Source organism: Copidosoma floridanum, unplaced genomic scaffold (assembly GCF_036245765.1).
Source record: "Copidosoma floridanum isolate Cflo_tuat_1 unplaced genomic scaffold, Cflo_Japanese_pri ptg000015l, whole genome shotgun sequence".
NCBI classification, from domain to species: domain Eukaryota; kingdom Metazoa; phylum Arthropoda; class Insecta; order Hymenoptera; family Encyrtidae; genus Copidosoma; species Copidosoma floridanum.
The window spans coordinates 822175-894263 of record NW_028321892.1 but is presented as its reverse complement, the minus strand read 5'-3'; positions in this window follow the sequence as shown (position 1 = coordinate 894263).

Genomic DNA, 72089 nt, shown 5'->3' with positions numbered 1-72089 from the left:
ACATCAGTGTATGCCTCATTACGTGGTGACTCTTTCCTGTGTGCATATGTAGTCGGTCGAGAAATAATACTTTGGCTGTATCGTTTACGTACGTGAGGTGTGAGAAGAAAAAGGCGTGGAAAAAGGATGATTAATAGGTGTGTTGTGTGAAAAAATTCTCTGGTGGGTAACTTTTACAAAGAGAAACAATTGAGGTTCTCTTGTGTCTGGGATCTTGAGCCGATGAGACAATCTCTAAACAAAATAGAGCAAAATGGAAGTATTAGCCAGCAAGTCCCAATTTCGCAGTGACTCGGACGATAGTGTTTCTAGTCCGAATAGTTAATTAAACATTGATTTAAAAGAACACCTATGTCAATTCAATGTTAAAAGAACAGTACAAAATAACGAGAAAGTCTTTAATAAAACTACTTGCCTTAAATTTAGTGGGGGGATCGAAATTCACTAAGTATCCTCTCTTTCACTTTGCGATCCTTTTACATCATTGACTTTCCTATTAATATTGGCACGCACATAAACATAGTGACTAACATCCTAGAGTCTTATATCAAACAGCTTTATGCAGACTCAAGAGAGAATTGTAATAATTTTAGAACATTTTTTTATACGTTTTTCTGAGAAAAAAAGTATTTTTTGTAAAATTTGGAGGTTAGAAAAATAAGAAATAGTATTATAAATATTCTTTGCATATTTCACATAATCTTACGAGTATGCTTCAACAAAAATCATTATTTTATCTTGATTCGTTCTTTAGACATTTGATTTTAAAAAAAAAGTATCAAAATACCCCACTATGCACCACTGACCAAAGAATATCTCATTTTCAGATTGTTCCTCGAATAACCAACTGCTTATCGTTAGTCAGGGAAGTAGGTCTGGAAAACACCCTCTCTGTAGGTATGTTGGGATGACCACTAAAAATAAGGCCGTTGTGGCTGCCTGTACTCTTTAGGGCTATCGTCCTTGGCTTGCATTTGAAGTAGAAAGTTCTCTGATGGCACCAGGCCGAATGTTCGAACAGCCACAAAACATTGAGGTGTTGGAGCAGGTTAAGTTCTGGCTAGACACGTCTCTTTGTAGTGCCCCAGAGACGTTGACGTTCTGAGCGCCTTTTTTTTCGTAGTACTTGATTATCACGGTGATCCGTGGTAAAAACCGATTTCTTTCCTTGCCCACGATACAAGAGTGTTATCGGTAGCTGGGATGCCTAGCTGCATAACTAATAACTTTGTTCTTTGTATACTGCCAATGAACAACTACGATAATTGACAACTCTGTGGGGCATCTTATAATCACTTTTCACTGTCTTCGATTGCGGGTGGATTTAATTTTACCTTTACGCCACTGAGCGGATCCTACTGAAGTAAAGCGCAAAGCTAGCTTATTTTAGTGAAACTTTGAGCTTATTTATTACTATTTTTATTAACTTTTTCAAGAAAAAAACTATGCGAAGACCATCTCAGAATCATCAAGAATCAGTATGCAAGATTTAGAAAAATTGGTTCAGTAGTTTTACAAACAATACATGAATAGTACAGTACGTCCTTAGGGCTTAAAGAACAAACACTAGCGCTCAAATGGCTTAGTAGGTGCGCGGTTGTATCTAAGTCACGGATATTGTTTTTCTTCTTACCGAAGACAAAATAGCTGTTTTCGTCACAAATGTGTAACGCTCCAGGGCAGTCCTGATTGCGAAGCAATGCCCAAGGAATTATGGGGACCACCTTGGTTAGATGCATATTTTTTGTCCAATTATATTTTGTCTACCATGGGCTTACTGACCTATTAAAAACGTCTGAGGAAGAAAATATTAGTTTTTTCACCGTTATTCCATATTACTCTGGCAAGTATCAGACTCTGGGGACTCTGTATTTGCCCTGGTTATACGTGCAAACAGGGTATCACCTGATTTCTCTACCGAGTGTGCCCAAAACCTTAAAATTCAAACAGCAATACATCTGATGACTGGAGAAGCCTTTCATAGCTTTGTAAAAATAGTCTTTTTTCAAGCTAGATCTGCATCACAATTAACAATACATAGATGTATCTTTGATTCTATTTGTAATAAGTTTAATAAAGGTAAACAATGGTATACAATGACTATAAACATGCAAATGGTACGATGATGGTTACAACCATTACAGTGCATATCAGACAGCGTAATGTATTTTAGCATATGATCTTTTACAAACACGTATAGGAATAGTTTGCACTACTGTTTCCCTTCAGTCACCGATACACATGGAATTGTTTTACATTAGCAAGAGCGAAAATAAAAAATTAATATTCTTAGTTATATGTCTACGTATTCAATGACGTAAAAATCGCTTAGGTTGTTTACAAAGCTATATAGAAAATGAAAAAAGTTGGAAATAGGACACAAGGTATGGCAAGTTTATAACAAAAAGAGTTGTTACTTTGGAGTTTTTTTGTAGAAAAAAGAGTGAAGCAAAAGTCAATTTGCAAATATTTTAAGGTATTGTATTGTTATTTACTTATTAGGGTTAGCTTGGAATTAAATATTACCAGAATGGATAAACGATCATTCATTTATTCGGCTTATCCCATCAAAAAATGGCTTATCCCATCAAAACAGAAGCACACTGTATTAAACTGTCACGAAAACTTAGAATGAAACAGACGTTTAACAAAATGTTATGCGTAAATTTGCTATAGATTATTAGCAAAAAAATATGAGTTAGTTAAGGATAACGGATAAGTACTAATTTTTTTCCAAGTCTTCTTCTTTTTCTTAAATATCTTTTTACTACCCCTTATGATCCAAAAATTTGCAAATATAAAGGCAATAAGCATATACAGGCAAATTACTCTGCTCTCGTCATCTTATAAAAAATTTTGCAAATACATCATGACGTCAAATCTCGCTACTAATGGATAATCATGCAGATCTATTGTTGTTCCTTGTTGCTCTTCATATTTTCAAAAAGATCAAAATCATTATAGCTATAGGACAGTTATACACTTCCACTACTGTTACATACTTTTCTGCAAAGTCTAAAAAAGATTCAAGAAAAATTCTTCATTTGTTAGCGAATACATCTTGGACGACTGAAAAAAAGACGAATACATGTTTAAGCTTGCGTTCAAGCATGTCTTAGCAGGTTATTTTTTGTAGTATGCTACGTGATTAAAATGAAGATTGAACTATCTTTATAACATCTTTATAAACCATCTATTAACAAAGATTTGAAAGGATAAGAAAGCAGGAGAAATGAATTTTGGATGCTATTGTACTGCCATTTTATGGACCTGTAAGTCACTATTATGGTGCGTTACGGCATAGCATTGACAACGAAGGACGCAAGCATTTTGTTAGATAAAATTTTTGTAGCTTGAAAAAAAAGCCGTTTGATGAGTAAGAATATTTATAATTGATCAGACCACAAAATTTTTTTTTTTTTTTTTTTTTAATTTGGTAAAATATATAATTCAAATTTAAGAATGTTGATTTATCAACGAAATCTACTGTTATTAAAAAAATATCATCTTAAGTATAAGAAACTTCTTTGAGATAAAGCTGTATATTTCTTCTGTTTGAGCCATACATTATGGTTTCATTATACTAAATCAGTACTTCGAGATATAATGAAACTAATTTAAATTTGATCAAATTGACTATTTTTCTCCAATTAAAATAATTTTTTCCTGGAATAAAGTGTCTTTCAAAAAATATCTCCTATACAAAAAAAAATGTTTGTAGATTTAATTTACAAATCCTTTCTTTAGTAATCAAATTTTTTTCCTGTTAAGCTTAAGAAAAATTTAAAAAAAAAATTTGTTTCTAATAAAATAAGGTATTTTATTTTTATAAAATTAGAGTATTCACGCAACCGAATATCATGAAAGGAAGTTCAGTAAATTAGAGTCAGCTTTTATAGATTTCCGTAGCAAGCTTATCCTTTGGCGACTAAATTTTAATCTCATTGAAGCATACAAATACTAATTCAAGTTCAGTTTCTTACGAAAAACTAAGGTTTCATGTTGTTACGTGGATTATAATGGTTTTGAAGTGCACATGAAATTAAAGGGACACAAAGAAGTTTGATCTACACCTTTATTAACTGAACCAAGGGAAGAGCCCACGTGTAAGCTCGTAACTGCTTAAATCTAAGACCTGATCAAGAGTGTCACTCCACGAGAACTTAATCCTTCTTAAGTCATCAGGATTACTTCTCCACTTGTTGCTTAGTGACTTTGATCGTAAGACCATGTCAAATACGTCATGCGTATCGTACGTGACACATCTGAGGTCATGATGGCGTCATTATTTTTGACGTCGTTTTTCCTTTATTAGTTTGTAATATTTCTGTCAGAATTTTATTTGTATTATGTTGTTTGTATTGTAAGCCAATTTTGAGTTAAAAGAATCAAAAGGGTTCTTCCAACGATATTTTACGCTTTTCAAAATGTGTCTATATTTTTTATTGTGTCTGAGACTTTTCCTCTTATATTATAACTTGATAGATATGCTCTTGCAGGCAGGTCCAGACTATGGACTAGGCCAACTATTCAGTGGCCTATGGGCTTCCAATAATAGATAAACTTTTTTTTCAAATTTATTATCACCCCCTGGCTCAGACATGACTATTTTGATACTAGAAAGTGCATTTAGCCATACGTTGTTTAATTAACAGTAGGTAAAAAAAGGTGGGTAACAACAGTGGGTTTATAAAAGCTCAAATCCTATCCAGAAAAGAAGCCACATATATGAATGGAAATTTTGGTTCAGAGTTGGATTTAAGCCCTGATCATCAAGATCAATAGATATACTTTTTTTTTTTATATTATAGTACTCTACGTCAGGCTCCTTTTAATAAGGGCTTTACTACGGGCACTTAGCACTTGGGAAAGAGACAAGGAAAGGAATGCGAGGTCTCCCATTACAAAAGGGAGGTAGGGGGAAATTAGATAATTTTTTCTGCGAGAAGGTCACGTAATCCGTTATTAAGGAGAATTGCGTAGTAAAAAAGCACATGTGATAATTCACAAAGGTACTTTCCCGAATAATTCGCACTGGCCAGGAGTCTAGCCACGTCTCCCACGTGCCAATCCATGACCTAGCTGACTTAGCCACTGCGGGCTCTAATAGATATACTTCATTAAGATAAAACGATATACATACATATATATGTATATTTACCAAGAGCTGAGTTATGTGGACAATCACATGTATGTAAGGGTTATTATGAGGACAAAAGTGGAATTATGCGGACGTCTGCATGATTCTACCATGTTATTATAATATGTTAGAAGCACGTGAAGTCTGCATAAGTCACTATTCATAAACATATATATTACTTGCTGAAAGAAAGAATATCTACATATTTATGCTTCGACTTCATTTGACTAGCTCTTAGAATGATTGAGAACAAACATCCTAACAAAAATGCAATTATTCTGTTACGGGTACTATGGGGCTGTTGATTTTTGATTAAACATTTATTTTTATGATGTTTTAAGGAAGTAAACTGATTATACTTTCTTTATAACATGTATAGTTTTAATATTTATTAACATTTAATTTATTATCATTATCATCAAATTTAGTATAAATATTATTTTAATCTGATTCTCCAATTTGTCCCTGCTTCAAATATTTCAGTTAATGATTAAACAAATGAACAGGCTTTGCCACATTGCTTATTTCTTTTTAAAGGTTTATTTTTGTTAGCACGTTGTGCGAGAAAGTAAATTACCGATTCCAATTTATGACCTTAAAAAAAAGGTGTGACAGAAGCAGATTTTACGTGTTACTCCCCCTTCACCCTACCCTCCTTTGTGCACAACATCACACATTTTAAATTTTATTAATTGTTATTATTTTGCTCTTAACCAATTGAAAAAAAAAAACAAAAAAAAAACTGTTTCTAAAGAGTTTTTAACCCCCGACCACCTGCACTCTAGCCCTTATTCACTTTATCATGTGCGGTCCTAATAGAGAAAATTTAATTACTTCTTTTAACCGTGTGGTTCATATCTTATTTTCTATGTTAATTTTTATTTACCGTAAATTTAGTTATTTAGATTTATTGTAAGCTACAGTAATGAGCAATTTATTGAAAAAACTTATTTTTCTAGGTAACAGTTTTTTTCAAATAGTTAGAAACTAGTATGTCTTAGCACAGCCACTTTTCTTTATGTTACTAAAGATTTTTTTTTATTTTATAAATTTGCTACTTTTACAATTAAAAAATAATTGCTAACCAATTTTGAGATAACTTTTGAAAATTTTTTTAATTAGAAAAAAAAATGTTTGGTACTGTATAAATAGAGTAATTCATTTTTATTGCATTTTGTTTTTTTACAAGTTTTTCTTTGTGATTGAGATAATTTTTTGACTAAAGGATGTTTATCACATAGTTGGCGCAGGAAAAGCTTAAATGGGTAACAAAACCATTGATGAATTAAATATGGTTTCATATTAAATTGTGATTTCTTATAATGAAACATATAAAAAATAAGTGCCAGTAAACGACCTGTCACTTTTTTTTATTTTGTATGCTGTTTCAAATATGTGATGGATATTAATAATATTCATTAAAAAAAACGATGTGTGATAAACGTCTTCCAGAAATATTTACTGGCCTGTCATACTATCCTACTGAAAAAAGTGGCACTGCACCATAATTTTTTTTAACTTTTTCAATACAATTATATTTTTGGTATTGAATATGGACAAAGAATAAGTGTGGGGGTAAACGTGATAGATGTTAAAGTGACGTTAGTGATGCAATCTACGTAAGCAGTAGGGAGTTGTTTTAAAATTATCAGAAAATTTAATGAAAGTGTAAAGTCTTGCACTAACCAGCCTATATAATAATTATATTGTATTGTGCTGTGATGTATTGCTTATAATTGATTATGTATTAAATATTAAAATAGTAAGAACCATGTTCAATCACTGTAGGTATACTCATTCTCACTCTAGTTGCACCACCTTTGTACACAATATTATTTCACAGAAGGTATTTTTATACTCACAATTACATCGTCTGCCATATATCCCTATGTATCATGCTGCCATATACTATTATAATAGTATAACCTTGTATTCAGGTACTCAAGCATTCACTGTACAGTGATTTCTGTAGATGATGGTGCACCAGAAAAAAAGCCGAGAGAACAAAAGTAATAATAATGATCCAAAAAACATCCTAAATAATGACAAGATTAGTACAAATCATTTAAAAAATTTTTCAGGTTTTCATAAGAATGATGAAATTATTGAGCAAAAGAGATGTACTTCTGGTATTTCTGAGTTACCAAATGATTCAGCCTCGTATATTAATTTACTAGAGCATGCTCGGAAGTTAAAGTGTATAAATTAAGATTGCTAAAAAAAAAAGATTTAAAATCATTTGTAGAAAAAGATAGAAACAACTTAAGAAAATGAAAGGTTGACATGTTCGAAAGGCCTGTTAAAAATTAATAAGATGTAAGGCAAATGTAGCCATGTTTTTTTTTTTTCAAACGACTAGTAAGCTTTATTGCTTTTACTGCAAACTTTTAAGCTGTATGTAATAACAAATTACTCATAAAGGTTCTTGTGTCAGCAATATTACACATGCTTGTTTTGTTCAAGTATAAGAATTCTTTCACACATGTGCAAGCAGTATATGAGTAAGCCATGCAAGCATTTGTGCGCAGACTTATAAGAAAAAGTATAAAAAAGCAAACGGGAGATAAAATAACTTATTTGAGAACAGTATTGCAAAAACTTATCAATGCAATTATGTTTTTATTTGAAATCTGCTTTTCAGAGAATAAATTGAGACAAAACAAGTGTCTTATAACAGTCATTTACTCGGAGTTATTTAGTTACTTATTGTTCGAGATGATTTCTTAAAAGCTCATATACTAACAACGCCTAATGTGGTCAGAGTCACGATAGTTATTTATCATCTACTGTTCATAAGGATCTCATTCAAATCATAAATACTAGTAAGTAAACCATGGAGGTTCTGAAACCACTCCAAGCTCCCCCGTGGGGTAATGGCTGATCTAGTGGCTGAAAAGGTTTGATTTATAGCACGATCAGTTCGCGGAAAGAGGTGGTGGGTGGGGCGGGTTTGGATCACTTGGTGGTGGGGAAGATTGAGCAATCGGGCGTTAAGGATTACTTGGACAGTATCGTGGGATCTTGTGAATTGAATGCTGGTAGCTGTGACTTTGGATAGTACTGACGAGGTGGTGTGTGGTGAGGATATCAAATGCTGCCTTCAATTCTGGCTGCAAATTGCCCTCTGACATCAAAATATTTGGAGAGGTGTAGGCTACTAAGAAGCTCAGCGTGTAGCGAGAAAAAAAGAAAATAAGACTGAACGAGTATTTCTTATCAGCAGATTTTTTTCTTTCTGCCACTTATTATTTAAGGAATCTCAGCGATATCTTTTCTTCTCAAAAGCGGGTGTATCAAGTTGTCAGAGAGAAAATGTATACTCTTTTATTGGAAAAAGTGGACGCCCTTTCAACGGATCAAAGCTGGCTAACTCGACGCAGTATCCTACCAAAGAATACAGCCAGTTAATGTATTTAAGTTTGAGTTGGTTAAAATAGTATGGTAACGGTTTGAATGATAACAAAAATTATAATTTTAGACATATATTTGTAGTTGCTTTATAAATAAAAACAATTTTTGATAGTTGTAGCAAGGACTAATTATTACTCCTTTTTTTTTGATCCATCATTTGCATCTTTCTTTGTATGGAAGCAAATATTTTTGAAATAATAATTTCCCTTGACTTTTAGTTGAAATACTTCCAAGTGCTTTTCTATAGGAGATATTCGGCTATTTTAATCTTGCTCCTATTTCTCACTGAGGCTTTTATATTTAGGTTTGCTAAAGTACGGACCAGTGATTTTTTATATTGACTACTCAATCGTCACAGGATAACTAAAGCTATACACAAATTTTTATTAGCCTTTAAAAAGGCACTTATTTTTTCTGTACTACACACAGTCATTATTTTCAACATTAAAATTATCATCAGCTTCAGTCACTATCAGTATAAGCAGTTTTAGATCTATCAACAATATACCAACTGGGAAGCATTTGAGAAATTTTTTTCTTATAACTATTAAGTGCCCCTTTAATACATTAAGTGTCTGCTTTAGTATTGCTTTCGACTAAAGAGCGCAGAAATAATTTAATTTAATGAGCTATACCAAGTGTGCTGAGTTTTATTCTACGTAGACCTTTATGTGGCTCATGAGTACTACACATTAAGGCTTTTTGTTCAATACCCCATACTAAAAATGTTATGTGATGGCATTATATATTGTTGAAAATTAATCACAGCACACATTCTGAGCGTAAAACGACAGAGCAATCCTACAGGATTGAGCATGGACATCATAAGTTTAAACAATTCACGCTTTAATGGTGTACGAGTTTTTTTAATTTGTTCTTGAGCTATACGTTTAACTCTCACAATGAGCCCAAGGGTTATGTGTCTATATCCCAATATAACTTCAACGCTCGTTCTCGCTCTCTGTCACAGAGAGGTAGATTCGAGTTTACACTTGGCTTGTGGGTGATTACCCCCTCAACGGGGCACGTATCAATGCTGAATTTATTTTTCATTGTAAAATAAGCCCCTACATTGGATTTCATGACATTCCTACTTAAATATATTTCCTCCTGTACCATGAACCTGCTAGCGAAGAAGTTGTCCACATACGTTTTCTGCACAATGCTTCTAACTGCGTTTGGTTTGATTATGAATAACGTGACAAATCATTAACAAAAACGCACTACAAAGCGAAGACATAAGACCAAAAAGTCATTTTGTACATAGACAAATGCTCCTTTCAACTCGCACCTTGCCATAGAAATTGTTACGTCCCACGATTATTTTTACGGACACAGACACGCATTGACATGTCATTTAAATCCATCTTATAGACTACTGCAAACTCATGGGAGTGAATTAAGACTACTGGGAGAAACTACTATAAGTCTTGACATAAATTGAATTAGTCATTTTGATTTATATCTGATAATTTGGTCACTGAATCGAAGACTAACCTTAGTTTTTCCAGTGTACTGACGTTGCACATGACAAAGTGTGGCATGTACCATATTTTATTTCGTGGCACGTCGTCTATATTTATGTCATAGCTGTTACTTATAATTAGGTTGATCTCGTTTTTTTATAAGATCACATTACTTGCATATTGATCTAACTTTTTTCCATGCGTCATAAATCGTTTTAATGCTACTCATTGGACAGATACTTTCAGAGGTTTGTGGATCTTATACAGAAGACTAGTTTCTTGAACTGTACCGCATTACTAACCAGTGTCTTTTAAAATTTTCAAAGGACGCTAGAATGGCAAATCGGGCTAAACAACGTGGCAAACCCCCAGGCTTTCAATATAATCAAAAATAACTGCTCATGATTTTGTCAAGCGCGTGTTTCACAACAACGGCAGCTATCTTCTACGTTAACTGGCTATTGTGTACGACGCGTGCGTATAGTTTATGCCCTCCTTGTATTAATGCTACGCATGACTCCATGCACGGTACAGCGGAACTTCATTAGTGTTACGGTTACATCAGTACCTTCAACTTTTGCTGACTTCTTTCAAAATAAGCAACTTTTAACTGTCTTGTCTGATTTAAATCTTAACCCTTATATGAATATGCGGTTAACGAGAACGCTGCGATGTTTTGCTATGTGTTGAACTAACTCTCGAGATAATATTTGAGACGGAGAAACAAGGTCTGCTACTACGATAGTGTTCTTAATGAAGTGTTTATTTTTGTAACCAGACAGCTTAGAATAAACCTTATCACAGAATTTGTCTGTTTCTAGTTTCGAGCAAACCCCTGCAATGCTCATCGAGGTTCGTAATTTGCTTAATCCTATTCTCGTAGCTAAATTTGCAATTATTAAAGAAATAGTGGAAGCATTATGCAGCAAGGCACGTGTACGGATACAAAATTTTAGGCCAGAGACAACCACTATCACTTTTTTAAGTAATGCAATCATTTAGTCAGATGTTACTATTGCACGTCACCGTCGAGTGCGTGCATATGTCGTAAGACTTTCACGCGTCTCTCCATGGTGTTGCTGGCTTGCTTCGTTAAGGCTTTACATTATGGAAAAGTACAGGACGTAGAGTAACGTAACATTGTCCTATAACTAGATAATGTATTCGTCAATAAAAACTGAACAGTCGGGTGCTTACCATTAATAATTATACTGTATTTTTAGAAAGTGCTAAATAATTGCATTACTTAAAAAAGTGATAGTGGTTGTCTCTGGCCCAAAATTTTGTATCCGTATACCTGCCTTCCTAGATGATGCTTCCACTGTGTCTTAAATATCTGCAAATTTAGCTTCAAGAAAAGCATTGAGCAAATAACGAATCTCGATGAGCATTGCAGGGATTTGCTCAAAACTAGAAACGGACAAATTCTGTGACAAGGTTTATTTTAAGCTGTCTGGTCACAAAAATAAGCACTTCGTTACGAACGCCATCTTCGTAGCAGACCTTGTTTCTCCGTCTCAAACATTATCTCGAGAATGAGTTTGACACATTGCAAAACATCGCAGCGTTTTCGTTCAACCGTATATTAATAAAAGAGCCAAGATTTGAATTGGACAAGACAGTTAAAAGTTGCTTATTTTGAAAGAAGCCAGCAAAAGTTGAAGGTACTAATGTAACCGTAACACTAATGAAGTTCCGCTGTACCGTGCATGGAGTCATGCGTAGCATTAATACAAGGAGGGCATAAACTATACGCACGCGTCGTATATAAAAGCCAGTTGATGTAGAACGTAACTGCCGTTGCTGTGAAACTAGCGCGCTTGATAAAATTAAGCGCCATTATTTTAACATAAAAATCCTCAAGGTTTGCCAAATAGTTCAGCCTGATTTGCAATCCTAACGTGATTTAAAAATTTTAAAAGACACTAGTAAGTACTGCGGTGCAGTTTAAGAAACTCATCTTCTGTAGAAGATTCACAAATCTCTGGAGGTATCTGTCCAACAAGGAGCATTAAAACGATTAATGACGCGAAAAAAAAAATAGATTATATGCAAATGATGTGATCTCATATAAAAGCAAGAATAACCAACTTATTAGTAACGGCTATGTCATGAATACACACGACATGCCGTGAAAGAGAACATGGTACCTGTCACTCTTTGGCATGTGTAACGTCAGTACACTGGAAAAACTAAGGTTAGTCTTCGATTCGGTGACCAAATTATCATATATAAGGCAAAATGACTAACTAAATTCATGTTCAGACTTATAGTAGTTTCTCCTAGTAGTCTTGATTCACTCCCATTAGTTTGTAGTGGCCTATAAGGTAGATAAAAAGGATATGTACATGCGTGTCTGCATCCGTAATAAAGATCATGGGATGTAACAATTTTTATGGCAAGGCGCGAGTTGGAAAGAGCATTAGTCTACGTATGGAATGACTTGTTGGTTCTAAGTCTTCGCTCTGTAGTGCGTTTTTGTCAAGGATTTATCACGTTTGCTGTAATCAAACCAAACGCAGTTAGAAACGTTGTGCAAAAAACGTATGTGGACGACTTCTTTACTAGCAGGCTCACGGTTAAGGAGACAAAAGATTTAAGTAGGAATGTCGTGAAAATTAATGAAGGGGCTTATTTTACACTGTTAAATTAAATCAGCATGGATACGTGTGCTGTTAAGGGGGTTATTCTCAACAAGCCAAGTGTAAATAGGAATCAACCTCTTGGTGACAGAGAGCGAGAATGATCGCTCGAATGAAATTGGGATACGAACACTCAGCCTCGGGCTCAACGTGAGATAAAAATGGACAGCTAAAAAACAAATTAATAAAATTCGCACGCGAACAAAGGATTAATTTTAACAATTTATGAAGGCTACGCTCAATTTTGTAGGATTTCTCTGCTCTTTCACGCTTGAAACGAGACTTATCACACAGGACTTATGAAAAAGCGGTGTTGCATGGGACGAGCCTTCGTGTAAAGAGGAATGTATTAAATTGTTGGCGTGTTTGGACAGTCTGCGTGAGATAAATGGCATATAGGTAGCCCACTGACTTATTCCCACTCCTCTGGGGATGCTGCAACGCTAGTCTCAAAGCGTAGGCGGTTGCAGTGTATGTACGTTTTGGCATTGCTTAGCATGCGGTTACATGCGGCGAAAATGGCTCAGCAACAGCCTCATGATTTTTATAATATTGGCCACGAAAAATTCTTCAGATATATTTTAGAAGTAAATTCTGAGTATCCAAAGGAGCTCTACGATTTTTATAAAGATTTGCCGTTTCGCTCCAAACACATTGCAGCTCCAGATTTAAAGCAGCCTTTATTCATGACAAAATTTCGAGCATAAATATGTACTTTATTATAATGCTCTAAAGCAAGCCAAGAATCATAGATTAAGACTGACAAAAATTTCTCGAGCCTTAAAATTCTGGCAAAGAACATGGCTCAAAAAATTTATTGATCTTAATAGCCATAAGAGAAAAAAAGCTAAAAATGGATTTGAAAGAATGCTTTTTAAACAATTCAATGATACTATATTTTTTTAAATAATGGAAAACAAGAGAAAGACAATCGATGTCAACCTCCTCAGTTATTCTAATGGACGCTATGGTGTGGCAGCATACATTGCAAAGCCAACTTTTTACAGCTGTGATATTTTTGATGGAAATTATGGCTACAAAAAATTTTCACAGCAACAATGTACAGATTTGATGATGAGAAAGCCAATATACATTAAGTTTAGTGTCTTAAACTTATCTAAGATTCTTGTGTATCGCTTTGACTACGATTATATGCTTACCAAACTCAACAATGATTGTAAGCTGTTATACACTGATAAAGACAGTCCCATATGAAAGATAAAGAATCATGATATTTTGAAAATGATAAAGTTTTATAGTATCAAATTTGACACATCAGATTCTTAAAAAAATAATAAGCTTATGACACCGTTAAGAATAAGAAAATCGTTGAGCTAGTAAAACACGAGTGCACTGGCAATATTCTACTAGAATTTGTTGAGCTCACAAGTATTCTCGTTGAAAATAGAAATGTAATTTAAAAAGCAATGTGTATCAAGATTTAGTTTGTAAGAGCAACTACCTATTTTAGCGACTACACTAAATGCTAACGTGACAAAATTATAAACATCCATCGGGAGCAAATTAATGTAAAATCAAGTTATCATAAGCTCTACACTGAGAGGAAGTATAAAATGACTTATACTTTTCAAGATGATAAACGATACCTTTTATCAAACACTACAGATACACCACTTAGGGGCCATTATAAAATTAAAACAATACAAGAACAAAGAGCTGGAGAGACTGTGGACAATCATAGCAGACCAACAGCGAATATAAATGTAGCCAATGTAGGGGGAAAGATTTCTTCAGTAGCGGGAGGAAATCTATATCTTAAGTAGCATTAACCAGCAGAGCTTAGTCAGAACTATAGTGAGCAGCTAAAAGTATTGACTACTTCATCATTCAACGCAGGCAGTTCAGGTCAGCAACAAGCTCTAAAAAAAACAGGTTTGGAGTTGAAAATTTTTACAGAAACAAGCAGATTCATATGAGACAGCAAAGCTCAGATATAAAGGTTTGTAATGTGTTTACTTGTTCATACGTTTTCTTTACTCTTATAAAACTCATATAATTTTCTTATGTTTTGAATGGCTGAGTTAGCAGTACTCAATCGACTAGCCTGTGAAATATTTTTTCCAATAAAGAACATCAATGAAATGGTCAAGGGTCAAAGTTATGTGGTCACAAGGCTAAGAAAAGCTAACGCTAAATGCAGCACGAAAGCTATCACTGAACTAGATTGATACTTTCAGATATTTCTACCTAATTAAGTATCTTAGTATCTTGTGAGTAATAAACTATCATTAAATAGTAGGTTGGAATCGATTGATGAAAAGAAGCTGTCAGTTTGCTATGATGGGGATGGCGTTTAATTTTTTAACCATAAATGTTTAATTCTACAAATACGCGAAAAAATTCTCTGTGTGGAACTACTTTAGTTATGCAGTGAAGAATTCTGCAGCTTCGAAAACTGAATTTTAAAAGAGTAGCAACGACAAAACGATACTTTTTAGTAAATAAAACCTGATGTACAGTACTTATACAATAAATTAGTTCTTTATGAATCTTTGTCAATTTTTTTTATTTACACCTCCTTATAACTGCACCAATCAACATAACTTTATCGTATTAACTGACTCTATTCGTTGGCGAGGTACTGTGGTGACGAGGAGTAAGCCAAGCAACGTTGGAATACGCTTTCAGTTATGAAATGGTATACATCTCTCTGGCAACTCGTATTACTTAATACGCCTGGTCTTTCTAAAAAAACAATATTACGCTGGTACATTATATGCCTGAGTAAGGAAGTGGTAAATTAACGGTCATGGCTAATGCATGCATGTAGATAAAAAATTAGAGCTATATTCTTTTTTTCTTTTATATTGTAGTGCTCTACGTCCAGTACCTTTCATAATAACACTGCTATGGCCACTTAGCACTTGAGAAAGGTACAAGGAAAGGGATGAGAGGCTACCCATTACATGAGGGTGGTAAGGGGAAATTGGGCAGTTTTTACTGCGAGAAAGTCGCCTAAGCCCTCCTTGAGGAGCATTGCGTGGTGAAAAAGCATATGTGGAGAGTCACAGAGGTACTTGCCCGAAAAAGTGGCACTGGCCAGGAATCAAACCACCGTATCTTGCATGCAAATTCACAACTTAGCCAACCAAACCACCGCACTCTCAGATAGTTTTGGATTTATTCATTGGTAATATACTGCGTCAAAAAAAAAAAAAAAAATGAGTGAGCAAGCGTTGAGAAATGAAAAGATATAAGTGATTTACTTTTGGTAATGATATAGTATACAAGTTTTCTCTGACAGCTCACATCACTCGATAGGCATGCTCTCTACAAGAAAAAAATATGACTCTGGTACGTTATATGCCTAAATAAAAAGTGAAAAGTCATCGGCCATGGCTAACACATCTGTGTCAATAATAAAGAATAGCTTTATTAAAGGTACTGCATCAAGTAAGTCAGCGTCGGTCAGTTAAAAGGGCGTCCACTTTTCCCAATGAAACAGCATACGTTTTTCCTTCAACAACTTGATACGCCCACTCTCAAAAAGAAGAGATTGCATCACTCGATGCGCCTGCTCTCGAGAAGAAGATATATGACGATAGTACACAATACGCCTAAGTAAGAATCTGTAAATCATTGGTCACAGTTAATGCATGCATGTAGATAAGAAATGATAGCTACATTTGTTGGCAAGATACAGTGTCAAAAATGCGTTAGCAAGCGTTGAAAAATTAGAAGGGATACGCAAATTACTTTTGATAATGAAACAGTACACATGTCTTCTCTGATATCTCGCATCACTCGATACGCCCGCCCTCGAAAAGAAAAAAAATTTCACTAATTTATCATTCACCTAAATAAGAAGCAAAAAGTCATCGGTGATGGCTAAGGCATCTGTGTGGATAAGAAATGATAGCTCCATTGGTATTGCGTCGAGTAAGCCAGCGTTAGTAAGTTAAAAGGGAGTCTAATTTTCCCAATAAAAGACTATACGTTTATTCTCCAACAACTCGATATGCCTGCTTTTAAGATAAAAAGATTTCGTTAAAATGCCTCAAATGATGAGCAGAAAAAGGAACAATAACATCTCCTGATAAAAAATACTCGTTCAGGCTTGACTATTTTTCTCTCGCTATACGTTAAGCTTCTGAGTAGCCTCTCAAACCATCCCAACGCCAGAGCTCAATTTGCCGCCAGAAACGAAGGCAGTCCTTGGTATCATCCAACGTCACCTGGATCATAAAACCTCACGTTACCACCTGAGTCTTTTTTCTCGCCCACCACCTCGTTGGGACCATACAACGTCACTGCTATCAGCATTTGGTTCACAAGGCCCCACGTTACCGCCCAAGTAATTGTCAATGCCCGAATACTCAATTTCCTCCCACCGCCAAGTGGCCCAATCCCGCCCCATCCACCACCTTTTACCGCGACCCGATCGTGCTGTAGCTCAAACCTCTCCAGCCGCCTGATTAGCCTCTCCTTCCACCACAGTCCCAGGAAGAAGCTTGGGGGTGGGGGAGGGGTTGCCAGAACTCTCATGGTTAACTTACTAATATTCGTTTGCTGAACATCATCGTTAATAATATTAAAAAGTCTAAGTATAACTTTATCTCAAGGTACTCAACAAAAAATGTAAGTTCTAAGGATCAGTTGAATTTGATTGTTTGTTACATAGAGAATGATCAATAGCTCATTAAGCAACTTTAACATTTTTTTTAATGTCAATCACAAAGCTTAAGATATGTATAATGCCATCACATCGTTTCTTAAAGTTTATAACATAGATCTTAAAAATTGTCGTGGTGAATCGTATGACTATGTTTAAGTTATGAGTCGCTGATTCTATTTTTTGCAAACTCTGGCAATAAGAAAAAGTTAGTCAGCACTATGGGTACCTTGATTTACTTATACATCAAACTTAGTTTAAACTATTAAAATTTTGTGTAGCTTTAAAACTGGAAAGCTGTTTGATATGTTAGATAAAATTTATATATTCTTTACTTTTTCTACTGGAACGCCTAACACTAAAAAAAAAAGAGTTAATAGATAATGACATTCTTGGAGAAATAATTAAAAAAATAGTACAACGTACAAACAAATAGTGCTATTTTATGTTCTTATGTCTACAGATATAATAATAAATAATCAGTGAAGGTTTTTCTAATTGATTTATAGAATATTTATGTCATATTATTTTTATTTTGTATTAAATCATTAAAAGACTTAATAAACATGCACATAGTTAGACTGAATTTGATAAAGATAAGCATTTTTAGGCTTTCTATATACATTTAATTCATCTGGCACTGCTTGTGGGTCTTAAACTTACGTTATTTAGTTACAATTTATCATCCTTACTTTTACTCAATATTTATTTACTTGCACTTGGGTTGTACCATATTCATTGTATATATATAAAAGTTGTGACATGGTGGACTAGCAAGATGTCTTAACACGTCACAGACTTTTTGTCAGCATCAGTCAGTAGCGAGAGTCTTGTATTAAGCTGTATCTCTTTCGGGTGGCTTGTTGTTATGGGCAACATTCTGCTAAAAGGTCTGGAGGCCACGACACTACAACACTGAAGGGCTTGGCCTGACTCCTCTCCCGTGCCTCCCGCCTGTATGATAAAGATGTGTGTGAGTAATGTTAAGAGTATGAATGTGTGAACAGCAGCTTACAGTGCGTTAATGAACTAAGAGGTAACAGAACATTGGTTACCAATTTACAGTGATGTGCTGGCTACTAATACTCGGTGGGTCGTACAGCATACAGTGTGTCTACGCGCCAAGACAAGGATAAACACGTAAGATCGTCATGAGACCGACACTAAAGCAGAGCATTATAGCGTCAGTAGACTCTTGCCTGATGATAAACTGTGCCTTGCGTCTACTGAGTCCTTATTTGTACAAACACCAGCAGGTCCTTGTAGGGACACGTCAAATGTAAGTGCTCTAGAATCTTACAGCATATTTTAAGACGCTAACAGAGAACTTTTCTGGATACATCCTGCTAGGTGTAAATACCCAGTTTCGGTGCTGTGCATTAAGTTGTAAAGAAGAAGAAGTCATCCCTAGTTATCTTGCGTTAGTATAATTCGAAGTGTTAAGCGACTAGTAGCGCCGCCCTGAGGGTTCGATTTGGAACTATATGTTTCCCCAAAGTATGCGTTCAAATCGTCGTGGTAGCAACGACGTAGAAAATGAGTTTTTTTATTTCTTTAACCGATTTAATGGATTATGTGGGTAAAGGTTCACGCAAATACGTGGAAGGTTAAAATGTGGCCAATGCCAACCACATTTTTTACTGTGCTATCAAGGCACAATCGTCCAAAGGAGTAAAATTAGCATGTTTGTGTTTGAAGTCCACTGACTTGTTTGGAAAGCCTCACGAGTTGGGTGTGACAATAACAAGCAGTAATTTGGAAAAAAGAGCTTTAAAATGTTATTGCAGTTGCCCTGCTGCCTCCGGAGGGAAATGTAAACATATTGTTGGTGCGCTTATTTATTTAACAAGGTTAGGATTTTAGTACATGTGCTTTCAAGCAACTTTAACTATTTACATAAAAATTTTCGATTTTATTTCAAATTTAGTAGAATTAACAAGCCTGAAAAATAATCATCTTTTCTAAAATGTGTACTGCAAATAACAGTTTTTTTGGTGACTGAGGTTAGATTACAGGCTTCAATCCATAATTGCCGAGCTTTTTTGGTTTGAGGCAATGTGAGAAACCTTAGCTCATCTGAGGATGATTTATTTGGGCAAGCAGGCACAGCACATTGTAATATATTGTTTTTAATTTTCATTTTTACGAATTTTAGCCAATAAATATGATTAAAAAAAAAAAAACTCATCAGTACTACTGTCACGATTTAAACGCATACTTTGGGGAAACATAAAGTTCCTAATCAAACCCTCAGGGCGGCGCTACTAGTCGCTTAACACTTCGAATAGACTTAACCCGAGGTCCCCTATTGCCAGTTATTAATTGATGCTCATGTTATTTGCAACAAATTATTTATAATACAGCAAGCCTTGATGTGGGGGTCATTTCCTTTGAGGTTTGCTGGGGATCATTTGTAATCAAAGTGTTAATTGCAGTGAATATACACTGTATTATCATTACATTATGTCGTTTATTTACTGGCGATAGGTAGCGTTAACTGCAGCAACAGTAAGGAGTCAACTTGGTGAGTGTTTCTTAATAAAGAGTAGAAAGATTACTTAACCTTAATAGCTATGATACTACCAGTTAATGTTGTTGGCACTGCACACAAGCTGTAGTAATTCAATTTCTTCTCAAATAGGAAAATAACTTTAGTATTAGCACACATTAGTCACAATCTCTGGCTTATGTGTAACATAGTATGTGTTTTCTTTCCTCTTCCTTTTCGTATTACTCTAGTATTCAATTCGACATGGCATCTTGTGCACAACATGATTTTCTAAAAGAGATTTTATCATGTTTGAATATTATTATTACTATACCTTTTTTTGTTCTACACGCATTCATTCATTTGGAACATTATTTAACACACAAAAAATATACCATTAATTCTTATTTAGGTCTTCATTTGTTTCTGTAGGTCGGTTGATCTCTCTGTGGCCGATTACCCCGTACTTGGATGATTATTGATTGCAGTGATATAGAAGTCATTGCATCTATGTTTCTTGCGAAATGGTTTGTTTTTTCGACCTGTAAACATTCTTAATGAATTTCATTTTACAGAGTCCCTTTCTCTTTAGAAATGCGTCTTGATAAGAAATGTTGTAGAGAAGAAAAAGAAGGTGTGTAGAATAACTGTATTATATCTTTGCATTTAACGGTCTGGAGCAAAAATAATATCTGCATAGATACTAATTGTGTTCAATGATTTCTTCTTTTAGATTATTTTGTTTCACGACCCTATTACCCATGTTAGTGCTTTACTTTAACCTAACTTTTTTTTTATAGCTGATTTGCTGGTCTACAAAATGTTTATATAAGTTTTCTCATTAACATGTTACTGTTTCGTCACTATCAACGTTACTTTAGTGTACTATAAGGGATGTGTTGTTAATTAAGAAGTGAAGTTGACTTATGTGTGCCTTTTTTTTACCAGATATAAATTGACAGTGCTCTTGTAGCTATTTTAAGGCTTTTATTTCCTTAATTATCGTAGAACAAAATTTTTTTTTGGGTAGAAAATTGATAGGTATTCATTTAAATCTTAAGTTTAAAATTTGTTGGCTTTTTTCTCTAGGATAAAAAATAAGTGTCTCGCATCATGTATTTCTTATTGAACAATACTTTAGTGTTTGGGCTATTGATCCTAGTATCGTCATTATTTAATGAGCTGTGTTTTTTTTACTGTTGTATGTAAGTTACTTTTTACCATGGTAGAGTTGACATACGCTGACAATGGAGTTGATGGTTCCAATTTTTATTTTAAGATTCTGGCAATTTACAGCTCACGATTGCTACAATTTTTCAAAACTTTTTTGAAAGTATCTCTGCTCTTAGAATATTCAAACTTTGCTTATGAGACAGAGCTACTATTTTCTTAAGTATCATTTTTTCATACAGGTGCATATGTACGTCTACTTATTTATTTTTGTTGAAATTTTTTTCAGTCTCATTGGAAAAAGCCATTTTTTTTATAGGAATTAAATAAGTTGTTATTTGTTGATCACTATTTAATTTAATATCAGAATAAATCATGCAATTCATAATTTTCCTTGTAACTGAAAAGCATACGATTTACTAAGTTAGATAATAATTTATAACTGTTTTCTGTTGTTTACGTTAAAATGTAAAATCTATAAGGATCTTTACAATGTAACTTAGTGAATATTTTAAATGTGCTTTTTTTTTTTTTCTTAAAAATTCCCTTATTGTACATTTTTTAAGATCTTCTAAATATCTAAATCTAAAACAGGCCTTCTTTACCCATGGATGTATTTGTAATTACGTTGTTTTAATTATTGTTCGTATTACTAGTTTCATTTTACTTTCATTTGTTCTTTTTTTCTAATTTGTTTTGTTTAACTTCTTAAAAGTATAACTGTTTTTAGCCTGTTTTTTCAATGGTAAGCATATAGCTTTGTTATTATGAATAATATCTCTCATTGCTTCTAACAATTAATTTCAATGGGTTGCTAAATATGACAGATATAATAATATCAATACCATGATTAGTCTTCCTAAATGTATGTGTATAGTTTTTTGCCATGTAAAAAAGTTTTTGTAAAGTTTTTATCTGTTTCAGATTTTTTTTCTAGATGCGTTTGATAAGGAATAGTTGGGCTATTGTATGGTAAGATTATCATTTTTATCTTATTGACCGTGCCATTTGATTTAGGATTAGTTCATGACAATTCTAAATTATTTACCCGTTATCTGTGAATATTATAAACTTCCATTAATTTTAATTTTCTTTTGTTGTATCTTACGTAGAGCATCTGGATACCATGAATCAACAATTTTGTTAAATACATTTTTTTTACTTTTAAAGAACAAAGTTTTTTTTTCAATTCTGTCATTTATCTGTTCATATCTCTCAGTAAAGTTCCTGTTCCTAGTATGCAAGTCTTTTTCATCTTGTTAATGTGGACGACTCTAATTTTATTATCTCTTTTCAGCTTTACATTAGAGCTTTTGCAGTCAATTTCTACAATTTTATGGAGCCCTTTGTATATCGCATCATACCTTTTTTTACGCAGTTCTTTTAGAATAAACACAGATTATCTTTTCATAAACAGTTTTGTGTTTAGTTTTCGATCGTAGTAATATTTTTAACGGTACTTTTCCTGTACCTAACTTATTGCTACTGTCGCTCTTATTTCAGTGAGTGTCCCTTTTAGCTCATATGAATACTGGTCGTATGTCTGTCCTTTCAAGAAAATTTTTACACTTGTAGGTATTTTGCCCTTTGGCTAAATGCAAACTATGCGGTGAGTATCCAGTACTCTCATCGTCTGTTATATTTTTGGAATGCATACAAATAGGCAGCTGATCTTCTCAGTTATTATGTGCGTGTACGTAGGCTTTTAAATATTTTGTGAGTACGTGGTTCATTTTCTCTATAGGAAAATTACTTCGTGAGTAAAACGTTGTATCACCAATTTAATCTTTCTTAAATAGTTTTGCGAATTTTTTGATTGCTTTATTTATAGAATAAGCCCAATGGTTGTATAATATGCATTCTAGGGATCTGAAATATAATATGAACTTGTGCAATAAGGCTTTTACTGTCTCTTCTACCGTTGCTCTTTTTACTGATATCGATACGATAAGCTTCATCAGCCAGCCTTGTATTGACAGTACATGTGTGTTACCGTTTGTCAAAGGTTTATTATTATGTCCATAATAACAAATCAATATTTTTTCTAAGGGCTTAAATTAGGTGGTTTTTCGGTTTAAGAACTTTTATTATACCTTCTAGTTCTTAATGCCACACGGTTCTTGGTGACTTTTAAAATGGTGGACTCACAATGGCAAAAAAATATAAAAAAGTGCTTAAAAAACTAATAATTTTCATTAAATTTTAACTTTTTCGATTACTTTCCGATATTCTATAAGCCTGACACTCAGCCCACACCATCAGTTCTAATAATACTGCAAGGTAGTACGGCTTATGGCACAGAAGATACAACGTGGCAACTATGAGAAAATAACGGCCTATATGTTTTTTAAAAATCCCTTGACATAATTACTAAATAAGAGGGCATGAAAAGCAGAATAAGATAAGCTGCCTTACGTAATGCAAGATCTAATATGGTGGCGAAAACAAAATGAAGGACAAACATTTTTTACACACCCCCATACATGGGTGCCAAGTCAAAGGGTTAAAAAAAATGTAATAAGTTATGTAACCGCATTTAAAATAATTAATGATGAATAACAAAAAGTTGAGAAGTCTCATTTCTCTTACGACTTTTGTTGATATTAAGGTCAAGATTATTTGAATGGCAAAGCAAAAAAACGCAAAATTACAGGATTTACTGCGTTTATACGTCCTTATTCTTTATTTATTGACCATGTGATTCCACTACTATTATTAAAGTACTTTTAAAAAACTTAATTCTTATCATAATATTAAATAAATACGTTATGTATAAGAATCTTAGGAACAGCATAAGCATTGTCCAACCTTTTTTTGAGCTTTTTCTGCTATCCCTCATAATATTGTTTATCCAAATAGAATACTGCTATTTTCTTTGCTAATAATACAAAGTTTAAGAGTTCAAAACTGCATCTTGCGGTTTTGCAGAAGACTTGCTCTGTAACACTTTCTTTTAAAATTTGCACTAATGCCATCATAAGCACTTTTGCCATGAGCAGTTGCACAATAGTGCCACTTAGCCTCGATGCCAAGATTTTTCTTATGATGCAACAAATTAGAAAATTGATATCTGTTTTTAAAGTGCTGCTTAGCACTGTCCGTTAAACACAATAATTTTTTAACGTTTTTCACATTTTTTTTTATTCAAGGTATTGACAGTGTTTCAATACTGTCAACTGCAGCAGTATTATGTTTTAAGCTGTCTGATAAAAATACGTGAATTCTGTGCTTTATTTCTCTATTGTTGTTGTTATAGAATATCACAGGAAAAACTGTATATTGGCTATTATAGGCTATTATAATAATAAAAGGCCTCGGTGGCATCTTGGCATACAAAGGAAATAGTTTTCCAAAATATCGAACATTACCATAATTCTCCCTTCATTAGGAATTATACAATATGCGTTAATGTAGTTGACCTATTGGTTCCAGAGCAAGTAGAAAATTAAATATTTTAAACTAAAGCATCTAGTTATAACTTTTTAATACTTTAAAGTGCTTGTTCTGTATCAGGGCATTTACTCAATTAATCAAGATGTCATTGACTTGTGGAGCTTTCACTTATAATATTCCTTAAACAATCCTTATAATCAGTGAGTGTTGTACTTATATTGTTCATTGAATTTTTTGTATTCATTGCTTCCAAAAATAATTCAACATTTTTTTGTATTGTACAGACATATACTGTATGTGTACCAGATGCTCCTGGAAAAATGCAACAATCACTTTTTATTAAAAACAAAACAGAGAATCTTTATAAACGTGAAGTTAAAGGGATGTCTGATTATTCAAAAAACTATTCATTTTCATGTCAAGACGCTGACGAGGCCTTTTGTTATTGTAATAGCTCATAATTGCTTATATAAAGTTTTTCCTGTACTATTTTGTAACAACAAAAATGAAAGCATAAAGCACAAAAGTAACGTATTTTTATCAGACAGCTTAAAACATGATACTGCTGCTGTTCACAGTATTAAAACACGGTTAATACTAGAAGTAAAAAAAGAAATGTAAAACACGTTAAAAAGTTATTGTCTTCATCGGACAGTGTAACCAGCACTTTGAAAACGTGCTTATGATGGAATTAGTGCAAATTTTACAACAAATTTTTACAGAGCACATCTGACTGTAAAACCACAAGATGCAGTTTTAAATTCTTAAACTCTCTATTATTGGGCAAAGTAACATGCAAAAAAATAGCAGTATTCTATTTAAATAAACAATACCATGAGAAATAGCAGTAAAAACTGAGAAAAAGGTTCAACAATGCTTATCCGGTTCATAAAATTCTTAAAAATCATATATTTATTTCAGATAATAAAAAGAACTTTGCTATAAAAAAGGACTTCAATAATAACAGTGGAATAATATGGTCGATGAACAAAGAAAGTTTTTGTTGTCCACTATAAATTATTTCAAGTAAGGTAATATAGTTTTTTATAAATTTCTTTTGCCACACCCTTTGATTAGACATCTATGTATGGATATTTTCAAAAAAATGGCCGTCCTTCATTTCGTTTTGGCCACCATATTGGATCTTACATTGCGTAAGACAGCTGACTGTACATTACTCTTCATGCCTTTTTCTTTGGTACTTACGTTAAGTGGCTTCTGAAAAACATGTAGTCAGCCATTTTTGGATGGCAGCCATGTTGGATCTCCGATAATATGAACCATACTGCAACCTTGCAAAAGAATGTCGGGAAGTAATTGAAAATGACGAAATTTATTGAAAATTATAAATTCTTAAGCACTTTCTTCTTCTTTTTTGTCATTGTGAATTCACCATCTTAAAAATCACGAAAGACCATACGGCATAAAAAACAAGACGGTATAACAAAAATTTAAAGTCGAAAAATATATAATTATCTTGAGGGCTCAAATGTACCTTGCTCAAGCAGTTTTCTTATCTAGATTGTTATCTGCTTTCTTAATACAAGTGGATATTTATATCACTCCATCGTGATGAGTTTGCTCAAAATTGCATTTATGCGGTGTTTTAGAATTTTTGTTGCCTTCTTCGTCTAGAATGAATAAAAACGCACTGTATTCTATAAGTTTTTGAACGTGTGACTTTTTCTCCTCGTTGTAGCTTGAAAGATTTACAAGTTACAGTACTTTATCAACTTGTCTTTTTCAGTAAATTATTACTTTCCTGTCATCTCTTTAACTATTTACTTTTGCCGTGCTGCTGCTATAACACCTATCCTTCTTATTTCTTGTTAACTCGCATGTTTATAATCATTCCCTCTAGTATTTTATATAAGTTCTTCAGCTTCACTAAGCCGTATTGATGTTTTGCCCAAAAGCTTCTACGTACGTCGTTCCTGTTATACTTTAACGAGTTGGCCCCTTCAATGGTCTTGCAATTTAATTAATCTACTATTGGAAACAACATGTTTATTATCTTGTTTAATGTATATACACATTTAGGGTATACCATACTATTGTTATTAACTGCTATAAAATTTCTAAATAAATTATTTTTATTTAATGTTTTTAAGAAAACCCAGCCTACATCTACGTTTTTGTGCAATCTACTCTCATACGCGTGGATGACCTGCCTCATTTTCACAAGGATGTCAATGCTCTGTCATTCTGTTAAGAGGATCTTAATTTCATTTCGTTTCAGTACATTACCTGTGGCACTTACTTGGCCATATAAAATTAAAATACATCTCATTCTATTGTATCTTTCCCTTTTATTGAGACATTTTCAGTGATCACGTATGCAGGACACATTCAACTATTCAGAGGTACTGACCAAAACATCTGGCGAGCTTCGTGAGTCATGTCCTCAACTTTTTTTTTCTATTTGATTGTATTCTAAAATCTAGACAATTTTCTGTTACTACCAACCCTTTTTTTTTCCTCTCGTGTCCACATAAAACTTTGCAGTTTTGTTAAGGTAAGAGCTTTCTAAAATAACCAAGTGTGGGGCATGTTCGATACAACATGTGTGTATTTTTAGTATGCAAATTGGACACTCTTGTTTTTCTTTTTACCTGATTACCACGGTAGCCTATTGGCCTAGTCCCCACTCACTACCTATATGTTGGGATGTATTGCCGCACTAGTTTACTACTTTCTTAATTAATATCATACTTATGTTAAACTGACACTCTTTGCACCAATGGTGAATCGGCACCACTTGCTAATGTACAGCCTTTTCCCGGAGATGACTCCGTATTTCAGGACATCCACTCCTTGCCAGTTAAGCCAGCATCCTCTGCCAGAGCATTGGATTGAGGCTAATTAGCATTACTACAGAAGCCCCATGTTCCAGTGATCTCTGTCCATTGGGTCCCTGGTATCGGATCCACGACTTCCTGCCTACAGCCCTAACATTGTTTCGCATTCACCCAGGCCTAGAGTATGTGGAGCAAGAAAAAATCCTGAAATTACTTTGAAAGAAGATTCCAAGAAGAAACCCACCCTGAAACGCCCATGACCTCTAGAATAACGATTTATCAGTAACAAGCGTGCTTACTGCTAAGCTAACACTACTCCATCTTTTTTCTTTTTTTTCGTAGCATGGTTTTTCTATTTTGTTGATGGTGGCATTTGTTCAATGCATTTAACATTTCTGACATTTACTTAATATAGTGGGATTTTCTGTTTGTAGCAGTTCATCCCTTAGTTCTCTGCTGTAGACATCTATATTTTGCACATATGCTATAGCATATGCTCTCAATGCCTTACACTTTTTTACCCTCTCTTCTTTTTCGAAAAAATTGTACCCTTGGTCTATTGCTGTGGTATGCTCGACGGTTAAAGAACACCACGAACATCCTAGGAGTTAAAATGCTTCGTTTTGAGGCTGTCTTATTAGTTGCTTCTTTTGTTCATACGATTATTTTTTTCATGCATTGTCTTTTCTACCATTTAATAAGTATTGCTCTTTATCTATATTATCATGATACCAATGTCATCGCTCGTGATTAAAACCGTTGTTATCATTCTTGTTTTTGTGATACATTTAATTATTATTATATTTTTTTCTGTAGTTATTTGTTTTGTAATTTATAATTAATTTTTTTTTTTGTTATAATAACATTTATTTTAATAATTTTTACTATATTCACCCCTATAATTTTATTGATTATTATAATCTTTGTTGTCTAACTAGCAGCCGTTAGATCTATTAAATTTTTTATTATCTTCGCTAATGATCCTGGACAAAGGCTCTTGTTTTAATACTTTAACTATACTATGATTTTTAATGATGCCCTTCTTTGCATCTTCCTACAATTTCTTGCATTCACTCGTAACACGCCCGCTGTGCTCCTGACAATACCAACACCATTTATTATTTTCTTTAAAACCAATTCATTCGTCTGTCTCACTCTTCAAACAAATGCGTCACTAGCTACTAAGTTTATGATCAGATTATTTCTGTTGCAAAATTTGTTTTTATATATAACTGGCATTCTTGTTATCATTGGTATTACTTTGCGTAAGTCTAACTCACTGTCAATACTCAAGGTCACCTTGATTGCTTCTTCCAAAGCTTTAAGTCTAAGGCCAGCTCAATTCTAACTATATGAGGCTTGGAGACCGTGCGTTATTTGTTTTGTATCTTTCCTGTCTGTCATATCCTTCATCGCCTTTTCTTGGAAATATGTCATACGTAGGGTTAAAGCTAACATAATCATTATTCTATTGTGCAATCGTTGAGCTTGATTGCAGTATTCTTGAATTGGCTTCTCAGTGTATTGCGTAAGCTTTTTTAATTGAGCCAAGCTGCTTGATGCTTTATTTACTCAAAACAATCTATTACAGTGCATTAAAGTGGGTACATCATCATTGTGCTGGATCAGGACTAAATTTTAAAATGCAGTGTTTAAATGTATTCAATTTCATTAATTTTGTTGAAAGGGCACTGTATTTTTGTTAAGTCTCCCAGACAGCCAGTCGTGCGATGGTGTGGATTGTTGAATTCTCGCCTTGTTGTCAGGTGTATATTAAGTATTCGTCACATGCTACGTTATTGGTTACATTTTCACAATGTTAAATACAGTTTATAATTCATTGGTACGGTGATGATTCAATAAATACTAGTTCGAGAGCAGAGAATTCAAGTGGTAGGCATTTAGATGCATACATAAACTCTGGATCGTATTCGACATGACTCATGCCCATTCCTGTAAAACCAGTTGTTCCTAGTCCATATTCTATGTATCCTCCTTCACCCTATATTGCATGTTGTTTTGATTCACAATATCTCCGATGTATAAACAATAAGCCCCTTTGTATTTGTTTCGATAAGTCATCTATTTACTGCAGAATATTATGCTGTGTCATTATTTGGACCAGATATTGTATCATACCTTCTATACTAAACGTATTGCTCGCGTTTATATTTTCGTTTATTAATTGAGTTTCCACGCACATAAGTCCCTGATAAATATTTTATACTACTCGAAATGGGCTTACCTCCTTCACTTTAATTTTGCACATTAGAGGGTTCTACATGGGGCTTTTTTCTACGTAGTGTAAATGAAGAAATTTTTCTCGAATAACCCTGGGATTAACTTTTTTTTTTACCAGGACACACTGCTTTCTACCTATCTTATTCTACTGGGTTTGGTTCTAGGACTATGCTCTTAAAATATTGTCAGTAGTTTTCACTCTTGCTCTCTTTCAGCACTAAAAACGATCAGTTTAACGCTATATTTTAACTTGTCATAAGGTGTTTCGTCGATATTGTCTATAATGAATGTTAAAAGAGTAAATAATAGTACTCTTTTAGTCGATAATTATTATTTAAATTTAGTTTGCTTATATTTGCAGTCTTAATAAGGTGTGTTAAAATTTATTTTGAGTCTTTTTTTTATTTACCTTGTTGTTAACGTTTTTTATAATAAATCTTTTATGTCGTAAATTTATTTGTTTTTTTTTCAGCTTTTTTTTAAAGGAACAAAACTTTTCTTTTCGGTTCAAAGTTTTCTTTTTTGTTCTAAAATTAAACGTAATTCTTTATTGAAAATATAGACCAGATTTCTAATGTAATAAAAGAAGAATGTATTAGAAATCTTGACAAAGTCCACTCTACAATTTTTAAATTTAAAAAATCTCCAGCATAGCATAAATGTATTTATAAGTAATCGTAATTACTGACCTGGCATATCCTGTTAGTATGGTAATAAGTAGAGTGCATCATGTCCTTAGCTTACAATGCGTATTACTTAGCTAACAATGTCCATTGCTCAATTTCGTACATTGTTCTAGTGACTGTAAATTGTATTTGAAGATTAGCTACTGAGTGATGCTGAGCAGTGATCAGTTCAATTTATGTTAGGATAACCAAAGAAAAAACAAAGGATTTTCTTGCAAAGTAGAAGTTGTCAAAGTACATGAAGGTGTTGAATAATGAAAATTTAACAGAATTATTGCCACTAATGTATTTTTAGTTGTATAAGTCATGATCATTATCATCATAATTGTAAGCAAGTTATTTTTCTAAGGCTTTGAATTCATACTTTCTTGGCATATCATGCGTAAGTGCACGTAAAAAATTTGTAAAAAAAGCACTAGATAAGAAACTACCTCGTAATTACTAGAAAATAGCCCTCTTTACTTGCATTGTTTTCCACTTTTAACAAACATGGGTACTATGGCAGCCACATAGTCAAATAACGGAGAGTATATAGTTGTACTGTATGCACGAGTTTTTTTTGTATTACACACTTATATAAAAAGCACTAAGTATCGTGTCATTTATATGGCATTTATGTCATCTTGCTTTACTTTGCCTTCCAGCTATTGTGCGCTGACAGTGCTGACATTGACATATTATCTTTATTGACCATGTGTTACCACCATTTTGACTTGTAAGTATGTGTAAAGTATATGGTAGTATTACATATTTATTTATTAAAATAAAAAGTTTTTTTTTGTTGATGTAAATGTTTGAATGTTTTATTAAAGTAAAATAATACTTGGTTATTCTAATCTTAGTAACTGAATGTTTTCTTGAAGTGAGATAATATTTTGTTATTGGGAAAAAATTTTTTTGTAGCATAACATTTCTTTCTTGTCAGTACAGTGAAGTGCAGATTCTATCGTAAGTTTTTTTTGTTTGATGTAGGCACTTTCTGAAAGTAAGATGTTATTATATTATTGAAAAATTTTCTGTGTCTGTTTTAAATGCTTTTTTAACTTAAATACTACTAAATTCAAACTCTTTTGAAGAAATTTTCGATTAATAATTTCTTTAAAGCAAAATAATATTTCAGATGCTCAAGTTACCATGCTCATTTTTCAACTAAATGTTATTGTTCCATGTGAGATTATATTTTATAATTTGAAGAAAATAATTACCATCTAGATACTAAAATTCTTTTTGTGTTTCAAAGAAATTGCATTAAAAAAGATTCAATACCTATTTTATTTTGAAAATATATTGATAAGAATATAAAAAGTTCCACTCAATTTTTGACTCAAAAACTGTGTTTGATCAATATTTTAGTCTGTTTGTTGAACAGTTAATATTCACTAAAACTACTTGGTAGAGTCATGTTTACCAATATTCAACTGTTTGTGCTCATACGATTTAACATATATCTAATATTCCATACGTTGTCAACGCAAAAATTATTTTTCATGATTAACTGTTAACTATTTGAACATATATGTCCGTTCAGTAAATTTTCAAACTATTTTTTAAATCAAATTCAACAAAAATATTTTATTTTTTTTCAAAATATGAATAAGCTTGACACACTAGGACTTCTCTTTTCTGCGATAGCAATTTATAAAATATTTTTCGCAGAGAATGATGTGACATGCAATGCTTTTAGTGATCTAAATAAATCTTTGTTGAAAACATTAATCCTGACCATCGGTCACTGAGCGTGTATGAAATTGCGTCTTTAAAAGTCTAATTAAATGAATTCTGTAAGAGCACGACATTAAATTTTAATTAATGTCATTTAGTAGGGAATGACAATAAACAAGTTTCAAAATAAGAGAACAGCAGTAGTAAGTTATTGCAGCGTATAATATTTAACATTAAATAGAAATAGTCTAATATATGTTTTAAATTTATGTAAAAAAAGTTAAATGAATACAAACATTAAATTAAGCGTGTAAAGAAAGTATTTAAATAAAAGTTCCTCACCTTAAATCTCTTCTCACTGAATTGTGAAAACAATAGCTTAATTTATGACAAAAAAAAACTGGCACTAATATACATGTATTAATTAAAAAAAGGATTCATGTACATCAAGTTAACTTTAAAAGTAAAACATTGTACGAACTTGCAGTCATGGATTTCTAGTTTTCAATACTTTTATACTCATCTTACAGTTGGATTAGAAACTTTTGTAGCATTATTTTGTTTTATGGTTTTCTTTTATTAACGCAACCAAGTAGAAACTTTTTAGTTAAAGAACACAGTTTTGATTCCTTCGAGGAAGAAGACCTAAACTCGCAATTAAAAAAAAATTGATGTAAGCCAGGGTTACAACGAAATTCTAAAGAATTTTTAAGGAGGCTCAACACACCTATCGAAGTACTTGTGAAATAGATAAAATTAAAATCCACGGTCAATGAGTATGTTTCTTACCTCTGTGCAAAATTTGAGCATAGGTTGCTCCGAAAAAATTTTTAGAAAAATGCGTTGCAACCTAAGTGTAAATAATTTTCTGTGCTTTACTGTGCCAAACTGCGCCAATCTTTGCAACACTACACCAAACTTTGCAAAACTGTACTATAGTGAGTTATACTGCGCAAAAATAGTGTCATTTCAAACATATATAGATCAGTTTCGTGCAAGTAGGACCAGTTTGGCACAATAAGGCACATTTTTGGGCAGTTTGGCGTCATTTGGCATAGTGTGGCACAGTTTGGCATTGACCTAAGATTGTTTCTGTACGCATAAACGTTGATTAAAACAGTAGTTACTGTTATCAATTATTTATACGATTAAGTTAGAAATTTGTTATTTAAATTATTTTTTATAACTATTAAAAATATTTTACATAGCTTTTAATTAACTTTAATAACAATACCTTCCTAACACTCCTCCTGGTATTGTTAAGATTAAGATTTTATTTTTAATTTCACTTAAAATACATGGTCTGTACAAGTCTGAATAATCAATAATTAACAAAAATGGTTTTTGCTGAACATTTACGCATTTAATGTAATCTGTTGACGTTTTATCCATAGTTAAGCTATTGTTGACATCAATATTCATGAAAAATATTACAACCCTTTCATCATTACAAATCTTAAATTTATAAATGCTACGTATGACACCATATCCACCGCCCAAATTTTGTACAGCATAATCATTTCTTTTTTTACTCCTTAAATACAATTTAAGGGTGTAGCGCACATCATTTAAAATAAGTTTCGTATATTTTTTGATATTTTTAGTTTCAAATACATCCAAAACGATTTTTGTATGCTTGTATTCGGTAAAAGAGAAGCAACTTTTCAGACCGTTACCAATTAATATGCAGTCACTTACTTTACTGTAATATCCTATATTTTTTCTACTCAATGGATCGCAAACATTTTTTGTACGTTCGTTGAGAAGTCCAGAGTTCTCTTAATATGGGATTAACTGATATACTAGGAGCCTGTGAATAATTTGTTAAATGATTTTATAGTGACATTGTTTCATTAAAAGTAAATATTTCTTCCCATTTTCAAATGCAAATGTATTAACGAAATATAACGGTCCCCAGTTTTTAACTGTTTGATATAAGTGTAAAAGTAAGTGGACGTTATAGTGAGTGTAGTTTTTACCATATAAATTTTCAAACTTTACACAAAAAATAATCAACATTTATCGGGCTTTTTTTAAAATTTCAGAAGTTATTGAATCTTCTAACAGTATTTTAATCACTGTCAACAGTATAGCTAAATTGTTATAATTTAAAAAAAAAATATATTACGTAGACATAATGGAGCATGAAAAAACTATCCACACAAGTCATTTGGAACCCTTCCACATGTTTCTTTCTTCTATACTTCTGGTTAATTTTGCTTAACAAGAAGGAGTTGATATAGCTAATAGTCTTTTATCGATTATTGACATTTTTGCTGGTGAGGCAACATAATAATTTTCGGTTGCATCTTTACGAATTATGTTCGTATACAGCTGCACTTCACCTAATAGACAGCAGTGCAAAAAATCTAAAATCATACCATTTGCTCAATTAGAATACCGTTAATTCATTAGACTTGATGGACCCTTTACGCCTTTCATATTTTTTTCATGACTTTGTTAAGCAATAACAATTTGATTTTTAATTGATGCGTCAGTCCTTTGTGGCAGTGGTGATTCGTGCATTGGATACTAACGAATGCCATTAACAGCTTCAGTGGGATGTTCACAATAAGTGCATCCAAACAAGCCATTGAATTTCTTTATGTGAAGCATAGCGCATCTTGCAACCAAATCTACGCAAATACTAAAACATTGAAAATTTCAATTTTATTACTAGTTAGACTTAGCGTAATCAACGGAAAAAATTTTTGTATATTTTTATAAGGTTTAAGGTACGTTGAAAAAAATTGGTTGTCAACCTTGATATAAAAACAATATAAAATGAAACCTACCCCAAAGAAAACAGTTTACTCGTTATTTCTTGTTTACCGTATGACCATTAAAATCCTGAGGTTGACAGTTAATTAGCTTGATCAACTAAAGGTTCTAAAAAAACATTAATTTCTGGCTCAACTTTTGCCACTCTCAAGCCAGCAACAATCATGAACTTTTTCTTATATTCTCTGGAAGCTCGTTTATCATTATAAAAATTGGCCACACGCTTATCTTAGAAGCATCTACAGCTTGGCATTTATCTGTATTAATAGTATAGAAAAAATTGAACATGTTACCTAACGATTGATTATCTTTTTCAAACAATTTGTATGTGCGTCTATCGTAAATATCTTCAAGACCATCCTCGTTCACTTTATTGCGTGAAAATCTATGAAAAAGACTACTGCGAACTGCATCATCAGCAAATAACTTTTTTATCTGATCTTCTATATTCAGTTCAACGAAATAAGATCGAGAGGACGTTACACTCACTGCAGATCCACAGTCACAAATAATTGTAGTGTTTAATGTATCTTTTGGTCTTAGATACTTCTGACATACACTACAAATATTGTGGTATACTACAGAACTGTTATCAATGATCAAAAGCTTGTGTAACATGTACTTCGTTCGTGGAAAAATGTCCTTTTTAAAAATGATATTTAACATGTTGAAAATGTCCAGTGTAGCTAACCATGACAGAGAATATTTCTTGACCAACTTCAAACACATCACTACAACTTCAGCAACGTTACTATCAGAGCAACTGCAAACATGTGCTTTAAGTTGATTATTTATTCTTTCTGCAGCAGCTTCTGTGACACACTTATATTATTGCACTTACATGACAATCAGTAGTAAAAAAAGGAGCTGAATCACATTGATTAATAGCAGCTTTTGTAGAAACATTTGTGTGATCATCTCTCATCTTTCTGGTTGGAAGTGACTTCAGTTTTTTGTACACAACGATAGTGTCATTCTTAACATGTGAGATACATGTGTATTGTTAATCAGGCTATTTATTTACAAGTCTGATTAAAAATTTTACTGTTAAATAATTTAAAGATCAAACATGATAATACTCAACGCAGGAAGCTATACGTACGTATGTACATGCACTTCCATTGTACATGGTAAGAGAATCACTCAAAGTGTATATACAGTTTTTCTTGTGTCAATGTACATTTATACATGTACAAACCAGCATTTAAAAAACTATGAAGGTAATGCAAATACTTACTGATTCAAAACACCCGTACTGTTAAGCCTTAAATATTAGTACATTACAGAGTCTCTTTTTTTTGTACACAATGTACTCCTAGGTACTGTTTTATTGCTAAAACGATCTATATACCGTTTGTATGGGCCTTATTTATTCATTGTTAATAAAGCAGCAAAATTTCACTCTGGAATGAAGAGACCTTACAAAAAAAAATATAATACGAAGCATAATAAGGCCCTAAAGTCCTAGATGCCCCTTCATGCGTTTCATCCTCCGCTACAGCCTATGCGTTTGGAACACGGTATACTATGGATATGGGCCGTAGCTAACATGAGAACGCACCAACAGTTTCATAACCGTAATCCACGTTTACAGTCCGTTCCATAAGACATATTATGCCTGACTTTCCCTCTGTATGGGTGAAAGTCCTGCCAAGTCAGGCCAAGCTGCGCTCAAGTCAGCGCCGTATTACAAACCCACCTGTGGCCAGACTTAGTTGCTTCATTTGGACCATGCGTTTAAGCTGGTCTGCCCACTTTCATGTGTACTTGGGTTAGCGTGTAACCAGCGCCAGCTAGCAAGAAGTAACAGAATACCACCCGTACTTAAGGCACACCGATTGTAATATCCTAATAAACCTGTTTTAATGTAACTTGGTTTTTATTGTCTTTCTTATCGCAGATTTTTTTTCTGTGTAAGCCACTCAAGAGCCACCCTTACTTTTAGTTTTGCGTACTTATATATTATTAATATACCTTCGTTGTGAAATGAGATACTGTTATTATAGAACTTCTTCTAGGTGTGTAAAATAACGCAAGTCCTCAGTGCATCAAAGCATAGCAGTTGTATGAGATTAGTATTAATAAAAAAATATGATAGAATACTATGCTTACATTTACATTCCACGAACACATGTAGGCTTGAAGCCTATCAAAAAGAGTGTACCTATAAGTTGTATCAAAAAATTTGATACTGTTAAATATAAGTCTGATTCTACATTTCACAATAATGAACGTATGAAATACAAAGAAGTGGGCAGCAAAAGCTCGCAAATATGTGCAATTTTTTATGTCAAAGGTAATTATTTGATTAATTAGGTTTTTTTTTGTGGATAATTTTAAATATAAAATGTAACCCATTCAAACTGTTATTTGAAATACTTTATAATTTTTGTAGAATCTTTAGCTAAAATGAAACTTTTTTTGCATAATAATCCAAAAATAACGAGAAGAAAGCCGAAACTAAATTTGTCCTCGACGTCAAATTCCATTGTTGAAAATAGCGATTGTCAATCTAACGTTGATGAAAGCATGACTAACAAAGTAGCAACAGAAAAAATTAATTCAAAGATTATTAATATATTGACAAAATATTTACAAGTACAACTTAAACTCCTTCCAAAAAAAAAGGCAAAGGTATCACAATCAAAACTATTATTCATCGATACGTCAATGCTTATTAAGTAAGTTAAAACAATTTGGTGTTAACAACATGTAGCAATAAAAAAAATTTGTGCACAACAGGATAATAAAGAGATTAACCCTCCTATTCATTCATCAACATCGTCAAAGTCAACTCAAAATTCGCCTGAAGGTAACAGACAACCATTTCTGAATCTTGATCTGAATAACCATGGCGTCGAGAACGAAGAGCAAATAATGCAGGAAACTTCATCCACAAGCAGACATCAAAAAATTGCTGTATGTTTTTTAACTTACTTATTAACAAATTATCTCAATGTTTGTGCTTCAAGTTGAATAAATTGAAAAAAAATGTCTGTTATGATGTTGAGATGCCTCATACTATTATGACATGATTTCTCAATTTTTGTTAACAAATACATATTGAAGTAACACTTTCATACTTTCATGAGATGACGATTGGATGGATAGAAAGTATTTTCCTTGATATTTCTTTTGTAAAAAACTACTTTACAAACGATCCTTCTTTTTTACATTACGCACAATCTCATTTCTCGCAAACATATTTTAGTGCTAATAATCAATTAATTAAATTTTTCAAGAAACTTAAAGCAAAATGCCGTGCTTATAAGATCTTCATTTTTTACACTAATAGATATAGGTGTTTTTGGTACTTAAGATCTTAAGAATCGATGCGTCAAGCCTAGAAGTGGAACAAACTGCACTCCTTTGTCACAAAAAAAAAAGAAGTTATCGAAGATGAGTTTCTGAAGTACCTTAAATCTAGAGGCTTTACAGCACAAATAATATCTGACAAATTAACCAAATGTGATGCCTATCATCATGGTGCTATTACCAGTGCAAGAAAACGATATCCTACGAGTGTTACAGAAGAACTTTTGAAAAATTTAAATGAAGATAATGACAATGACAGATTAGAAAGTCATTAAATCAGTATTCGAAAAAACCATACAATTTTACTAAATCGATGGCTTGGCCAAAAAAAACGTTACTCAGAGATAAGTAAAGAAAAGCGTCAAACTAATATTCTTATGAGATTTCATTAGTATAATTCAAATTAAGGTTGCGTTAGGACTGAAACAAAAGGCAAAGAAAAAAAACAATTTTATAGTCATATATTAAAAGTTTAACGTTACCTTATTTAAACTTGTATGACAAAATATCTGAATACTCATTTAATGAATACACAAGTACTTTATACTGATTTTACATAAATTATACCTTTTAACTACTTTACATTCTTGTAAGTTAAGCGTTTATAATACGAACCTTTGTTAGGGCAATTTATAACTTCTTCTAATTTTTTTGTAACAATATAAATTGTAACAGTATTTAAAGTTAACTTGAAAAAAAAACAAGCCCACACATAAACGTTTGGCACTAAAGCATAAAATATTTTGAAGTCTTAAGTTATTTAGTATTTATAAAGATATAGAACATACTTTTTTTACAGGCTTACTATACAGTCACATGACCACACTTGGTTGAAAAGGTTAATTCCCATGTCATACTAGGTTAAACTGTAACATTAGGTCTGGGTTGTTTTAGTTTATTTTGAAATCTCGAAATAATAACTCTTAAAGTTAAAAAATGTTGTACTAAGATTTTATGGGACTCTACCATTTTAGTTTATACAGTTACAATTGTGTTCATAAACCATGCCTACGATTAAACTGCAAAACTATGAATATTATCTGTGTTGAATTAACATCCACTACACCAAAATGAGCCAAATTGCATTATACTGCGCTAAATTGTGCCAGCATACGCCAAACTGTGCCAAACTGAGCCAAATTGCGCCAAAAGGTACCAAAATGCGTTTAAGTATAGACATATTGCAATTGTCAAATTCTGTCTTTTTAGTTGATTCTGTCAAAATATTTCATTTTAAAAATATAATGTGCTAAAATAAACTTAATTGCCCCAAAATGAGACAAACTGCATCATACTGAGCTAAATTGTGCCAATCTGTGCTAAACTGTGCCAAACTGCGCCAAACTGCTCTGAATGTTCGAATTAGACATAGTTTGGCTCAGTTTGGCACAGTTAGGAACAGTTAAGTTTCAAAAAAGCGTAGTTTTGGAACAAAACCTGTTTTCACGCGGGAAGTGAGCATCTTATGCATAGCCTCTTATGAATACAGTATAAATTGGCTAAAGTCCATTGCGACCACTGTGCTGATTAAAGTTGTCAAAAAATTATGTTCAATAACAGCTGAATACTAGAAAAAACTATAATCAAGCTACTGATAAGACACTACGTAAGATTTTTAAAGAATTTCCAATTCTTTATCAAAGAAATCGATTCACCTTTATTAAAAGTGATGCTAATCACTCCCTGATCCCATGTATGATTCGTATGAGGGGATATATCGTTACAGTATGGGCGAAATTCTTGACAAAATAATAAGTTTAAAGAAATTTTTTTTATAGACCTTTTTAACTCTCAAATTAAATATTTTAATAAAAGTGTTTTAAATAATAAAAACATACTACTCACTATGAGTATCATAGCCATAAAAAACCATTCTCTAGTTATGGCTGTGTCGGGAATGGCGAGCTTTGCTCAAAATTTAGAATTACAAATGGGTATTGAAGTTCTAAAATATAGTCAAGTATGGAGTTTGAATCTCTTGCTTAGAAATGTAGTTCACAAAGTGTTATGTTAGAGGTGCATACAGCTGTTTGTATTTTTTAATACATTTTTTCTCTACTCCACAAATGACATATAAAAAAAAAAACTACTTTTTACATATGAAGTAACGATAAAGCGCCCGTAACAGTGGCTGAGCACTGAATAATTAACAACCTACGACTAAACTAATCATACGAGTAACCATTTAACTTAAGTATGTCATATGTCTTAGACTATAGCATTTTTTACGAGAACAAGCAAACATAATAATAAAACCCATTTTGCACATACTTATCGATATTCAAACGATGAAAGTTATTAAAGACACAAATAAATTGTCTAGTCCAAGATAGCTCTGTTTTGGTACAATAGTAGCACTGACAATAAATATGCAAGCTCGAAGCCTTAAGAAAGGTTCAAAGCTTAAAGTATATAGGTAATAGTACGAGACGTGAAAATGACCAACCAAAGCGATTCGCACCCCGTAAAAAATCAAGCAATAAAAACAGATCTTAATGTTTTGCCTCGGGCAACTTCTTACGATACCATCTGATTTTGACAATCTTTGTCAACATAAGCTTGATTTTTTTAAGGCATGCGAACCTGACGTATCTAAGCTGTGCAAAATTATTCTGTCATAAAGGTATACAACAACTCAGATTTCTGTAAAATTAAAATCTTTGTTTCAAGAGAGAAAGGAGGGATAAAAGCTCGTAGAACATACACTTCCTATCTCTGACGAAATAAGATCGCCTACAGGAATTATTAGTAGATATCAGAACTTGACCATGTAATAAAAAACTATTTGATGATAGATCATATGGCTCTGCTTGTGGTTTCTCTGCATGAGCTCCTCGTCACCACCACGTGATGAGCTTAAAGAGTTTAACGTAAGAGTGCACATGACTCGTAGCAGCTGCCTGGCCAATAGCCATACTACCCACATATTTTAGCTACCACGCACTCCTACAGTTCTCCCGTATAGTTCTTTCAAAATTTTTCTGTGATAAGTTCTTCTTTTTTTTGCGTACCATGCTTAAGTAAAGCGTAAGTTCAAAATTGAACTAATCTTCGCAAACCCATCTACCACTGCTTTTGTGAATTAAAAATGGAAGTAACTAACCGGTTTTATCTTGCCCCTAAAATTTTATCCCAAGCTTACTCTAATTCTCAGTGGAAGATTAGCATACCTACGAACTTCTCCGTTCCAGCACACTGACGCCTATACACGAAGCCAAAATGCATGAGTGTCGGTGCCTATACGTGTACCCTAGAGTTTTACGAAAATTTTACTCAGGATCTAGAGTCACTTGGCCTCACGGGCCAAACACTTTCACCTTTTAAAAACGTTTCTCTCTGAAACAAGACAAGCAGTAACGTAGACGTTTGACTGTAATCCCAGGCTTTTAAGCTTACGCCTAGGCCTGAAAATAATGAAAAATTCTTTTGAACAAATACGCTCTCCACAACCAGAGCACCTTAGTGGATCAGAGCGACATCAATCCCTAGAAAAAAAAATTTTTTTTAGTACCAAGGAGTAGGGTCAACTTTACAACTCCAACTACTGAAATTTCCTTGCTACTCTTATAACTAACACTACTCTATGAGGAGGTTGAAAAAAAATCACGTTAAAAGATTAATTGATAAGACGAATAATGATGAGCGATCGTAGGATAATGTACAACCAGGCACACTTTGACGCATCACTGAAGAAAAAAGTAAACAAATTTACTTCTCACTAATTTATATCCTCTGGCACTTTAAACGCAAAGCTGGTGGGCAAGAGCCCATTTGAACTCGAATATGGTTTCTTACGGTCCCCTGTACAAAATTCAAAAACAGTAGCATCCAGTGCTTATAACAAAGAAGTTGCAAGATTCAAAACTGCACTTGATCCCAATATGGTAGGTTACCCACAAACTAAGCCTTGCCCATTTAATCAACCACCATTCCCAGGTACCGAACCAAGCTAAATTTCACCAGAGGCAAATAATACTAACCACTGAACACAATGGCACAAGTTGTGCCCCTTAAGGACGTCTCAAGGGTGGTGCTAGAATTCGATGAAAATAACATACCAGTGAGCATTTTCTTAAAAAGCTACGATGAGGCACTAGCCATGGTAAACGCAGTAGAAGAACCTAACCTCACAAAACTAACAAAAGAAAAGTTGACCAGAGAGGCTCGAGAATCCATCCAAAGGCTAAGCTTCACTGAGATCGAAGGTCTTAAAACTCATGTAAAAACGATCCATATGCCTGCTTAGTCTATACACCAGTTTTTAGGTAATATGGGTAGTTAGCATCAGTTACACCCAAAAGCAAATTATTGAGACAAAGACATTAACACATGTTGCTGTAATACATGCCTCGTACTTAGCATCACTTAAACGCAAAGGCGCAATTAAGTGCGTTAGGAGTTGTCTCAACTTTGTTATCGAAGACTCAACGTTTTAATATAATAGGATAAAAAAGTCAAGGACCTAGTAACAAGGGTAATAAAAATGAGTTAAGTTAATTAGACTTTTTAAAATAACCAAACCCTGTGTCACCAAGACTTCAATTTTAATAGGCACCCCAACAGACAATAATATTTACTCAACCACAAGCTATGCAGATTTATTAGGGACTCTGAAGATGACTGCTAAAATCATGTAAGCTGCAAGCTATGCCAATAGGCAGGGCACACATCCAACATACATTGATCTCAGCAACCATGACCTCTAGTTAATGAAACGAAAACTACCAAACCAACCACAGAGTGTGCTAAATGTGCAGCAAAGAGGGTCACACTGCAATTAACTGCCCAGAGCACCTTTTACGAGGTACAAGCAACTCCACAGCGTCACCAATACTAAAATGTCAAATATATGGCACCAATGGCTACTTAGCTCTGCGTTGCCTGGGTGTTAACAGATTAACAGATTACAGCCCTGCTATTGCAAGGGTAGACAGGGAGAGTACTCATGCAATGAAGGCCAATTAAATAAGACCACATGCCAAACTTTTAATAAAGTAGGACATGCATTGCTTTACTGCAGAAAATATCAGAGTCAGCAAACCGATTTCTTAAGACTCGATTAATCATGACTTGTTGCCCGATATGTGCGTCCTGTTAAAACTACGGGTATGCGATAAAAGAATTTCGAAGATGACAATATAATGAACAAACGAGGCCAGAAAATGGTTTGGTATCCCAAATCATGAATGCAGCTCCAGGAAGGCCCAAGGCCCAATCGTACTTTGCGAAACCCATCAAAACAAAACCCATTTAGACAGAGTTCACGCTCTCAAAGTAAGAAAAGACCTCAAAAATCTGCTCAAATTCGAAAGCACCTCACATGACGACATGATTGACAACAGCACAACCATCTAATTGAAAGGCATGGGCAGAAAATCAATATTTGCCTTTGGAACAACACAATTAATGCTGTTCAGACACATGGTTACGTTTCATGTGACGAAAAAAGCCAGTTGGCATACCTGATAACGGGATGCCAGGGATAAGATCTTTCACTGACTCAAAATGCAAAGTTATCTTACAACATTAGATGCTGAAACTTCCGGGACGAGTTACCAGCTTTCAGCCAAATTTGATCGAAGACACCATGGAGCTGAAATCAGCCTTATTGAAAAACGAGTAATTTTAAATGATATGCAAATAAACAAGCATGAAGCCATGATAATTAAGAAAATTGCGACAACTTATTAGAAAACCGTTGGATTGACGACAATAAACATCGAAACGCACGACACAAAAGTTTAAGTAATATCGGATAAACCTCGTCTACCATCTAAAGGTTTTCTTGGCTCAAATTTTTTTACTAACTATAAATGCCGTACTTATTTCCACAATAAAATACTAATAATAAGATGTTATAGTACCACTCCAAGAAATATACCAAATTATGGTCGACGAAGAGACTTTGCTGACAGTAGACACCGACAAGTCTGCTAAGTTACTCTGCAGCGTTAGCCCTTATTTAGTTAAAGCCCAGCAAGAAAGGTCTATAATCCGATGAAGACTACGTTAATCTACCTAAAGATGGTCTCCAAGACGAATTTTTAAGATTAGGAGAAAGTGAGACCTACTGAGACTTCCTCAATAAGATTTTCTATCTATTGGATGTACCTATAGTAAACCATGCCTTGGGTAGCTTTTATTTAACGTACGAAGACAAAAGTGGAGGTACTAGTGACAACAAGGCCAACTTCCAAGCAACGAAGCCAATATACGACTAGCTGTTACTACTAATAGATTAGGAAATTTAGACTTGGACGAGGCGAATTAAACTAGACATCTACTTAAGCGTCATGAAAGAAGATTTTACCTTGCTAGCAACAAGTTATCGTCGTCCAACATCACGATGCACCGCATATCTACTGTTGACGATGTACCGATGGCAACCAAGTAATACAGGCTATCACACGTACTTAAATCCAAGCTAGGCTAAAGAACTGCTTTGCGATGGTATAATCAAGTGATCTAGATCAGGCTATAGTACCGTGCTATGGATCGTACCAAAGAAACGTACTAATGGCGTACCCAAATGAAGAATAGTCTTTGACTTCAGACCACAAAATAAAAAAATTAACCTATGAATTATCTGCTCTACAGTAAAACTGATATTTTAGATCAAGTGGAAAACTCCAATACTATACGGTAATAGATTGCAAGTAAGGTTTCCACCAAATTCAATTGTATCCCAACGATGCCCATAAAACGGCATTTTCTACACCTGACAGGCACTACAAATTCTAAAAGATGCCATTCGGTTTGGAAAATGCAGCTGTTGAGTACCCATCAGCCATGTTATAAACTTTTAAAGAGTTGATTGGCAAAAGAGTTTTCAAAAACTCTTTGAACAAGTCATGGGAAGGCTGAAAAAGGTCACTTGGAATCACATTTTGATTGTTCGTAGCTATTGATTCAATTGCTCATATACGTGACATTAAGGAACTAGAAAGTACTGTTCGAAAATAGTAGGTGTGACTGACCTTGATTGGTCCTTCTCGTGTTGGTGTTCAAGCAGCTTCTGGATAGTTTTCCAGTCGAAGTTTGGTTGCTGTGGGTTGTACTCCATTTTGCTTGCTAGTAATAGCTCAAGAGGTGGTTTTTAGAAGGCCAGTGGTATTATAATGAGGATAACAGCCGGGGTAACGGCCTTCGGTAGTAGTACCCACAACCTTAGATTATGAGGAAGAGTAACGGTGCTCACTATCTTTAGCCTCCTGCTTTAATTAAGTGTGAAGTAGCAGTGCTGACAAGCTGTGATTTACGATTCGTGGATCCACCTTGCATGTCTCTGAACCTTCAACTGCTAATGGCTTTGCGACGCGGTGGCGCCTACCATTGTCCAGGCTTTTACCACTCGTAAGCTCTTGTGATTAGTCGCAAACTCCTTGGTCCCTTGAAATGTTTTGAGATTTACGTCTCTGAGGCGTGCCTCTAGAGTTTTTTTTCGGTTAGTATACCAGTGGTAGATGCGGACATATAGTATTTCAACGTTTGTGGTGAGCTTATAGGCTTTGTTTTTGATCCACCTGCTACATTCAGTATAGTAGCATTCTATTCTTTTCTGACCAGCTTCAGTATGAGCATAAGCTATTTTGCTTGCGTAGTTTCAATTCTCTGAGGAAGAGTACAATAAAAAAAAACTATTCGTGGTATGATTGTAGCTCACTATGAGTAGTTCTAAATTATTGTTTTTTATTTGCATCTTTCGAATAAAAAGTTTTGAAATTTTAGTAATTGGAATTTGCAGCAAAATAACGTAAGCTTTTGATGGGTCTTTTGGTTTTAATAAGTTGATAGTTATCATTTATGGCACACTCAGTTAATAGGCAATTAGTCGTTTTTTTAAAAACTTGGTTTGCTGTTCGTCAATTTCTGAAAATATACCAAAAGTCATTCTATGCGATAACTGATGGAGTGGATACCGACAGCCATACTTTTAGGTGTCAATCGCTTTACGTGACTTTATTTTGAGCTCCTTGTAGAGGAGTAGTGTTAGTTAAAAAAATAGCAAGGAAATTGTAGAAGTATGAGTTGTTGTTGTTAAAGCTTTATATAATTAAACATCATTAAAGTTTTAGAAAAAATCGGGTCTTTGGTACAAGTTTTGAGTATAGGGCGCAAGGCCTAGTCTATAAAATTCAAGGATGCTGCAAAACCAGATCACTACTAGAAAAGATCTGCCATTAACATTATAAATGAAAATTCAGTTGAATTCTCAACACAAAATAGTATTTAAAAGAGAATTGTGATTAAGATTAGAAAGTGGTTCCGATTTAAAGATAGCAGAAATCGAGTTTTTACATGATAAGGTATTTAGAAATTTTGTAACAGATCAATTGGACAACAAAAATGTACTAAACTAGATCAGAGTTAATAGTATATTGTATAGAAGAAAACTGTATCATCCAAATATATAGCTCTAAAATTTGTTGTAAGTTTCGCAGAAAAAACTTTTTTATTCTTGACGTAAGCAAGCAAAAAATTTTCACCGTACATTAGGAAATGATTGCTGATTCTCTAATTTTTTACTTGGGTGCACATCAAGTGCGTAATACTTGTTCTTAAATAGCTCATTAGTTCAACGATTTAGCAGATTATAAGCCGTACTTAGAGCATTTACTTTTTGATAGAAATAGATACATTCCATGTCTGAAATAAGGACTAGTAATACCATATGTATTACTTATAACTTTCGACAGTTTAATTAGTAGTTCCAAAGAAGCAAAGAAATTTTCACACTGACAAAATATAAACAAATACGATTTAGTTTTTAATCCATACTACAGAGAAGATTGTTTTTTTTAATACGTGTTTAATTGAAAAAAAATATTATTAGTAATTATATATTGAAGAACTTTTACTGTATAAACCATACAGTAATAAATAATTATAAAAATAGAATCTCGATTTGTAAATAAATCTGTTTTTTGATCAAGCTAATTTTCTAATAAAGAAAAAATTTTCAGATTTTTATTTTAACACAAAGAAAATCAATAAACGGCGACTTGTTTAATCGAAGTAAAAAAATTTTAAAAACAAAATTATTAAAACGTTGAAGTTGATATTAGCCATTGTTTGCCATATGTTTAGCCTTAATATTTAGTTTGTAATAACATGCTTTGTGTTCAACAAAACGACTGTTTTATGTTTTAGTGAAACTTATGATACTGTTATAGATGATTGCTTGTATAAAAAATTAAATGAAAATTATAATTTTAAATTAAATTATTAGTAAGTAGTATAGACTAAGACGTTTATTCCTACTATCTTAGCGAGAATAAACGTGTTTTTATTTAACAATAAAAGTGATAGGGTCAATCATTTTATTTCCCGATCACATACCCATACATCTAAAGACTAAGAGTCTTCAAAATCGAAAATATAATCGTAAGCTGAACTTAAAAAAAAGCAAGATTAAATAAAGAAAGTAAATATGAAAGCAGGCAGTGCGTATTGACAGACTAACTGCCCGGAGATAAAATAAGCTATACGTTTTTGATGCTGCAATGCAGCACTAAACCGTCTCGACTCCTTGCTACTACGCATGCACTGAAGTTCAGTTACGAGCACGAATTATGCATCTCACATTACTAATACTTAAATTAATAAGAAAACAATGTTAGATGATGGTCTTTTTATATTAAATTAATATAGTAAGCAGTTTGAAGTTTACGAAGAGCTCTTTCATTAAAAAGGTAAGAAGTCTATGCTGTTCAAAAAGGGTAGCTTTTATATTGTAAAAACACACTGATTGTTGTGAATTATAAAAAAAATGAAGAAATTTTCAAATATAATAGAATTTTTTCTTTGCACAAACATGTACTTACAACACAGCTATCCTCTATCATGAATGACAGACCTTTCCACGAAATGAGATTCATTTAACTGTAACATAAAAACAGAACCATACAGTATTTAAACCTTTAGGAACTATGCTCCAACAAAATTTGGTCGTAAAAATCTTTAATCAGTTTTAATAGTGTTATTTATTTTCGTCAGAATTGTAACTTAAATTAATGTTAAAGTCATAATTAGTTAAAGAATAAACATGTTTCCAAATAAAACATTTAATTTCTAGAACTGTCAGAGATCTTTTGTGCATTAAAGATTTGTTTTTAATACTAATTTTTACATAAGTTCAAAATATACTTATAAAATAACGTCTAATATTTTTGATAATACGAATAGTAAATTGTAGGTGGTTCAGGTTAAAAACAAAACAAGGTAAAGTCATGTTTAAAGCATTAACTGTTTATTTTTAGCTCAGTTAAAAATATAAATCGTCTATGGAAACTATACTTACAACGTAAAAAATTGTTTTTAAATATTCAATTTAGTTTTCTTTAAAATCTTTTGCTTCTGCCACAAAAAACTAATTTTTAAGTTTGTACATGACAGTATTTTAAAACAATAAATATTTTTTTTCTACTACAGTAGAATTACTTTATTAAAAAAATGTGCTATGATGCTAAAAATCGTAGTTAAATTCTATGAATGATACATTTTTTAGTACTGCTTGATTGATTAAAATGAAGTTTCTCCTTACCAAAGCAGTGACAAATGGCAATAAATTGACAAAATATGAGGAATATTTACTAATATTATTTTAAATGCATTAAAGTGTAGAAATGTTAAAATTCAGCCAGCTCTCACGTTTTACTTATAATATAACACTAAAACATCATTTGTGTTGAGTGATGACTTAAGTAAATAATTGAAGTTTTTTTTTTTATCCTATTTTATATTATATATATTCCCTGCATGATAAAATTTTATGACTCTTTAAAGAGTCGTATTTAATGAAAGTCGTCCCGTCACAGAGCTGAATCTGTACTTCATGGCTCTCGGAAGTGTCAAGTGACAAACGAAGCGAGCCACGAAGCCTAAACACATCAAGTCAGCATGTACCGGCCACGTAGCAAGTAAGACAAAGAAATTTAACTAAAACTTCGAGCAAGGTGCATTTCTTTGCTTGGCGTTTTAATAAGTTGCTTTTCGCCACTCATCGAGTGTGGTTCCTAACTATTAGTTTGATATTTTAATCTTACTAGTTATAATTGCTCGATAAGCTAACTTTTATAGTTGCTTGATAAGTTCGTATATATCTCACTAGTATATAAAGCAAATTCGCTAAGACCGTTGTAATCGCTAACCATGAAAACTACTAAACCGATTTTGCTGAAATCTTACACACTGATTCATGATACTTCCTGGATGATTTTAGTATAGTTTATATTTTAAAAAATTGAATAACAATAGCAATAAATGAGCTCAAAGTTTTGCAAAAATACGCCAGCTATTCACTTTAGTTCAGTAAAATCCGCTAGGTGGCGTCGACATTAAATTAAGGCTACCTGCAACAGAATAAAACAAGTGTGGTTATAATATGCCGGAGCGTCTCAGTAATTGATGCAGTCATGCTTCGGCAGTTAAACGAGCTGCATAGACAATGGAGATTATAGTCCTGCAGCTGGATATCCTGGTTACGGACGACACTCTTCTCTAAGCAAAAAGGGACTTACGTTCTCATTCACCCTGAATCTCGACGAGTGCGATCGAAAAAAAGTCATTCCAACCAATGACGTCTCCGGCATATTACCAGGAGACATATCTTGCCAGAGCACAATCTGGTTCAACTCATCAGAATTTTGAGGGAGTCCCACCATCCCACCTGATGCAGTTAGAGAATTTGTGGCTACAAATGTAAGCCAGGGAAAACAGCTCTGAGGAGCACGGGCAGCCAAAACGGCTACCTTCTTGGTCGTCGCGTCCCTAATGCGCTTACCCACATGTTCCCGTCTAGCAATGAGCGGTTGGTTATCAAGGGAACAACCCGAAGACGAGATATCCTTGAACAGCAGCGTACCTCCCTCCAGCACAGTCTCTGTACATAGAGACTCCCAGGATAAGAATCAAGCTATCTGTAGCCAGCTCTTCATCATCAGGAATAATAATAAAGAATAGCCTGGAAGTTTCACCACTGGCGCTTTTTAGGGCCATTATAAGTATTAACGTTCCCTACTTAACCATCAATTTCATCGGTTCATTTTAGGGGCCACCTAAGTGTAAACTACCTTGCCAACAAATACATTTTTACTACCATTTCCGGAAGCAATATGTCGACTAAAAGACTATATTAACTAAAAACAAGCACTATTAAACCAAGGTAGCCATTCACTGGCAGACGTCACCTGCGATGTTGTTCTTCGCAAGGCTGGAAAACCCGGTGCTCAACGACCCTATATTACCCTCTTGACTCTAAGCATATAACCAGGAATTACTGATACTCTCTAAGGTTTGTGCTGGGCAAACCTATAACAGCTATAAAGGAAAATAAAACTTAAGCCAACGGGACAGCCTCCACTGGACAAATATCACTCACCAATCTCCCCATCTAAGATCACCAAAACAACTGAATCTGCAAATAAAAAAGGTGCTTTAGACACCAACATCTTCGACGTTATACCGGGAGACGTTGGGAAAGAGCACTACAACTAGCCCCAAAGCTTCGGACTTTGTAATTTTTCTCCCAATCAGTCTAGGTCTTTAACAGCAAGCCAGAGAAGATCACCCTGAGGTATCCAGGCAGTCACAATTGCTGTTAACTGCAGTCAAGAAAGAGTTAACTTAAGAAGCTCACCGGTCTTTTTTAGGGCCATCGGACGTCGAACAACCTAGCCATTTTATATATTAGAACTTAACAAAGTTGACAGAAAACACACTTTAGGGGTCACACAAATTTTCAGCATGCCAAAAGTCTCAAGAGGGTGAATCGGAAGAAAAACTTCAAATGTATCTAATAAATACAATTTTACTTAGGCGTCAAGAAACTGACGCAGAAAATTTATCGAGATTGAAACAGCAGCGTTTAAATCGACAAATAAAGAATCCAGTATGTGAGAGTTTAGCTTTTCAGTGTACCCTCACAGCAATCTTTGAAATCTTTAAAGATTCTTCTTCAGATTCTTAAATAAGTAGAAAATGTATTTGTGTTTTTGTGGCATTAAAAAATGTAGGGTTAAAGGTCCAGGACTTTGTTGCTTAGGTAGTAAAGTTGTGAGATAAAAGAAAAAAAGTTTTTTTTTAGTATAAATTTTTTTGTAGTTTAAAATCTTAACAGTTTTAAAAACCAGCCCTTTTCGTGAATTACATGGGAGAAACTGTAAATCAACGGCTCTTTATGGCCACCGATTATTTTATGGCATAAAGAACGCACATTACTTTTCAGCATAATTATTGTTTTGAATTCTTACACCTTATTATTTGACCAAATAAACTATATGGATTCCAAAAAATATGTTTTTTATAAGAAGATTTTTGGTCTGAGATGTGTCAGGAATATGTGTAAAATTTCTAACTGAAAACGTTTCACATTACATGTCAACACACTACGGTGTTTTATTTAGTAAGTCTCGGGCGAAGCCAAGACGGAAGGCTGCCAGGTTATATAATATAATGTGAAACTAAATAAATGAAAAAGGAGTAGCATACCAAAATGTGCATAATATTTTATTAGTTTGAATTGAATAAAGTTAATAACATAAAAAAATGCAGTACTAAAGACTCATATAAAATTAAATACAGAAGGGAAAAAAAGTATATGGACATTCAGATTTTACAAAGCATGACACTCTCTTTTAATTTTTTTGTTTTTTCTTTTCCCAATGTACAAACGAACAAATAGTTAGACTTTTGGCTGTCCCGCAGCTTGTGAAGGAGCGTGAGACCGTCACCCACAATCTTTGGTTTTAAACCGAAGGCAAAATTTAATGATAATAAAAATTATTAAACAATTTGAAATAAGCTAAATCACTTTAGTACTTACTAAATGCAACACACTGTTTATAATACTTTCTAGATAAGTAGAGTATATAGTTAAATTCATTTTAGATTTAAATCTTTCTATATGCAATTTATTACTTATTTAATTTAAAATTTCTTTTGTTAGTTTTTCAGGCAATTTAAACATCAAATATTTTCTGTGATTATCTGTTTGTTGCTTCTTGGATGTAATCCATTTTACAGTTATTTTATCTCTAGTTACACATTCTTTAACATAATGAGCGACGATCTCAGTTATGTGTCTCAATCTTCTACCACTATTTATCTAGGCACTTACCCCGGCAGCCTTATTATCACACCACAGATCGACGGGCAATAAAGTGCAAGACATTGATAATAACTCATAGCGTAACCAAATAGAGAACTTATAGACTGCTCTAGTTCAATTAACTTTTGACTTGCATCACACATCGCCACATGTTTAGCTTCACAGGTTAAGATAGCTACGTGTTTCTTTTTTCTTGTCTTCCAAACTACTGTATCCCCATAAAACCTTAGGAGATATCCACTCGTTGTAATTGAGCTCCCACAGTCTGCCAAACTTCCATCTGAAGAGGGTTCAATACATCTTTGTGGCCTCTGCAAGTTAATCTTAGAGTCCTGATGTGTTGCAGATATTAGAATACCTGCTTGACCATTTTCCAATCATATTCAGTTTGGCAGATTTGATCTTTATTTATCATATTTACAGGGTATAAAATGTCTGGTATAATTGTATTGACCAAATACAGTAAGCTGCCAACTGCATCTCTGCATGGCACATTTTCTCTTGTTTTTTTAGTATCAAACTCTCCAGCATCTTCAGACTCTTTTTTATCTTTTTTGTGTTAATTAAAAAGTTTATGTGTCATCAGTAGTGTCCTTTAGCATTTTGGCTCGTTAAATCCAAATCCTTCTAGTATTTTTTCGATGCATGGCGTCTGTGTAACTGTAGTTGTTCCACATTTTCTATCTTTTTCTACTGTGATACCTAGAGAAAAGAGTCAACCACGCCAATATCTGATACCTCAGACTCAGACTGCAGACTGATCTCAATTTCCTTTAGTTTACATTCACAATAACTTGCTATCATAACATCATCTACATTTAATAAGATAATCGATTTTTTAGAAACTAATTTTCCATTCAAACCCATGTCCATAACTCAATTTCACTCATAAAAACTTTCACCGGTAAAAAAAAGGCTTATCTGCCACTTGGGTGCGTAAGCATTACATACTCTAGCTATTGGGAATTGGATTTGTACCTTAGCCCCACCAAAAAATTGAATAAGACGAGTGAGTTTTCACTGCATACGTTTTTTCCGCATATTTACACCATAATAACGGTTTTAACAAAAATCAGTCCAAACAACTAACTTTTGCGATTAGAAATGCTTACAAATGGTTACTTTTTAAAGTAACGGACTAAAATTAACAAATCCTTACGACAGTAGTACCAGAAGTTGTTACGTCCTGAATAGCCAAGCTCTTCTATTTGCGTATTTCGTACGTACAAACATTTTATTCCATTCTAACCCCTCACGGAATAACCATTCGGTGTACGTGTGTAGGTACACGAACTACAGTTTTTAGAACGGAGTTCTTTATGTCACGTTACTCGGGGGGCTGGAGTTTTAAAACCGACAGATTTTTTTTTTTTAAACGAAAGTGGTTTACTCTTCCTCTCAAGTTTCCCCCCTTACCCCGTCCCCCTTACCATCTGTTCTCTATACACTTCCCCTTTCCCCACTATATATGTATATCTGCCAACCGTCTCGTACTCTTCTGCATACCTTTAATTTTATTTTTACACAATAATTTTTATTTCACTTTAAATTTTTTTCTTTTACAATTCTAAAACATGTGGAATAGAGTTGAAGAATGTATCAATGGTTTTTAAAGGCGCTTATTTCGAATTCGACAAACAAATTATGTTACAATATCACATAATTTCGTAAATATAGTAATTCATTAAATCAATCATAAATGAAATGCAATAAATACTAACTCCAATGGCTGTTGCTGTTAAAAACTTAGTTTAGTGTTAGTATTTATTGCATTTCGTCCTACCCGCTGTTATTGTAGTCATTATGATCATTCAATCATAAATGAGTCATGTAAGATCATTATATAAATATATTCTGAGTTTCATATCATTTTAATGGTTTTTAAGGGCTATTATTTTAAATTTGATAAACAAATAATGGCACAATGTGATTGAGTAATTACATAAAAATAAAACAAAAATTGTATTAATGGGCTATAAAATCGCAAAAAAAATAAATGAATAAAAAAATTTTTTTTTAAATTAAAAAAATTAACATAAAAATAAAATAAAATAAAATTACAATAGACATGAATAAATACAATGGAATGAGAAAAAATAAAATAAAAAAGGGAATAAAAAAAAAAATGAATATGAAAATAAAAAAAAAAGTTAAATAAGGGAATTACAAAACAATAAAAAAGTACAGTAAAATTAAATATGAAAAAAAATAAAACAAGAAATGAAAAAAAAAGATAAAACAAGTAGTAAAAAAAAAGTAAAACAAAAAATTGGAAAAAAACAAAAAATAACAAATGAAAAAATTATAAAGCAAAATTAAAACAACAACCCAGGGAGCATTAATGGGTCATGGGATCCACGGTTAGAACGAAGTTCTTTAAATATCAGATGAGTATAGACACAATTTCTCAGGTAACAAGGAAGTCGCCAGACCCACAGGAAGAACAAAGCTCTGTAAACGTTAGTACTGCATTCATATTGTTTATTAAAACAAAAACTTGAAAAACAAATTTAAAAAAACAAAAACAACAGTTTAGTACGCACTATGGTTGAACTTCGTAAGAGCGTCGTGTATAAATACAGTACTCACGAAGTTCAACCATCGTTAGTACTAAACTATTGTTTTTGTTTTTTTTTATTTGTTTTTCAAGTTTTTGTTTTAGTAAACAACATGGATGCAGTACTAACGTTAACAGAGCTTCGTTCTTTCTGTGGGTCTGGGGACTCCCTTGTTACCTGAGAAATTGTGTCTATTCTTATCTTATATTTAACTGTGAGTCCCATGACCCATTAATACCCCCTGGTTTGTTGTTTCAATTTCCCTTATAATTTTTTCATTTCTTTTTTTTTTTTTAATTTCTTGTTTAATTTTTTTTTTACTTCTTGTTTTATTTTATTTTTTTTTTTATTTCTTGTTATATTTTTTTTCATATTTGATTTTATTGCATTTATTTTCATTTTTTTGTTTTTTCTTTATTCAATTTCTTTTTTATTTTCATATTAAATTTTTTTTTATTTTCTTTTTCATTTCATTCTTTCTCATTTCATTGTATTTGTTTATGTCTATTGTAGTTTTTTTTCATTTTATTTTTACATTTTATTTCATTAATTAAAAAAAACAATTTTTTTTTTTTCACTTATTTTTTTGCGATTTTGTAGCCCATTATTACAATTTTTGTTTCATTTTTATTTTATCGAATTTTAGGCTAGTTAATTAGGTATGGGTGGACAGGTCATTGTAATACGTCTTTAAGTCATACGAGCACTATAAACTTTGAAAATTCCATTCTGAACTTTTCCATTCCAACCGTACCTCACCTCAAAGTGCTGATTTTTTCGTGTTAGAGCAATCAATCCCAGCTAAACTTTGTTTTATCACTGTTGGGCTAAAAGATGAGACACGTGTCTCAGGGTTTCGTTCAATTGGCCTCTTTTTGCCACATGAATGCAAAACGGTGGTGCTACTCCCAACGTCGGTAGCCAAGTAGTGCACTCCATTAGGTGGCTTTGTCTGGGCCTAAATGAAAGCAAAAACATAGTCGTTATACTTGAAATTCAAATCTTCGATTTTTATGCTCCGAATGAAAAGTTATAGTGATTTAATAAAAAATACTGAATTTTAGCTAAAATCACATTATTAGCGATATTTACGCTCTAGTTAAAACAGTTGTATCTTTTGATAGAGGCACAAAACCGAACCAAATTTTTTTTTTAAATTAATAGATCTTGACCCCAGCTTTTATTTAAGCTCAACAAGAACACTCAAATTGTTTAAGAAGCTTAGCTACACGTGTTAGAAAGAGATTGTTTAAAAATCGATGAAAACTAACTTTCATAAAATTTTGTATAAATTTTGACTTGTTTATCTTGTAGTAGTATCCCTTTAGGTATTTATTACTTATGTTGTGTACAGTAGAAAAACCATGAAAAAATTGTTTTTTAACCAACTTCTTTTTGTACAATTTTTTAAGTCGATCTGAGCAAGTAACGACAGAATTACTCATGTACGATTAAGATCAAAAAGTTATATTTTTCTCTCCGTGCGTAAAAGTAAGGTCCACTAGTGTGTGATTGTAGTCCTAGTTTCAGTGCAGCCACACGAAAATACTCGTTTCACCTCTTCAAGCTGACCCGGAGTGAACCAAGAGCTTTTTCTAAATTACATACTTGATAAATTACATATTTTCTTAAGTTTATTTTCGTCAAGCATATCTTCAGAAGTCTTCATATATGTCTTGACATCCAGTTGACAAGTTATCAGATTAAATTTTCTTAATAGTTAATAGTATCGATCTTAGAAGAGCCAACCCAGATACAGGAGCATAAGTCCCTAGCAAGTCGTACTTATTCCTATCTGTCAATGTACCAACTACCAACCTCACTTTAAACTTCGTGCTTCCATCTTTGTCTATCTTCTTCTTCAGAACTCATCTGGAATCTGTGATGTTTGGCTTGCTTCCATCAACATTTATAGTTGGTCCATCAACAATTTTCCACACTCAACTTTTTGCAATGAACCCAATTCTTCGTCAATTGCTTTGAAGTTTTTTTTAACAACCTGTTCATTGTCCTTCAGTTGTTCTTGTTTTTTTTTTAATCCTTGTTCTCCCTCTGTTTCTAATAAGACTTTAAGAAAATCTTTATCAAACTTAATGAACCATTCATCGTGTTAAATATCTATCTTATAATTATTTCAGTTCGCTATTCTGCCTTTTCCCCAGATATCTCTAAATGCAAGTATTTTATGACATCTTACATCCCGACTCTCATGAAGTTTTCCATCCTCTGCTCTTAAAAATATGTAGCTGGTAGTAGTGTAGCCAGCTGGTACTACTTGTATACTTTCTGGGCTGAGTTTAGTTCCTGTGTTCCTTTGTATCTTAATAAATGCTACACAACTAATTCTTACTTGATTAATATCTTCAGATTTGGGGTAAACTTTTTTAAGGAAGCTATTATTTTGTTGGACTAGTGTATTAAAGAGTGTCTGGACTGGACAGTGAAAGCTTAGCTTCCAATCTCTGAAGAACTTCCACTGTTCGACCTCCTGTAAATTTTATGCCTTCATTACTTCTTAAGTAGCGCATTTTTGCATCAAAGCCCAGTAGATTTCGTGCGCTTATCGCAAAATTATCCAGACAACTCCCTGCTTCACATTCCATGTTTGCAGGGTATGCTATCGTCAATCTTAAGTAGTCGTCTGTGTATACTATCAAAAATTTGTATCCTTTAGGATGAGTTGCTGGATGACTTAGTCATATTGTGTCATGGTGAACTATCTCAAGTGGTTTTGCTGCCCTCTATCTTCTAGTGTTAAAGGCAAGCTTTAAATTTCAACAATTTGGCACACCTTGCATGTTGCAATGAAGTTATAGAGCACAGACTTAGTCAAATCTTTACTGTTCAGAAACGTTTTTTGCAATGCCTTAAGATATTCTGCCGACGAATGCTCAAATCTTGCCTTTTAGAGAACGGCTCTATCATTTTTGTAAAATATTTTATACCTTTATGTAAAGAGATATTGAGCCTCTGGGATCTTATCAATCATTAGTTCTTTACTATCATTAATTTTTCTATCTTTAATGGTTTTTCAAACTCATTTTGCTGAGTGCTATCTAAACAATCGTTTTCAGATTCATTGTTAAGGATTACAGGGCAGCTTCAACTATAATTGGTGCTGACTTACTAAAACTTCTCAGTCATTATCGCGAAAGCACTTTCTATTGTTAAGCAATCTATAATTTCTTAACATTTATTGTCGTTGCTTGTGCTCTGACTATCTTGCACTAGTTCTACTGCTGAATAAAGACTCTATAGGTGTCGGAAATTTACGTCTTGTCCTAGCATGAGTTGAATATATTTATCTTAGTGTTGTCTAAATAGATGCACATGCCTCTATCATCAAGCCGATGAAGCGACAGCAAGTTTCCAGCAAGCACCTTGGCCTGTATCACTTTATCTAGGGCCATTCTGTTTTTATCAAAACTATACAAAACCCACCGTTCTCCCTCCGCTTTGAAGTTCACAGAGAAATTTTCATTCGCGCATTTAATCAACTTTATTTCACGTACTTGAGAAATTTTTTTACGTATAACTTTGATTTAGAAAATGCTTGGTAGCACCTGACTCTGCTACAATCTTGTTTTTTTTTTTTTTTTTTCTTTCAATTGCTTACTAAAGTTTTTTTTGTGCGCGCAAAGAGCAGCTTTAGGTCAAACAACTAACATACTACTGCATGCATTAAATCAAAGTTATTCTATAGTTTTTTTGCCTTCTTGATCCTTGACGTAAATATTTACAGGACAAGACCTTCTCGCCTTTAAACAGTCTCTAAGAATCTGCAGTTTTTACATCTGGTACTTTATTGACAACTGTATAGTAGAAAATATCTCTTTAATCTTCTTCAAGAAAACTCAAAGTCTTACAAATAAGCTCGAAATCTCTGAGTCCATGACAGAATTCTCAAAGTTTAGTAGCACTTTGCTTTTTCAGATTAAATCTAACAGTTTGAATTCTGTTATGTATTTGATGCCCGTTAATCTTTATATCACGTCTTTTTATATCATTTATTCTTGCACCATTACCAGAGATAGGTAATAAGGTACACTCTATTTTAATAATCTAGGGACCATCTACCTAGAATGTCATTTAAAGTCTACTCTTGATCTTCAATTAACTTTTGAGTTCAGTTCTTCTCAGTTCTTTTTAGTTCTATCGTAAGATCATAGTTTGTGCCCATCATATTTTATACCTTATATATATTTTTAATTAATTAAATGTATATGTCTAATATTTTGATTTTTTTTTTTTATTCTTTTAGTTTGCTATCAAATCTATCTTTCTATTTTTTAAATCTTTAATTTGCTGTTTTCAGTTAACGCAAAAATCTAATCTATCTTTCTGTTTTCTAATCTTAAGATTTCTATCTTGTTAAATAATGAATTAAATCTATCTTTTAACTCTTCCAATCTTTAATTTGCTATCTTGTTGAAGTATAAATGAAATCTCTCTTTCTATTTTTCAATTTTTAATTTGCTATCTTGTTAAAATACAAATGAAATCTATCATTTTATTTTTCAAATCTTTAATTTGCTATCTTAAGCTGAAGTATTAAACAAATTTATCTTTCGGTTTTTGAATCTTTCGTTTGCTATTTTGTTACATGGTTCCCTTGTTCATTTCTATCTTTAGATCTTTGTTTGCACGTATCTTAGTACTTTTAAATATTCTATCTTGCTATCTAAAAAACCATTGACTGGAACGTGCTACTTATGTTTAGGGACAATGTAAATTATACAACCATATTTTTCCAGTTAATAGAATGGCTCTTCTGTATCGTATTCGTCACTAGTATGTCCTATAATAATTCAGATTGAGTTATATATAAGGTTTTCCAGTAACCCATTGAACGCATGCTGTGTCATCGGAAAACATAAGCAAGCACGCACACACAAACGCAATGCATGTGGTGCTCATCCCATGGGTGATGCACCCATGGGACGAGATACAGCAGATGACTTAAGTATCCAAACGCAACATATCTAAAGTTATACTTAATAGAAGCACAGTTTCAACTCAATCGAGCACAATCATATGTATAACAAACGCAGAATAATGTTTTTTTAGATATCATACGTTATAGTTAAATAAAAACAATGCTACGCTTTCACTACTTGTCATCATCACTTTGTTTAACTGTTCGATGTTCTCCTCCAATTTCTTATATGCTTCTGACAGCGTATCTTGTAAATTCATATCAAAAACACATTCTGCCTGTTTTTACGATGTGCTGACGTGCATTACACCAAAATTAGAATCTGAATTTGTGCAATTTGGTTTGAGTCGGCACTTACCTCTAATCTAAGTTTACGAATCTACGCGTGGGAATCAAGGCCACGCTGTATGGGGATTTGGAAAGTTAACCAAAAGTCTGTCTGATATGGCCACTCTGTGGGGACCATCAGCTACCAAGCCTGCTAAAAGGAACACACATGCCTTGCCTGACTGAACACTAGCGATGGCTTCAGGTTAAAACAAGGTAAAGTCATGTTTTGAGCATTAACAGTTTATTCTTAGCTCAGTTAAAAAAAAAAGATCGTCTACACAAACTATACTCACAACGTAATAAAAAACAAGTAAAAGCCACAAAGAATCCGTTTCAAATAGGAAAGATTTACTTTCTCTAAACGTCCACTTGCTCGTTTTTAATAACTTTAACATTTTTAAGGGTTCGCATACATGAAAAAATCCCGCTCAATTTTTTTTAAGCAAAAATTTTTTTCATATTAATAACAATGCCTTTTTTAATCAACATCAGGTAATGATTGTGGTTATTTACAACATGGTTAAAGCGACTATGTTTTGTTTTTGTACTAATCCAGGAAACAACTTTTGTTGTTATGTCTAATGATTAACATGTCTAAAAAGGTCAAAGAGCTGTCAACCCGCGTGGCACTGTAAGTTGTAGGAAACTACTGTAACTATTTAATTCGTTCAGAATATTGTGTATTTGTATTTTATTAATTATTGCTAAAATTTCATCTACGTAACATTTGGGTAGAAAAATGTCATCTTGAAGTTTCGATAATACATTTTCTTTAATCTATTCCAGAACCATATCGGAAAACACCGGACTCACACATGCCCCCATGAGGCATTCTATGGTTTGCTTGAAAAAATTCTTATTGAACCAAGAATAAGTCAAGGCAAGCAACAATTTTACACCCTCTATAAATTTATTTATAGACATGCCGAAATGATTTCGTAAACACTTCCACTTCTTTTTCAAAACTCTTAAGATGAGATCATGAGGTAAGTTGGTGTACAGAGACACAATACGAATTACTTCATGCTCATCACTTTGACAATCTCCCTTTGCCACGAGATGGCGCCATGCACATACACACCAACAGCGACTACTAAGAACATATTACTAGAAGAGAACACAAGGTATTATGATCAAAGTTTCTTCAGCCTTGAGGAGACAGAAAAAAAATGTTAAACCCAAACATTTATACCTGCAAACAAATAGAGCATATGTCACATTTACTATGAAAAATAGGTCTAACAAGCATTTTTTTAAAACTTAACAAAAGCTTCAAGAATCAAAAATTAGCTTTGAACCAAAGAGTATACTCACTACGTCGTAGATATCACGACATGTTACCTGTACACCTCATATACTCATTTTAATACTTTAATAGTATAGCTACCTGATAAATGTAAAATAATAAAAAAACAGATTAATTACACCAGAAATGTTTATAAAAATTAAATATTGAAATTAACGATATACACAGATGCATGAATTTTTCCGATAAAGAAAAAAATAAACTCATTTTTTCATTACAGCCACTTTACCAAAATAAATCATTTATAATCTCACTAATTTCTTACACCACAAAAACAGTGTCATCTTCCATAAACAAAAGAAGTAGTTTGTAAAAAAGTACAATATCATTAATCATCCTTAACACAAAATGTACAATTTCCTTAATAATAAAAACAACCACAATTTTGACAAAAGATGGCTTGATAAAAATGTTAATAAGAATAAAATATTCGATGCTTATAGGAGAATAGAGCATATCAATAAAGTCATCAACTTAACTGATATTAACATGCCACAGGAAATTACTTATACATTATCTTTACCAAAAAATTTCAACTAAAGTAATATAAAATTAACAAGGAACATTTGTTTTAAGTTATCAAAGGTTGTGAATCCGGTATAATTTTTAATGGCTTTGACGACCATTACAGTCATGAACTGAGAAAAAAATTAAATAAAACTGTGACCAAATAGTGTAGTAACAAGAAAAGATTCACATATATTGCCAAACAAATACAAAACGATATCTCTCTCAATAAATGATTTAAAAAAAATGAAACATTACCTTTTAGTAATAAAATCTGCCAAGGGTGGTACTGTTGTTATTATTAATTGATCTGAATGTATTAAAGTAGTGAAAGCATGTTTATTTGACCAACTTAAATACAATAAACTTAATGTCAACCCTAAAGCTGACATAAAAGACTCAGTTAAAACATAGTTCAAAAAGTGGGCTCAGTGAAATATTTTTAGGGATGTACATAGACCAAAGAATTTGGTATCTATGTTTAAGAACACTTTTTTGTCGAGAGCATATGGAACTCTAAAAGAACAAAAAGATAACATACTGTCTAAACTTCAAGTCTCATTAATAGGGTTACTTTCTTATTTTTAAGATAAATTTATCTCCAAATTAAAAATAAAACATGACATGAGTGTTAAAAAATAATTAAACATCAGATGTGTGTTAAAAAACATCATAAAATAAAGCAACATAATTTCTCAGGTAACAAGGAGGTCGCGAGACCCATAGAAAGAACGAAGCTCTATAAGAATAAGACCTGCAATCATCTACTTCAGTAAAACAAAAAGTTGATTAACTAATAAAAAAAAATAAAAAAAAAACTTAGTTCAGTACTCACGAAGTTCAACCATCGTGAGGACTGGGCTTTTTTTTGTATGTTTCTCAAGTTCTTATTGTATTGAACTACATGAATGCAGTACTTATTCTCATACAGCTTCGTTCTTCCAATGAGTCTCGCGTCCTCCATATTACCTGAGGGATCTTGTTTCTTCTTTTTATGATGTTTTTCAACACACATCTCATGTTTAATTATTTTCGGCACTCATCTTATGTTCAAAGAACTTTGCTTTTACCGTGTGTTCGAGGACCCATTTATACCCTCTGGTTCGTTTCTTTGAATTTTTAAAATTTTTTTAAAATTTCTTTTATTTAATTTTCTGTTTAATTTCTTTTTTTTGTCTTCTTTCTGTGATTTCTTTTTTTATTCAATTAATTTGATGTCATTGTATTTTTTCCCGTTCTTCTTAATTTCGTTTTTTTTTTTTTTTTTTTTTTATTTCACTCCTTTTTTTATTTAATTTTTTTTAGTTTATAGCCTTTTTCAATTTCTTCTTTTATCTCATTTTTTTCAAATTTTATTTTTTTTATTATCATTTCATTTTCTTTTTAATTTTTTAAAATTATATAATTTTTTATAGACATTTTGCCCTTTATTGCTTATCAAATTTTAAGAAAGCATCTTCAAAAACCGTTAAAATTATTTGTAACGCTATATATATATATATATATATACATATATTTATCTCAATTTTTTTATCACAATTAATAGACCTTGTCTCTTTCTGAATTGGATCCTGCTTTACTTCTGACTGCTTTTTGATATTTTTTCCTTGTTATGTAGTAGGGTTATGTTATTTAAAAGTTTCTGTTTAATTTTATATTCTGACTAACAAATTAAAATAGTTAAACAATCTTCGACTAGTTTGACAAGGTGCAAGGAAAAAGCCTTTTTTTTGATCTGACTAATTAAAATTATTGAATTGTTTCCACAAGCTGATAGTCTGTTGCTACTTTTCAGATTCAGAAATGACGTAACTCATTGAAAGTTCTATTAAGTTATCTCCTACTTGAATGCACGTGTTGCATTGAAAACTTAAGGTCTTATAATCAACTCTCCTTAGTTAAATTCTTACATATGTATATGCACAAACTTAATTAAAAAAGTTTGTTTGCATCTAAGAAATAAATTGTTCAGTAATTTATCAGTGATTGTGAGCTGGGCAATTGCAAATCATAACATTTTCTCCTTCGTCTTCATTTTCTTGCTGGTACCACTATCATACAAAATAACCTATTGAGATAACTTTGTCTCCAAAGACTACTATTTAACGTCCCTGCTATTTTGGCAAGACATGTGGAGCTTGCTAAGAAAATTTTTAAAGTTCCACTGAGCACACCATGCTCCATAAGTCAATCCAAACATATCTTCTTGACACCTACCATTTTTAGGCATGTTAGTACTACGACAACGATTGTCCATAATTGAAATTCTTGCACTTGCATCTGTTTACTCAGCTAACTTTTCATTGTCTTACTATGGGCCCCGTATCTCATCTAAGAGGGTCACATTTTTTATTCTTGTGATTTTGATTGTTGTCATAGAAAGCTATCTTATTTCTGTTACGTTCTAAGAGCTTAAGTTTATTATCTTTTACATGCGTATTCAGGGCTATGGTCCAATGACTTCTTTTTGGGCTCTCCTGTCTTTCCTTATGCATTTGCCATTTCACTGAGTAAGGGTGTCCTTATACTTTGCTGTTGCATATTTAAGTTTTACTTGTAATGCATAGGTACTGTGGTTGTTGTCGTGCATCTCAACCACTGCTGACTTTTCCTGATCCGTCGTCTGTAGCTCTTCTCTCACACATTATTTCTTACTGAACACGCTTCTCTCTATCTTTTTTCTTGTTGATAGTCAACGATTAAGGACCACATTGAATATCCTGTAAATTGAAAGCTGCTGACGCACCTTTCATATTATCAAGGCTACATAGTTATTCTGGAGTTGTAGTTTATTCATCTATCGTTACAGCTACTGTTCGTATTACATAGCTTTGTTAATCCATGTTATTACCCCTGTTATAACTATCGTTATCATTGTTATTAGGCTTCTCACTTCTGCTACCATAATTATAAGTGTTCCTGTCAGTTAGAATATCGTTTAAATGTTGATTATCCCCCTTATTCTGTTGTCTCTTTTCTTTCTCTCTATCTTGCTTGGCTGTGCAACAGTCTCTCAGGTATCTTGACGTCTGACACTAATGACTTTTTTTTTTACTTTTTCCCTGTTGGTTAGTGGTTGGGCTTGTTGATTCCTTGTAACTTGAAGTCAAAGAGTTGCTGTTCACTTCACCTTTAGACTATAGCTTTAGTTAGTAGTATTATGCTACAGACGTAGGTGCTTCAGATTTTACGAAGTGTCCTAATGACGTTGATGTTGACAACAGCATTAGTGCAGGACCCATAACGCTTTATCAAAATAAAGTAAAAGAAGGTACATCAGTATTGTTATCACGCTTTTATTATATCGTTGTTATTTCTGCATTGATTCGTGTTATGATACTATAAGGTTTGTTATCATTGTTGCTTTATAAGTCTGAAAAGCTTTTTGTGAACTATGAAGCCATTATTTTCACTGTAGATGTTTGCCTTAACTTCAAACAGCACTTGCGTCAAACTAAGCGTTGTTAAGCATTAGTGCTTGGAAGTACATCTTCCAACGTAAGACCTTCCGTTGATGGTCTTGCACGTAAAAATTCTTTGTTTTATGCTTATATCTTATGTAAGCCACAATAACAAATTATTGTTCAAGTGGGTAGCGTCTGAAAGTTTACGTAAAAAAAAATTTTTTAATTTTATTTAATTATTCATTTGAGTTCAGATTATTGTTGAATCTGATGAGTCATTTAATTTTCTAATAAGTCGTGGAGTATAAACTCACGAAAAATGTAAATAGCTCACGATAATCGCACTCCACAAAACAAATATAAACGTATTATACAGCTGTTGGACGGATAAAAGTTGAGGAATGTCTTTCTGTTAGATGCAGTGAAAGCGCACGAGTGAAGAATTTGTTTATTAGTTTGTTTTTTTTCTTGCTTATGCGTACTTAAACTAGGGTACATCTCATTTGGAAAGTCTTTTTCTTAATAGCTCTTTACTTTATCTAAATGTTGAATAATATTTTTTCGTTTTTTTTCTCAAGCATTGTATTGTAAGAACGTTAATTTACGTTGGTTATTTAAAAAACTCCATTGTTATATTTATCTGATCTTTTTTTTCGAGGTTCTTTTATTGCGTAAACTTTCATACTTACTTCGTTATTTTGAACTGTGGCATAATGATCATAATTTTGTTTACTTTTATGGTTACATTTACGAACTTATTCTTATCTTCTTTATGCATGTCTCTTAAAAGACGGATCAAATCAATAAGATCATTCTTATAAGAATACATTTGATTTTTAATTGGATATACATTTGGTGCACGAGTCTTACTGCCGTATACTTATTTGTATGGTGTTAACCCTGTAGCCGTATGCAGTGATTTCTTCTATCCACGTTCAGCAAAAAGTAGTGTTTTATCCCTATCCTGTTTGATTGTAGCTTTTGTTTTTAAGAAGCTCGTAATAATGGCATGGGTGCGTTCTTGTAAGACTGTATATTAGGGATTGTAAGGTAAGCTTGTCTTAAAACTAAAACTGATGATTTTGGCTAAATTCATGAGTACAATATATTGTTTTGAAAACTCTTTCACTAAGTACCATTTTAAGCACTCTATAAAAACCTACTTAGCGTCTTGCTGAAGACTCTGTGACTGCGGTAAATCAGATGTCTGGTATAGCTACTGCTATACGGTATTTAAAAAATAAGCAGTATACATTTTTTGTAGTTTTGTCTCAATATGTCATTGCTGCCCATGGTTTAGTTGTATCAATGGCTTTTAAAAAAAAACTTTAGCTAAAGTACTAGTTATAATTATAGGTTTTTTTAATTTAAGTTATACTTCTATAGGCACATAATGTGTAAGAGTAAATAAACAATTTCAGATTGGTGGCCTTAAGAAAAAGTGTGAGAAAAGTGGTTTTGGCTTGACTCTTACCCTTTCGCCCCATTCTCTTTGACGTATTTCCGGTTCCATTTGCACCATACAATGCCTTAGCTCGACACCACACCACACCACGGAACGCTTCTACAGCACAGCACACATTTTAGAATTTATTAAATTTTATCCACCTAGCTATGAGCGCTTTTTAATGTAAGAAGTTTAATTACATCTTCTTATAATACGGTTCATAAGTATTTTTTAATGTTAATAATTGCTTACTGTTTCTTAATTATTATTGTTTAATTACAAATTGCACTGATTAATTGTTTTTGCACTGATTACTTAGATAATAAATGAATTTTTTTTGTTCAATAATTTTTTTTCAACTTAGGAAATAGTAAATTTTAGACAAGCAGATTTCTAATGTATTACAAAACATTTTTTTACTTATAACTAATTTACGACTTATGCAATAAGTAATTAATAGTTCATACAGTTTTATCGTATCTTTTAAAAATTTTCCAAAATTAAATAAAACATTCTCCGTACGCTATAAATACAACAATTAATTCTGATTACGTTTTATTCTTTTACAATTTTTACTATGTGATTAAGGTGATTTTTTGACTGGAGGACGTACATCGCATACCTAGCAGGGATAAAGTTCAGAGAGGAGGAATGAAAACAAATATTTGCAGCAACAGTGGCAATTATTTTTTTTATTTAGATGTACTTGCATACATGCTTGAACGCACACTTAACCCCTTTTTTCTTGTGTTATTGAAAAAATAACCACTTGTAGATCCATTTAAAAATGTAATAGGTTTATCTAAAAGAAATCTTTTATACAAACAAAAATTGGGAGATTTCTGCAGATCATGTAATGGCAATTTGAAATGATTTTTCCTTAAGATTACATGTACCATTGGGATTTTTTTAAATGAAGCATATATAAAAATGGATACAGTTAAATAAGCTGCATTATTGTGTGCGCATTTTGTATGCTATTTTTAATACACTTTAAATATTTAAATAGTAACTCTCAAAAAAAAAGTACGTGCAATGAACGTCTTCAAGAAATATTCACTGGCATTTTATACTACCGTATTGAAGAAAGTGGTATTCAATAAAACTACATAGCCCTGTACTGGGTAGCCTACATATTCTTAATATTGTATTGTGCCATTAGATATATTAATAACGGTTCAGTAACTAAATATTTTAATATTTATTGAATTTTAATAAATATTGTATTAATTTTTAATTATAAATTAATAATAAGTAATATTGATTTTTTTTGTTTCACTTTATTTTATAAGTGAGCACGTTTACCACAACATACAGTTATTTCAATGATTACATTACTGAGTTCTACATGAATTTCTGTGGGCAATGTTTTTCTTAGCAAATCAACGGTTATTCTACCCTTCCAAAATATTTTGAATACTTTTGTAATTGTAATTCTTATTGCCTTAGCTTAACCTGCTAAGCACAAAAGAAGATATTAGGCCAATCTTTAATTTTTTTCTTTTGATTTCATAATGAAACAGAATACCTAATTATTTCAACAACAATTGTGCAAATATTCTCGTGCATTCAATATTTTGAGGTAATCTCTTTCTGTTACACTTAAATGTTCGGTGATACATAATTATAGTACTTCAATGCGTTTAGCATTCTATTAGTGTTTTAACATTTTGAATGTGACTGTGGAGTGAGAAGACTATGGTAATAAATCTGCTTTGGAGTAAAATGCTGTTTTATAAATATGTCTTACTGGTTAGTACTTAAACAAGAAGGGGTAGGAGATATACAACCAAGCATTTTTTCTTTTTCTCTCGAGTATCTACACTACCCTTTTGTTCGATAGTAAAAACATAAGGCTTTTTTATACATTATCAACATCGTCTTATTTTACTGTAGATAAAGCCTTGAAGCGTCTTATAGGTTATTTTGATTTTGTCAGAAAGGTTTATTTTTTTGTACAATTTTTAGTCTCCCAGAGCTTAGTGAGACATACGAAGTTCTTAAATTCTAAACGTTTCTTGTTAAAGTTTGGCTTGCAACTTCGTATTGTTCCCAATGTATTTATTAGTTCTGGTGGTATGTTATATCCCCAAAGTAAAGAAGTGTTAACAATATCCATATTTGCAAACTATTAGATTAAGGACATTCCTTATCATTACTTTCGTTAGAACTCTATTATAAATCATGTCTATGCGTTAATTTATGAGCAATTAGTTATAGCTTTGAGTTTTGTTTTAATTAGGTGATCACTTTATCCTCCAATGAATCTAATAAGTCGCTGTAAAAGTTGAATTCTACTATTCTTTGAGGTGCTGTTTCAACTTTCTGTACTTGTCTAAGTCCTGGCAGTTAGTGGTTGTATTAAGGGGTTAAATATTATTTTAAGTCACTTACAACAGTTGAAGCTTTTTATTGTTACTAATAATCTGTTGGGATAAGGAAAGGTAATAAATGTATTTCTTTGGGGTATCAGGGCTGTCTGGTTCTTTTCACCTTCGTATGTATTCAAAATAACTGTGTCGTCAGAATATAAAAGACCGTAGATCCATCAGAGAAAATATAGTTTAATTCTTTCAAACTTAGTACTTATAAACTCATTGAGCTATTAATGCTCTGGAGGAACTTCGTTATTATCCTTTCATTTCTGGTCGAATACTAAAAGGACAATTAAAGCCCTTTTTTCTCTCGTTACCTGTTTTGTTGTAACAGTGTATTCGTGTTTATTAAAGCTTTGATTGTGTATATTACTTGCTTTATAAGTACATACAAAGAATAGTTTTATTTGTTAGGGGCTTCTTAAAAACGGCTGAAATGATAGTATATGAAATTGTAATATTACATTACTACTAAACTCGCTGTCAGAGCTTAAGCTGTTGAATTGACCACTGCTTTTGTTGCTGCTGGATGTTGAAAACTTTTGCACTCCTTCTTACAATTCATAACATCCTTTACTACATTCATTTAATTGAAGTTTGTAAGGTAACGTACTGAAGCATCAGTATTAAAATTAAAACGTATGGGTTGGTGCTTATAGCTGTAGTTGTACAAGCCAAGTCTTGCTCTTCATCGAGTTTGTTGACTTTTTAAATCTTTTATTGATTTGATCTATGTTAAAGCCTCGTGGTATCTTTAGACTGTAAATTTTTGCATATTTAAATAGTGTAAAAAATGTTCAGTTAAAAAATTTTTTAGTAGTAGAGTAATTTCTTTCGCTTTTATTAGAAGTGCGAGACATGTAGGCTACGGACTGACTATCTTCTAGTTCTTCCTAATCTGAAACAGCACCAAGACACTCAATTAATAAGTCTGTAGATACAATAAATGGTTCGTTTATATCATCACATGCAAGTTCAAGGGCTTGACAAAGGGCTGGCTCAAATTCTTTACAAATTTGTTTTTTTTTAACCATAATCTGATAGTCTATTAAATGAATATCTGTAATCTCAATTGTTACTTGGGTTTCTCAGTGCAGAAATAAATAAAAGCGCTACTTAGTGTTGAATCATGCTTTATTAGAATAACCTATATAAGAGGAGAGTTGCGGGTGTATTCTAGTGTCGTAGACCTGATCCTTTTGCTCTCGCGTCTCTAGCTAATTTCTTTCCAACTCTGTTGCTTCGTCTCCCTTCATATGTCCTCTCCTCTTTAGTCCCTTACCCTTTTGGGCATAGGCCAGCGGGGGCGCACGCGCACATAGCTACATATTATCGTACGTAACACGTCTGCGGCCGCAACGCCGATATCCTCAGCAGCAATTTCCTTCTTGATCTGTATGTCTGTGATACGGTAGTGTCTGTGTGATGTTGTTTGTGTTTTATAGTATTTTCAGTGAGAGAAACAAAGGTGGATTAAAGCATCCTGTTTCTATTTTCTCTAATGGTTTATTTCGCTTGTTTACATATGAATACATTTTTGGTTGTGATTTGCGCGTTTTCCTCATAGAAAAAAATTTGTTTCTACATTTTCTTCATAATTTATGGTATAAAATGGCTAACATTTATATTTTTTATTGGTTCTAGATTTATTTACGTATGAGCTATACAATGAGTTCGTATTCATCCATAAGTAACTACTGCATACTTAGATAATTGTTAGTTTTGAACTTGTTTTTTTTTTTTGTGTATTCAGGAGTTGACTTGTTTTTAGTAGGGAAGCTTAAATTATTTCTAGTAGTATTTTTAGTATTATGTCATATTTCTAAGTATTATTATGATTGTATTAGTGTTACAGTTATTTTTGTTTTTTTATTTTTATTTTTATATCATACATAAGAATTTCTTTTTTTTTCTTGCATAATATTGCTCCTCATAGTTGATGTATACATATATATATATATATATATATATATATATATATATATGTATATATATACATATAGCATTAGAAGTATTTTAGTGCAGAGTATGTTTTTCACTATATTCATGTTACAATGCATCTACAATTTTTCTCGCTGTCTTGTTTTTTACTTTATTATGGTACTTATGGTGTAAGTTATCATGATCAATATATTTTAAAATTGTTGGTGAAGATGCGCTGGTCAAGGTCTTACTGTGATTAACTTAATTTATCATTCTTATATTTTTTATTTTTTTGTTGCCTGGATACTCATTGCCCTTGTATTATTACGTCACTTAAAACTGTTTTCAATCCTTCCTGTAATATAATTGCTGTTTTCAATACCAAACTATTGTCCAGTGACGTCTTGTTGGCTCTTCGATTGGTGCTTTTTCGCCTGTTACATATAATGATTCTAGAACAAGTCAGTAGTGGGGTGCCCCAGAAACGTCACTTGGATGCGACTGTTGTAATAAAGAAAGAGAAAGTGTTTTAAGTGAATACACTGAATGTTTGCGCCCAACGTACCAGGAAAAAAACGATCCATTACTAATGTATTATGTAAATGGATTTGTTATATTAAGGATCTATATCTTTCATTTATTTTACACATAAATTTTATTGCCTAGTATTAAATTTTTATTCTTTTATAACTAACTTTTGTTTTGTTAACAAAATGCTTGTACTAGTTTTTTTAATAAATATAAAATTGTTTTCTTCCTTTTTTTCTATTACTTATATAGAGGATGTGTTGATTACGTATGCAGTTCAATTAGATACAAAACGAGCTTTTTCCTTCCAACCCGATAATAATTAAAAACGTTTCTCAGCTATAATAAATATTTGCTACTTTTTCTGAGTAGGGACTATGTATATTGTTGAAAGGGAAATTTGTAGGATATTCGTGGGTACTTTGAAGCAGCAGCTTGTTGTTTTTTTTCTTATTTCTGTATAACCAGCAGATATTTGGCTCTTTTTTCTTTGGACAAATACTCTTGTTTGACAGTACTAGGGTTTTTGGCTTTTCTTAATGACGTCGTTTATCGAGTTGTGATTTTTCTTTTTTTTTTTTTTTACTCGTGCACATGTCTTCTGCTATTGGAGTGCTGACATTTACTTATAATTCCGTGAGGTTTTCCAGTATCCGGGTTGCTCAATCATTCTGGCAACTTATGGCTTATACTCACAGCAAGTCCTTAAGAATTATATCACAGGTGTCTGCAAATAATTTTCTAACTTTGTTTATGAGACTTATGACTCGTACTATTCTCTTGGGTAGGGTTTTTTTATGTGCATACACGTGTATGCTTGAATTTTTTCTTTAATATATGTT